The sequence below is a fragment of the Bubalus bubalis genome, chromosome 19, assembly GCF_019923935.1.
Source record: "Bubalus bubalis isolate 160015118507 breed Murrah chromosome 19, NDDB_SH_1, whole genome shotgun sequence".
NCBI classification, from domain to species: Eukaryota; Metazoa; Chordata; class Mammalia; order Artiodactyla; family Bovidae; genus Bubalus; species Bubalus bubalis.
This window is the reverse complement of record NC_059175.1, coordinates 71,477,942-71,547,743: the sequence shown is the minus strand read 5'-3', so window position 1 is coordinate 71,547,743 and position 69,802 is coordinate 71,477,942. Positions and strand designations below refer to the sequence as shown.

Genomic DNA, 69,802 nt, shown 5'->3' with positions numbered 1-69,802 from the left:
CTGGTATCTTTTTTAAGACAGGAGATTAGAACACAAGAATACACACAGGAAAGACTGTGAGAGACACAGGAGGTGATGGCTGTCTATAAGCCAGACGGAAGCTTCAGAATGAAACCAACCGTACTAACATTTTGATCTTGAATTACTATCCTCCAAACAGGAAAGAAATCAGCCTCTTTTGTTTAAGCCACCCCAGTCGGTGGTACTTAGTTATAGCAGCCCTCGCAAACTAATACATTCTGCCTTCAGTAGACAAAGAGACTGCTTTCATATTCAAAGGAAGTTTTGCTTCTTTGAAGAGTAGTATCATTTTTAATATATTTCAAATGTTTATAGTACACATTCAAAATGTGCACAAAACATAAGTTTACAATTTATTGAATTTTTTCAAAGTAAAAATGCCTTTATGACCAAACTTCTAAACCAAGTAGAAGACCAACACTACATCAGACAAACTTCTCATCTTCTTTCTGAGTCAGTATTCCTCAAGTTAGATGAATCTTTATTTTTAGCACTCTACATAGTTTCTGTCTTTTTCTGAATTTTACACAAGTGAAATCAAACAGAACACATTCTTTCATGTATAGTCTTCTGGTGAAAACTGTTGATATCTGAACATTATGTTAATGGTTGCTTAGCTTGTTTGGGCTGCAATAGTAATTATAACATAAGCATTTATTTATCACTGTTCTGAAAGCTGGAAGCCTAAGATTGGATTGGGTTCTGATGAAAGCATTCTTCCTGGTTTGTAGATGGCTGTCTTTTTGCTGTGCCCACACATCACATGGGGCAAGGGAGTGCCCTGGGCTCTTTTATGAGGGCACTAATCCAGTTCATGGGCTTCCCTGGTAGCTCAGAAAGTAATGAATATTCCTGCAATGCAGGAGTCCTGAGTTTGATCCTTGTGTAGGGAATGTTCCCTGGATCAGGAAATGGCAACCCACTCCAGTATTCTTGCCTGGAGAACCACATGGACAGAGGAGCCTGGGGGGGTTACAGTCCATGGGGTCACAGAGTCAGACACAACTAAGCATGAACAGGCACTAATTCAGTTCATGAGGGCAAAGCAAAGCCTTCATGACCTAATGACTTCCCTAAAGCCCCCGCATTATAAATAGCTATGGTTCTTTTATTACTGTACATGTAGAGATCAAGTTGACAACTTTCACTGAATCATGGAGAAAGCAAAGGTGTTCCAAAAAAACATCTACTTCTGGATTGTACTCCAACTATACCAAAAAATCTGGAACAAACAACCTCATTAAAAATGTATAAATCTGAATACCTGGCCAAAGAAAATATAAAGATAGTAAATCAGCATATCAAAAATACTCAAAATCATATATCATAAGGAAATTACAAACTAAAACAACAGTAAGGTAGCACTGCACACCTATTAGATCCAGTAAACTCAAAAAAAGGGGGGCGGGGGGGCGGGGCTTCTCTGGTGGCTCAGTGGTAAAGGATCTGCCTGATGATGCAAAACACTCAAGTTCGATCCCTTACCCAGGAAGATCCCACATGCCACAGAGAAACTTAGCTGGATTTTTCCTCAGCTAAAAAAGGCTCACCTGTGACCTGAACACTACATGTCTAGTACTTAGTAAACAGCTTTGAAAAAGTGTCCAGACAAAAAGTATCACACAATTAGACACAGGAGCTCTACTTCTAATAGCTAAAAACTTTCAAATATCAGGATGTCTTCAGTAGATGACTGTGTAAGCAAATTGGGATACATCCAAAGTGGAGGGGAGCAAATGCTACCCCAAAATATACCCCTTCAGCATGAGAATTCGTTGGACTTAATTAACATTTTTTTTTAAGAGGACACATGATCATCTCTGAAACCCAAGTTCAAGATGGCTCTTCTGAGTTACATTTACAAGAGAAATCTCATTTCAAAGGAGTTCTCTGTATATATCATATAGAAGGATGATAGTCTTGTGAAACTCTTTTTTTTATCAATAGGGAAAGCTAAGACGTAAATCTGTACAACAACCATACCCTTCCTTTCCTTTCGTTTTATTTTTTAATATTTATTTGTTTTTTTATTTGGCTGCGCCAGGTCGACCTTCGTTGAGGCAAGCCAGATATTTAGCTGTGGCAGGCAAACTCTTACTTGTGGCATGGGAGAGCTAGTTCTCTGATCAGGGATGGGACCTGGGCCTCCTTCTTAAGGAGTGTCCAGTCCTAGCCACTGGACCACCAGGAAGCCCCTGTTTTGTTTTTAGATGAAGACGGTATCTAAGGTGATATCTTGGGTCATTTCAGTCAATGAATCAGTTTCCCGAGTTTCTCCAAAGCACGCACAAGGTGCACATTATTAAACTGGTTTGCAAAACAAGGAAAGGTAGTTCATACTACAACACTGTATGCTTACAAATATGTAAATGGTAAATGGCATGTTATTTATGTTTAATTACTATGGGGAAAAAGAATGTAGTATTGGTACATGTTACAAAATGAATAAACATTAAAAACATCTTTAGTGAAAAAATCCACATAGAAAAGTCCACCCAGATCCCATATTCACCATGTCTACTTTACATCCATCAAGTTTGTCCAAATGTCTGAAAATCTCAGTAACAGTCTTAAAAAAATTGGATGAGGATAGGAAAAAAAGATACATTCATACAATCTGACAATTGCTGAAAGTGGAAGTGGGGCTGTGGATTACATTATAATGTAGAAACTATATGATTTCCTGATTTTGGAGATTATGTGCTGGTTCCACAGGAGAATGCGCCCATTTTGGATAAAACGCATGGAGTGTTTTAGGTGATGTGGCAAATGTGAGGTGTTTTGTTTTGTTTTGTTTTGTTTACCAATATTAAGAGTTTCCTGCACATTTTAAGTTACTGAAAAGTAAATTTTTTTCAAAACAACCATGTCAATACCACAAAAGAAAACCAGATCAGACAGGCTTGAAACTTTCTTATAGAGGCCAAGACTTACCCAGATGAAGTTCAAGGGAAGTTGTGATGCTCATTGCCCTTGAAGGAGTCCACATGGAATTTATAAATAAAATTTCCCACATAAAGTTGTTAGAATACATTCAGTAAAGTTGAATAATTTGGGATCAATTTACAATCATACAAAATACTACAATTTACAATCTGAATCAATATATGAAAATCAGTTGTGTTTCTATACACTAATAAGAATCAGAAACAAAAATTAAGAAAAAACTTAACCAAGGACATAAAAGACCAGTAGTCAGAAAACTAGAAAGCACTGATTAAGACACCAAAGAAAATGCAAATAAACACAAAAATATTCCATGCTCATGCACTGGAAGAATGAGTTATTAAAATGTTCATTCCAACAAAAGCCATCAGCAAATGCACTGCAATCAAAATATAATATCCAATGCCATTTTTCATAGCAATATTCATAGAATGTTCCTAATAATATTCTGCAACAACTAAGGACCCTGAACAGCCAAAAAGACTCTGAGAAAGAAGAATGAACCTGGAGGCATCTTCCTCTCTGACTTCAGACCACATCCCGGAGCTGCAGTAACCACAACAGCGAGGAACTGGCGCAAACACAGGCACAGGGACTCGAGGAAAGAATAGAGAGCCCAGGAATAAAGCCACATGTATGTGGACAGTTCATGAAAATCAAGCCAGGAACATGCAAAGAGGAAAGGACAGTCCTTTCAAGAAACAGTGACAGAAAACTGGCCACCTACACCAAAGAACATCACTGGCCATCCTCTAGATCATCTAACAGAAAACTTACTAAAAACCCGCCATTTTGCACATGGAGCTCTTCCCCGCCCCGCCCCAGTCCTCTGAGAGGGACCTCCGGTCAGCGCTCAGCTGGACACAGGAAACGTCTACTTCGTCCTCCTTTTTCCCTCTTGCAGCGCCTCCTTGCTGGTGGGCACTGAGGCAACCCCGCTCCTCTCAGCCTGGACGCAGCCCCGTTATCCAGAAGCCTCAGCCCTCACGGTGCTGAGGAGACAAAGCTCCCCCCAGTTGGTCACCGAGCCGAGTCTGAAGGCAAACGTCCTGCGCCCACGGGTCAGAGGGGGGTTGGCGCCCCCTGCGGGCCACCACGGACGAGGGGGCAGCCCCGCGCTCACAGACCTCAGAGGGCTCACCCAGAAGCAGCTCTGCTGTGAGCACTCAGACTGGAAACCCAAACTAAAATGGAGCCAAAAATTTCCATGACCCTGCTCAACACACGGCCAGGGAGCAATTGATTAAAAACCATATGGAATGAAAGGAACATAAACACAAACTTTGCAACGGACACCACATTTCAATTAAAACCTATAAACATTTTAGAAAACAACAAAAGATCTACATGACCTTGAGTCTGGTGATGAGTTCTAAAACACAACAAAAAAGCCAATATACAAAATGCTTTAAATAAATTAATTAAAACACTGACTTTTAAAAATGTATACATTCACTCTGTAAAGGACCTTACTCAAGAAAACCAAAGGACAAAGTGTTAGGGGAACCACCAACCAAAACGACCTGCCTGTCCTTGCCAGGCACCAGAGAAACCACTTGCAGGAGTCATCTTACAACAGGAGGTCCTGGGTAAGAACAAGAAACTAACAAGCTACCACCAACCAGAATTCAGGAAAGGTCAAAGGAGATAGGAGACTTCAATCCACAGGTCTTACCAGCCTCCCAGGATCCTCCTTGCTAGAATCCACCTTGGATGAGTGATGCATATGCCACCAGGAAGGACCCCAATTCAGAATGACTGGCCAGAGACAAACCAGAAACTAATCCAATGCCCATAAAACCTAAGACTGTGAGCCATGTGGCAGAGCAGTTCTCTCAGCTTCCCTCACCCTCCTGTCCTCCTCCCCGGCAGCCCTTCCCAATAAAGTCTCTTTGACAGCACATGTCGCCTCGGACAATTCATTTCCAAGTGTCAGACAAGAGCCTGCTCTCAGGCCGTGGAAGGGGTTCCCCCTTCCTACATCAAAATCACAAACCAGGAGAAAATATCTTCCAAATGTGTATCTGTGCAGAAGGAAATGGCACCTACTCCAGTATTCTTGTCTGGGAAATCCCATGGACAGAGGGGCCTGGCGGGCTACAGTCCAACAGCAGGGCATTTTTGAAGAGAGGAAACAGTCCCAGGAAAGTTGAAGAGCTCACCAAAGGCCCCAAAGCTTTTGATGGCACAGCCAGAACTGTGGCTGAGCACCCCCAGCTCCCAGGGCTCTTGATACTGGCCTCTCTCACCAGATACGGGTGTGGCAAACTAGAATCTAAAACACGGCTGAGGGCTTCCCTGGTGGCTGAGTATTAAAGAATCTTCACGCCAATGCAGAAGACATAGGTTGGATCCCCGTCCATGCTGTGGAGCAGCTAAGCCCACGCACCGCAACCACTGAGCCTGTGTTCTAGATCCCGGAAGCTGCAACTACTGAGCCCATGAGCCCCAGAGCCTGTGTCCCACAACAACAGGAGCCACCAGTGAGAAGACCACACACCACAACCAGCGTAGCCCCTGCTCGCCGTAACTAGACAGAAGCCAGCACAACGAAGACCCAGCATGGCCAAACATTAATAATTTTAAAAAATGCATATCTGATAAAGAATTTGTACTCAAGTTATACCAAGAACTCTGGAGCAAACAAACCCGTTAATAATTGGTAAAGACTGAAACATACACCTGGCCACAAAGGGTACACTGATAGTAAACAACCATAAGAAACACCTGGCCACAAAGGGTACTCTGACAGTAAGCAACCATAGGAAACCTACTCAGGATCCTGGTGAGATGCGTGCAGAGCCACCTTTGAAGACAGTCTGACAGTTTTTTCCAAAGCTAAACAGACTCATCTAGGATGCAACACTACACCTCTTGTATTTAGACAACAGCTTTGAAAAACTGTGTTCAAACAAAAACTAGCATAAAATAATGCACAGTAGCTCTATTCTGGGTTAAAAATTGGTTAAAAAATAAAAGACATCAGAATGTTCTTCTGTAAATGAATTCATAAGCAAATTAGGGCACATATACATCAAGGGGAGCGGAATATGCCATCCCAAGTTGTGTCTTTTGGACATCAGGATCATTCTGGACTGACATTTAAAAAACAGCAGATTCAGGAGGATGTTTGAAAATGCCCTTTTAGGAATTAAATTTACATTTATTATGGAAATCTCCACTTGTAAGGCTGTCTCCACCTGTGTACCAGAAATGGAAGGATAACTAAGTCTTCAGAGAAGCTAGTCCATGGAGATGGCCTGGATGTAAATCTGCATAATATCCAGACCCCTGTTTACTGTGCTTTGCCTCCAAGCCTCCCAAATCGTTCCGTCCCCCGCCACAATATCTTTCTTTTGTTCTTAGCTAAATATAGCCCATAAGTCACAGGCTTGGGCCATTTCAGGTTTTCCTAGGTACCTTACAAGCATATAGGGGGTATGCATGGTAATAAGCTTCTGTTTTCCTCCAGTTCATCTGCCTTTTGTTGTGGGGGAAAGTCTCAATGAGGAAAAGAGAAATATAAAGGGAACATTATTTTTCCTACAATACACATGCAAAGGAATAGTATTTGGAAATATAACGGAATGAACCATCAAACCAAGCAAAAACCATGGATGAATCTTACATGTATATTGCTAAGTGACAGAATCCAATCTACACACTAATGACCCCATTTATATGACATTCTGAAAAAGGCAAAACAGACTTAGAAAAAGATTATGAGGTAGGAGGTTCAATCTGATACATTACAGATGAAATGGTTGGATGGCATCACCGACTCGATGGACGTGAGTTTGAGTAAGCTCCAGGAGTTGGTGATGGACAGAGAAGCTTGGCGTGCTGCAGTCCATGGGGTCGCAAAGAGTCAGACACAACTGAGCGACTGAACTGACATTTCAGATGAATATCTACCACTGTGCATTTGTATAAACCCATAGATCTTTAGACCTCAGTTAGTAAATCATAATCTATTCAAATTTAGTTATTTAGGATATGAGAGTGTCACAGAATGAAACACAGAGTGCAGCAGAGTCTAAATGACTCAGAAATGCATGGAAAAAACTCACTCTTTGTTGTTGGCAGGGCCGGCATAGGCTGACGAAAGCTGAAGCACCAGCAGGTCCTGAGGATCTTAGCGCAAGAAAGCCAGAACTGGGAAGATAAAGGACACAGCAGGCCCCCACCCCGTCCCAGTCCTCTTGCTTCTCAGCCCGCTCTCTGGGCCTGGAGGAGGGTCCTCTCCAACTGGTCCGGTGTGGACCCATGGAAAGCGTCACTGCGTGGTGACAGCCGGGCACACAGGACCCCTGGGCCACATGCAGCCACCCAGGGCTTCCAGGAGCCCATGTGCAAGCGCCGGGACAGACATCTGACACACAGACTCACCACCTAAAGTGGAAACAACTGGTTCCTGGGAATCTGGAACTTAGCTTTTTAAAGGCCCTTTCCTCGGCCCTCACCCTTCTGGGCCGCTGTGTCTCCTCCTGACTCCTCCTCCTGAGACGTGTGGCTCACAGGAGCCTCCCCAGGACCTGAGCTGCTCAGCAGCTCCCACTGTGGTCCAGCCTCTCAGAGGGGCTGCTCCACCGCCTGTTGTAAACGGGAACTCGCCGTGGAAAGGCCCCTGCGCGTCGGTCAGGAGACAGCTGCGCAGGGACGGCCACGCCCACGCCGCCTTCTCCACCTGCCCACGCCGCTGGGGCCACTGGGTTCACAGACTGTTTTCCTAGTAAGGGCCTCGGAGATCCCCTCGGTCCTTCTGGAAGTGTTCTGTCCTGCAATGCGGCTCAAGCCTTTTCCCTTCACAACCGCAATGGCAGTGTCGGGAGTCATTTGTGCTGGGAACCGGCATATTGCATATTGAGTGCGTATTGCATATTGAGTGAGGATCTGGAATAGCTCAACTGGAATTCTATCACTGCCGGGAGCCAGCGTGAGGCACTCCGCCCATGACAAAGGTCATGAGGAAGGAGGCTCGGCATACGCAAAGGCGTGATCGAGCCTCAGGAGTCCCCCTGGAAATTCTCGAGCATCTACCCCCAAACCAGAGTCTGCCTACTTTCTGCTTTGTGCTTTCACCTACACCTCTGACTTTACGGGGGGCTGTCTCCCACTACCTCTCTCTGAAAAAAGAGTTAGCTTACAGCTCCAGTTAATAATTCTTGGATGTGACAGTGTTTCAACCTACAAACTCCTTTGGAAATCCTCTAGCCTGCCTGAATGGGTTTTTCCGGCCACATGTGATTGTTCAGAGCCTCCCAACTGTGAGAGGCAGGAGATGTTCTAAACTGCCTAAACACAGATTCCTTTGAGTAGTTAAAAGATTGATTAGAAATTGTATTGGTGAAGGGTTTTTCACTTGTTGGGCCAATGTTTGCTGCTAAGTCTCCATACTCCTTACCTACTGTGTACTTGGCAGTGTATTGATTGATATAATGGGTGTATAGAAATGTAAAATGCAGCTTTGTCTAATGCTTTTTGGAAGGCTGGTGCCTGACTTTGGAATAATCACCTTTAGAGAAAAATAAGTTTCTTAAAATGTTAACAGGCCTCCGGGCAAGAAGATGATGTCAATCACCTGAACTTTTGCATATGATAAGTTTGAAAGCCTGGCTTCGATTAGGACCAGGAACTGCTGTCCTTGCATGACTCCACCCCTTCCCCCATTATCCTCTATGCACAACTTTAGGTATAAAAACTACTTTGGAAAATAAAGTGCGGGCCTTGTTCACCGAAACTTGGTCTCCCCATGTCATTCTTCCCTTTAACTTCCAGCTGAGCGTCCATCTGGAGCGCGGATGTCCTCTGCGACCATTTATTTGCCTGGGCTTCTAAGACCCACTCGAGAAGGTGTCTAAGGTGGGGCACCTTCCGCTATTCGAGAGGGCGCCTGCGGCCTCCGTGGTCAGAGCTAACCTGGTGTCACGGGTTATATTGATTTTCCGCGTAAACCAAGCCACTCAGCTTCTTTTCTCCACTGATTTTCCTACTGAGCTATCCTTATTTCAGCCGCTTTTCTCCACTGAATTTCCTCACTGAGCTATCCTTATTCTATTACTCTTTGTATCCTTAATTAAAGTGTAATTAAGCAGTTGTTCCCTGACCCTCGCCTACGCCGTCTCTCCTTCGAATACCCTGGATCAGCCGGGGCTGGTCCCCGGCACATTTGGATCGTTTTTCTGTTTAGTTGCTCTGATTAACTCCAAGGACCACATGCCTACACGTGTCTCTAACTGGAGCATGCACGGCCCCAGTTCCAGGCACAGGGGACGCAAAACAGAGTGTCTGTGATACAGCTTCCTGGGGCATCGTGTTTATTCCCGGTGCTTTAGAAGGACACCCATTCAGCCTGAACTAACCCCACAATGTCCCAAAGCCGAAACACCAATGGGTCCTAAGGAGACCCACCGCCTGTCAGCCTGAAATGAACCCCACAGTGTCCCAAGGCCAAAGCCTGAGCAGGTCTTGAGGAGACCAGACTCCCTGTCTTCCTGAACTGAGTCCCACAACGTCCCAAAGCTGAAGCCCCAGCGGGTCCTGAGGAGACCAGACTCCCGTCAGCAGCCACAGGCAGCCAGGTGCTCAGGCAGAGCAGGAATTCCGCCTGGGGTGGGGGTGGGTCAGGGAGGCGGGCTCCTTGCTCCGGGCCAGCCAAGGGAACTGCAGATCAAGCCTCCCTCCCTCGCGCAGGCACAGCTAAGTGGAGACTCCGCCCCTCAGGGCAGTTCTGCTAGGTCCATTAAACTATGCAAATTCAAACTGAAATATTGCCAATATCCAAAACTTCTCCAAAATAGTTAAGGAATAATTAACTTGAAACTGTATAGAATGAAATGTAGACACCAAATTCACTCAAATTTATTAACAGACATTTAAATTTTGAAACTATCAAAATTGTGGACATAAACATAGAAAATCTACATGACCCTGGGTTTGGCCTGTATATCATGAGCTTCGAGTTTTAACACACAAGCTGTCAGTCCACAAAAGAAAAATATTGTGGACTTTATAGAAATAAAGATGTCTATTCTGAAAGACCTCATTCAAGAAATCAAAATACAAGCTACAAACTGGGAGAAAATATTTGCAAAATTCATATTTGATACAGGATTTGGACACAAAATAGACAAAGACCTCTTGAACAACCGTATAAACAATAAGTAAAGATCTGAACAGACACCCAGCCAAAAAAAAGTTATACAGATAGTACAAAACAGAAACACACTCAACATCATACACCATTAGGGAATTACAAATTAAAGTCACAAGCTATCACACTACACATATTAGGGCTGCTAAACTCTAAATATATGACAATACCAATTGCTGGAGGCTGAGGAAGAGCAGGAACGCTCCCTCACTGCTGGTGGGATGCATGCACAGCCACCTTGTAACACAGTTGGACAGTTTTCTCTAAAGCTAAACACACCTCACCTTGGGATCCAACGATCATACTTCCAGTATTTAGGAAACTGCTTTGAAAAATCCATGCCCAAACACAAAGATGAACTTAGGCACAGCAGCACTATCCATAATAGTTAAAAGCTTGAAGTAATCAGGGTATCCTTCAATAGATGAATCCATAATCAAATTGGGTATATCCATGTCAAAGCAAGTAGAACATGCCACCCCAAAATATGCCTCTCTGCTGTGAGGATTGCTTAAGTCCATTTCCATGAATAAAAAAAAAGAGGACTCTCAGCAAACTAAGTAGCAATTGCCGTTTTGTGGTGGACATTTACAACAGAGAAATCTCTGCATTTAAAGGTTGTCCCTGTTTGCACCAGAAATAAAAGGATAATTAAAACTCAAGTAACTTATCAATGGAGAGGTCCCAACTTAAAGCTATAAACAATCATACCCTTCTTTACTGTATTTTGTGTAATTACCTACCATAACAGGCTTCTCCCATTCTTCAGAGTCTTGTTTTTAGCTGAAGATGGCATTTAAGGTGATGACTTTGGACATTTCAGGGAGTGTCTCAGGTTTCTTTGGTAGCTCCCCTGTATACAGAAGCTATTTGTTGTTTTAGTCACTAAGTCGTGTTCACCTCTTTGCGACCCCACGGACTGTAGCCTGCCAGGCTCCTCTGTCCATGGGATTCCCCAGGCAAGAATACTGGAGTGGGTTGCCATTTCCTTCTCCAGGGGATCTTCCCAACATGCCAGGCCTCCCTGTCCATCACCAACTCCTGGAGTTTACTCAAACTCATGTCCATTGAGTCGGTGATGCCATCCAGCTATCTCATCCTCTGTCGTCCTCTTCTCCTCCCACCTTCAATTGCTCCCAGCATCAGGGTCTTTTCCAGTGAGTGAGTTCTTGGCATCAGGGGGCCAAAAGTATTGGAGTTTCAGCTTCAGCATCAGTCCTTCCAATGAATATTCAGGGCTGATTTCCTTTAGGATGGACTGGTTTGTTCTTGTTGGAACTGATGGGCACCTAATATTTGAAAGGCCTTTGGTGCTGTAAATGACACCTTCCCTCAAGCAATGTCCCTGGGTTAATTACCAAAAAATAATTCAAAACAGGGATGACTTTTAAGAAGCCAGTTTCAAGACGTAAATTGTATTCACAACAACTAAAGTATTAGAACACATGCAAAAACACTCCACTAACTGTTGCTGCTGCTGCTAAGTCGCTTCAGTCGTGTCCGACGCTGTGCGACCCCATAGACTGCAGCCCACCAGGCTCCCCCGTCCCTGGGATTCTCCAGGCAAGAACACTGGAGTGGGTTGCCATTTCCTTCTCCAATGCATGAAAGTGAAAAGTGAAAGTGAAGTCACTCAGTCGTGTCCGACTCTGTGCGACCCCATGGACTGCAGCCTACCAGCCTCCTGCATCCATGGGATTCTCCAGGCAAGAGTACTGGAGTGGGGTGCCATTGCCTTCTCCGCCACTAACTACTAAATCAATGCAAATCAAAACTACAATGAGGAATCACCTCCCACTTGTCACAATGACCATCATTAAAAAGATCTCCAAATTCCTGAAAAGCATCTGAGTGTTAGTGTGTCTTATTCTCCCCAAGTTTCTCCCAATTTAGTAAATGGTAACAGCTTCCACCTACTGATGAGGCCCTAGACCCCTGAAGAGCACCTCCTCCCCAGGCGCAGCCCCCGTGAAGTGTGTCCCGAGTGCAGGGGCAGTTTCCTGAGTCTAGCTAGGATCGCGGATTCCTTTTCCTTCAAACAAGCTGTGTGGCCAGCGGCACTCGAGTTGGCTCCACCCGTGAGTCAGGACTCGGCATTCTCGCGTCCTGGGGGACCCCAGGTGGGGTGGGGAAAGGGCACAGCACCTGGGGCTGAAGGTCCGTGCCAGCCTCTGCAGGGAGATCCTGCCAGTGTGGACACGGCCCTGAGCCCCCTCACCACAGGGAGGAGAGCATGAGTGGACGCCCTCAACATGATTCCTCCTGCAGGCCCCCCAGGCCCCCCTGGAGGGTGGCATCAGATATCACCCCCCAGACAGGAGCAGCTGGACGGGCAGGGGCCTCACCTTTGTGCTCTGCTGGCCGCTGTAAATTCTGTTCCTTGTCACCCTGCTTCAACACTGGCTATGCCAAACTTTATACGTTGGGCCAAGTCATTCAGTCTTGTCTGATTCTTTAAGACCCTCTGGACTGTAGCCCACCAGGCTCCTCTGTCCATGGGATTTTCCAGGCAAGAATACTGCAGTGGGTTGCCATGCCGTCCTCCGGGGGATCTCCCCCACCCCGGAATCGAGGCTGCATCTCTCATGTCTCCTGCACTGGCAGGCAAGTTCTTTACCCCTAGTGCCACCTGGGAAGCCCCATTCCAAACTTTAGGACCATAAATAAATGGGACTGTTTTCTAATACATGCGTGTGCTTCTTTCACTGGTTCTGTTGCATTGGGGTCATAACCGGTATGCCTCCCCAGGGACCTCAACCCCTGTGACTTTGGGGGATGGGGCCCTGGGCAGCAGAAGCCCTCTGGGGTCTGCCTGGTCCACATCTTTGTCTCCTGCCCTGCAGGGGTAGGGGGAAAGGGCGTCTGAGGAGGCCCCCCACCACCTTCCACACACACATTGCCTGCCTGACAATACTGGGGTCCCCCCTGGAGCATGACGCCTCCCCACAACCCCCCTAAGGGAGGCACTGCTGAGGCTTCGAGGAAACAGCAGGCAGAACTGTCCCTGAGGGGGGTCCGACCTGGGTGGAGGGGTGGAGGGTCCACCACACGTGGGTCCCCAGGCACGGCAGCCCCAGCCCTACACTCACTCTCACCCTCACATTCCACCCCACCCCCACGCCCCTGCACCCCCGCCAGGCGCCACCTCCTGGTGTCCAGTGGCCCCTGACCTTCCCCTCCCAGGGTCCTTTCCACCTTTCCCCTCCTCTTGTCTCTTGGTTTGTCTTGGTGTGTCTCTGTCTCTCTGTTTTTCTGTCTCTCTCTCTGTCCACTGTGCCCCCTCCCTAGATCAGTGATCATATGGACAGTCTATCAGCTCCTAAATGATGCTGAAGTCGGGGTGGAGGTAGCATGCACCTTCAAGTCACTGGATGATGATCTAACGCCCATCAGAGCTGGGAGCTGTAGGAAGGAAGAATGTTTTCCCTGCCCATCTTGGGCTGTCTTCTGGGGCTCTGTAACAAAGAACAGATTCACAAGAGAAAAGCACATAGATTTATTTCATGTAAGCTTTTACGACATGGGAGCCCTCATAAGGAGATGAAGACCCCAGTGGCCTAAGTGTTTCTGGACTAAGCTGAGAGATGAGATGACTATGGAAAAGCAACTCAACACACAAGGCAGTAACATCAACAAGGAACTGTCCTGACACCCTTTCTGGTGATGAGACTGTCTCTCTCCTCCCAGTTCAGGGAAGGTGGCTCACCTTCCTGTGTTCAGGAAGAAAGGGGATCCAAGCGCCCTTAGCTCAGAATACTCTTGCGTGTTCAAGGCCACATGGTCTGCCCCGCTCCAGAGCGAGGAACCAGGCTCCAGGCTGTGGGAGCGTCAGGATCCCAGGGTCCCCACCTCACCCGCAGCCCCGCATACTGCATGGGTCCCGGGGCTGCAGGGGGTTCTGTCCAGGGAGGCCCCACAGCTGGGGGCACACGGACCACTGGGGGTGCAGGCGAGTGTTGTGGGGGGATGGCTCCCAGCCTGGGTCCTCAGTGACAATGAAGCCAGGTTAGGGTTAGGCCCCTCAGGGGCCTTTATCTTCTCCTAAAATCAGGAGACAGTTGTTGGAGAGCCCAGCCCATGCTCATTGCCACGTCCCTGACTCTGGACGCGGGGCCAAGGGAGGGACTCGAGCCCAGGGGTCCAAGGAAAGGCTTGCTGGTCCCTCTAGCTGTGCAGCCAGCCCAGGGCTGGGGCAGACCCACTCCCCGGAGGGGATGGGTGCCCCCAGGACAGGCCACACCAGAAGTGAACACTGGCGGCAATTCCAATGGCCCACGCCCTCCCCCAGCCAAGCACCCGAGGAGCTCAGCTTTCCCCAGCTGAGCGCCTCCAAGACAGGCCAGCCACAGCCAGACGCCTCCACAGCCAGAGCCAAATGGGCGCCCAGGACAAAAATAGCCATCAGATGACCAGAGGGCTGGCTCCCCACCCCGTCTAAGGCAAGCTGCTTGCAGCAGCTGCAGCTAAAAATAGGCGAGAAGGGGGCTGGTCTTCGGCAGAAGCACAGGGGGCAGCTCGGTCCTGTCCCAGAGACGGCAGGTGGGCCATGCAGTCGCTGCGCTTCATCTCCGCGGAGGCCCTGGTGTCCCACCCCCTGGGGGCCCAGCAGAGCCTGGACGCCGTGGCCCACAATCTATACCCGCTGCTCTTCAAAGCCAGCTACCTGCGGGAGCAGTCCGCCGTGATCCGCCTTCTGATCGAGCGCTGGCCCCTGGAGGAGTTCCGGCTGGGCCCTCTGCTGGGTCCGAGCACGGACCACGCTGGGGACCTGCGGGACCGGGCCTGCCGGGCCTGCCTGGAGGCCTGCGTACGCGGCCTGGCTGATCACGTGCTCCAGGGCAGGGGCCGCCGGCGGCTGCGGGTGGCTGACCTCACGGGCATCCGAGACGTGCAGGTGCAGAGGTGCCCCTGCGGGCGGGCGCTGGGCAGGTGGGGCCGGACGGAGCTGCTGGCCAGGACCTGCTGCGAGCTGCAGAAGCAGCCCTGCGCCACCCGGCGCCCCATCGAGGTCCTGGCCGACGTCTTCGTCACCGCGGGCAACTTTGAGGCGGTGGCGCGCGCCCTGGGGCCATCGGGCCCTGGCTCTCTGCGCGTGCGCTGCCTCTCGCTGCGGGCCGACAGCCTGGACCCAGGGCAGCTGCTGCATGTGCTGCGCCTGGCGGGGCCCCGCGAGCTGCGCCGGCTGGAAGTGGTGCACAACGTGCGTCTGCACGCGGGCCACGTGCAGCAGCTGCTGGCCCAGGGGGGCTTCCCGCGGCTGGTCTCTCTCACCCTGCCTGCCAAGGCCTTTGACGCACCCCCCGCCAGCACCCCTGCCTCTGACGGCGAGGAGCCCCTGCTCGCCTCCATTGCCTGGGCGCTCAGCAGGATGACGCAGCTCACGGAGCTGCACGTGGCCTTCTCCACGCTGACCGGGAAGCTGCAGACACTGCTTGGGTGAGTCTGGGGTGACCGGAAGGATGGGGCGGGGGTGGCAGGCATCTGCCCTCAGCCCCTCAGCCCAGGTCAGGGTGGCCCAGGGCAGTGCACAGACCTGGTTACTTACAAGGCACAAGGCCCGGTCCCTGTGGGTTTTGCCCAGCTCAGAGCAGCCATGGGGAGGGAGGAAGCCCAGCTGGGACTGGCCGTTGGGGGCCACCTGGGAGCCCCATGCCTCAAAGGAGACTCTCCAGTTAGTAAGAAAAAGACAAGAGTCCTGATTAGCAAGCAGGCAACATAGAAGTAACTCCATCACAGTGTATTAATTACCTGTTGGTGTAACAAAGCACCCCAGTGCTGGGGCTCCTGTGGGCAAGACAGGAGCCCTGTGGGGGCAGCTGTGGTCTCTCCTGAAGGCCTGTTCGGCAGGAAAGTGGAATGATCCACTTCCATGCTCATTTTCATGGCTGTCAGTGAAAAAAAGGGAAAAGTGAAAGTCGCTCAGTCATGTCCGACTCTTTGCAACCCATGGACTCTATGGAATCCTCCAGGATTCCAGTCCATGGAATTCTCCAGGCCAGAGTAGTGGAGTGGGTAGCCTTTCCCTTCTCCAGGGGATCTTCCCAACCCAGGGATCAAACCCAGGTCTCCTGCATTGCAAGCGGATTCTTTACCAGCTGAGCCACAAGAAAAGCCCAAGAATACTGGAGTGGGTAACCCTAACCCTAATCCTAACCCTTCTCCAGGGGATCTTCTCAACTCAGGAATCAAACTGGGGTCTCCTGCATTGCAGGAGGATTCTTTACCATCTGAGCTATAGGAGACCTCAACTCCTTGGCTCATGGACCCCCTCCACAAGCCCTCTGGCTCCTGTTACCTTCCCTGCAGAGTACGACGCCGATGCTGCCACTCACGGTGTGGTGAGGGCCGGTCACCAGGCCAGGGGAGGGCACCACCGAGGGTCGCCACCTTGACAGCCACCAGCTGTGAATATACTTACAAAAATTATGGAAAATAACTTCTCGTTTCTTGAGCCAATGAGTGTGAGGACGTCTTCTCTGGTTTAGGGAGCCTTGGCTTACCAGAATTTTTCCTTTATGCAGCAGCTGGCCAGGGCCTGTACGGCCTCTATTCCCTGAGGCACCTGGGCTCCCTGCCCCATCCCCCACCCCGGCTCCCCAGCTCAGGAAAGGCGGGCCCTGAACCCACACACAAACACAACTGCCGTGTGGCAGCGCCCTGGGGCCCTCAGGACAGTCCTGCGCTTGTGGTGCCCGGGGAAGCACGTTCACAACCAGACGACCCGGCGCAAACCCGCAGGGCCATCTCGTTGGCCCCGCCCTGACATCACCTGTCTCCCCTGACCCTTTGCTCTGCACACTCGCTGAGAGCCCATCCAAAGCTCCAGAAGGCCCAGATGTGTGGTGTGTCAGGCCTAAGTGGGAGGGAGTAGACGGTTGTGTGGTCAGGGAAGGTCGGTTTCCAAGGTGACCTTTGAGCAGGGACCTGGCCCCTGAGTGAGTGGAGGGCCTGGGGAGAGTGAACCAGTGGGAGCCCTGCAGGTGAAGGGCCTGAGCTTGGGCTGAGGCCGGCTCTGGGAGACACGGAGGGGGCGGCCTGGGCTGGGGGCTGAAAGACAGGTGAGGAAGGGAGCAGGGGGGAAGAATGGGGGTAGGGAAGAGCCAGGTCAAGCCCTGGAGGCTCTGAGCCCGACTTGGGGTGATCAGCCCCACAGGACAAGGGTTGCCCTGGCTCCCTTGGCTCACACAGCAAACCCAGGTGCAGAGATGGGAAGACCGGCAGACAGGGCAGGCCTCCCATGGCTCCCAGGTTGGTGATTCCCTGGGAAGACTCACTGCCGAGATGCATTACAGCAGATGGCTGTGATGACGGGCACGCACCCGTCTGCCTCCCTTCCACTTAGGCCTGACACACGGCACACCTGCACCTTCTGGGGCTTTGGACAGGCTCTCAGCGACCAGCTGACTGAAGCCCGAGTGTGCAGAGCTTCAGGAAGACAGGTGATGTCAGGGCGGAGCCAACGAGACGACCCTGCGGGCTTGTGCCGGGTCGTCTGGTTGTGAGTGCGCTTCCCCAGGCACCACAAACGCAGGACTGTCCCAGGGTGCCGCCACACAGCAGTCACGTTTGTGTGTGGGTTCGGGGCCCGCCTTTCCAGACACATGGGGAGCACATTGGAGACCCAGGCCCAGGGGTTTCATTGGGGGCTTGTTGGGAGGGCACCTTGGCCTGGCATGCACAGAGATTTCAGATCCCAGAAGGAGGCCTATGTCAGCAGGCACCATGTTGCTTGTGCGGACAGCTCAGGCCAGGGGCCCCTTATCGGCTGAGTGGGGGGCCTTTCCCAAATCCAAGCTTCCAGACACACGTTGGCAGTCAGGCCTGCCTTTTGACCCTTTTCCACACAGGAGGCCCCCTAAGGGTTGGGGCAGGGCAGCTGGGGAGAGGGCTCCTTATGGATGGATGTGGGCATGAGAGAGGTGGCGGTGGAAACACTCCACACAGCTCAGGGCCTGAGCCACAGCCTGCAGAGCCGTGGTGGGGGGACAGCAGGCACTCTGCTGTGTCGGCAGCTGGAAGACCACAGGAGCTCTGGGCCCAGAGTACAGATGTAGGGTGAGGTGGGAGAGGAGCCCCAGCAGGCAGGTGGAGGAGAGTGGACCCCCACGTCCTGACACTCGGTGCTCAGCTCGGTGACCCCAGACCCAGGCCAGGAATCCCCAGGGCGGGTGTGGGTCTGTGAGAGCCGCTGAGCGGGGCAAGGACTCCTACTCAGCGCACAGGAGGGTCTTCAGGTCCCTGGCAAGCTAAGAATGGACCCCTCCCTGCCCTAAAAGCCTGTGCGCTCCAGCCCTTCATTCGGAGCCAAGCCAGGGTTTCGTTTCCTACCAATTCACAGGCACTTCACGGCCCCACAACAAGCTTGTGAACACACAGAGCCCTGCTGACAAAAGAGATTGATCACTTTGGTGGCTGAGGACAAAGGCCAGGTCTGTCATCAGGTAAAGTCCAGCCTCTACTGCAGGTGGCTACACACTGTATGCTGACTCAGCCCTTCCGTTGCACCTGGGCAGCCGCAGACAGGAGGTACAGGAAGGTCTTGCGGTGTTCAGATTATACTTGATTTACGGGCACTGAAACTTGAATTTCATATCATTTTCACATGTCACAAAATATTCTCATTTTGATTTGTTAAACTGCTTAAAAATGAAAAACAGTCCTGCTCTCAGGCTGAGTGGAGTCCTGGGTAGGTGGGTGCGGCTCTGAGCCGCATTCTGCTGTGCCTGAAACAGGATTCACCCCAAGGCCCCAGAGCACCCTGGGGCCTGCTCTCAGCCGCTATTTCCCACCTTGCCCGCAGCCCCCTCCGGACGCCGCTGAGAGTGCTGGACGTGGGCAACTGTGCCCTGAACCACGAAGACATGACCTTCTTGGCGAACTGCATCCACGCGGCCCACCTGGAGGTGCTGGACCTCAGCGGGCACTGCCTGGTGGACCTGTTCCCGGCCACCTTTCACCGGCTGCTGGGCCAGGCCGCCCCCACGCTGAGGGCCCTGACCCTGGAGGAATGCGGCCTCGAGGACCGGCACGTGGGCGCACTGAGCCTGGCGCTGGGCACCTGCCGCCGGCTGCGGGAGCTGCGCTTCCTGGGGAACCCGCTGTCGGGCCGCGCGCTCCGGCGCCTCTTCGCCACGCTCTGCGAGCTCCCCCGGCTGCGGTGCGTGGAGTTCCCAGTGCCCCGGGACTGCTACCCCGAGGGCAGCGCCTACCCCCAGGACGAGCTGGCCATGTCCAAGTTCGACCAGCAGAAATACGACGCCATTGCTGCAGACCTGCGCGCGGTGCTACTGCGCGCCGGCCGGGACGACATCGAGGTCTCCACACCCCTCTTCGGGAGTTTCGACCCGGACATTCAGGAAACCAGCAATGAACTCGGAGCTTTCTTGCTGCAAGCTTTCAAAACCGCTCTAGAAAACTTCTCCAGAGTGCTGAAGCAGATGGAGTAGACCCTGCACGTCCGAGACGGGTGCGTCCGCAGCTCGGACTCCAGGGTCCCCGCCCCGAGTATCCCGCCGTCCACCAACTGGGCGCCTCCTGGTGAAAACACCCGGGCGCTGCTGGAGCGCGGCCCTGCCTCCGCCCCTCTCCCTGGGAGCAAAGACAGAACGGGGGTCTTACTGAGCCCCATGCTCAGGCTTGGTGGGGAGCAGGCCAGATGCCCTGCCGTGGGAGCCGAGGAGCAGCCCAGGCGGTAGGGGGGTCGAGTGAGGTCCAGCGGCGGGACCGGCGCTCAGGTGCTGGGAGGACAGGCCAGTGTGAGCGCGGGAGGACAGAGAGGACACCTCTCTGGACACACGGATGGAAGTGACCAGCCGAGAAGAGTGAAAGCGAGGGGCACACTGGAGGCCAGGCTGCAGGGTGCAGGTGTCTGCTGCGCTGCCCTGTATGAATATTTAAACTCCTGTCCAGCGAGGACACTGGCTTTGCTGGTTAATGGCTCTTCCTGCCCTCTGGCCTGCAAGTGGCAGGCGAGGGCTCCGCTGGTGCCAGGCTGAGCCCAGAGCAGCAGGTGACCTCTGGCTCTGATGCCTCCCCCACTCCCACCTCCACCGACCCTGGGCTCAGGGGGCGCCTTCTGGCAGCTGAGTCCTGGCGCTTCAGGAGTGGTTAATTCCAATGTTTGGACTTGGTTTCTACTAAGATCAGATTTGTGCAGAGTGCTGCATATTAAGGTAATTAAATATTAATGCTAATAAAACAGAAGTGTGGCTTATTCAGATATGGTATTCTTTCTTTTTTAATCTAATGGATGACAAAAAGGTCTTGCATTATTTTGTATTTCCGAGATGTTCATGAAACTGGGCATGTTCATTTGCTTATTGGCCATTTGTATTCCTTTGTTAAAATGATTTATTTAAACAAAAAGTTCACCCACTTCTCCCCTTCCCCCACAGGACCCTTGCCTGTTCTAATCTCTTTAACTTATATGCAGAGTACATCATGTGGAATGCCGGGCTGGATGAATAGCTGGAATCAAGATTGCTGGAAGAACTATCACCAACCTCAGATATGCAGATGATACCACTCTAATGGCAGAAAGCAAAGAGAAAGTAACCTCTTGATGGGAGTGAAAGAGGAGAATGAAAAAGCTGGCTTAAAACTCAACATTCAAAAAAACAAAATCATAGCATCTAGTCCTATCACTTCATGGCAAAGAGGGGAAAAGTGGAAGCAGTGACAGATTTTATTTTCTTGGGCTCCAGATTCACTGCAGACTGTTACTGCAGCCATGAAATTAAAAGATGCTTACTCCTCTGAAGGAAAGTTATGACCAACCTAGACAGCATATTAAAAAGCTGAGACATTACTTTGCCAACAAAGATCCATGTAGTCAAAGCTATGGTTTTTCCAGTGGTCATGTATGGATATGAGAGTTGGACCATAAAGAAAGCTGAGCGCTGAATTGATGCTTTTGAATTGTGGTGTTGGAGAGGACTCTTGAGAGTTCCTTGGACTGCCAGGAGATCCAACCAGTCCATCCTAAAGGAGATCAGTCCTGGGTGTTCATTGGAAAGACTGATGCTGAAGCTGAAGCTTAAGCTCCAATACTTTAAGCACCTGATGGGAAGACCTGACTCATTGGGGAAAACCTTGATGCTGGGAAAGATCAAAGCAGGAGAAAGGGACAACAGAGGATGAGATGGTTGGATGGCATCACTGACTAGATAGACATGAGTTTGAGCAAGCTCTGGGAGTTGGTGAAGGACAGGGAAGCCTGGTGTGGTACAGCCCATGGTGTCACAAAGAGTCGGACATAACTTAACAAAACCAAATATATATAGTATTCCACAGGGTTTCCCAGGTGGCTCAGTGGTAAAGAATCTGCCTCCCAATGCAGGAGCCACAGGAAACATGGGTTCGATCCCTTGGTCAGGAAGAGCCCCTGGGTCTTTGGGAAAGCAGTGACAGAGTGGGGGGCTTGAGCGACAACGTGACAGCTTCTTGCTCCCTGCACTTGTCAGCTCTGCTCTTTGCTCACCCCTGCACGTCTCCTCACGTGTTGTACTGGTCAAGTCTCACTGGCACCTATTTCAGCCACATGGACTTTGTTATTGCAAGAAACTCTTGGGAGACACAGGGCAAAATTTTGAAACAATTTTGTTCTAATTCTGAAGAGTAGAGTAGCTTCTGCTGTTTGTGTCTCTGGAAGTTTTTCAATGACCTGGCCTCTGGGTGGTCAGCAGGTAGGACCGGGCACATCCAAGGCTGAGCCTAGCAGCTGTTGTAGAGAAGAGCCTGGGGAGACTGTGGCAACGCAGGGCCTGAGACCTACGGCAGGCGCGGGCACACAGGGGTCTGCTGGTGGAGAACACTCGCAACTGCCCCCCCCCACCCTGAGGAATAGCCCACTTTTGTGAAACTGAAGGCCCTGGGAGGCTCATCCGGAGCACTTCAGAGGCGCACAGATGGCCCGAGTGGGACCTACGCCTCCCACTCATCCCAGGGCATCGAACTCACTTGTTGCTGTGGTCCCGCTCAACTGCAACACTGAATACGCCGCTTGCAGCCTAGTGGGTTTTCCCTGTACCTGCCCACCCCAAGACTGGTGGTCCTGAGGATGCCCAGTGATGCTGGCGGTGAATGTGGCCGTGGGTGCCCACCAGGGCCAGGACCACCCTTGTGCTTCTTGTGTGGCAGACAGCAGAGCTCCCACACGAGGGCAAACCACACTGCACAGGGGAAGAGAACAGACTGCCAAGGGTCAGGAGACCGGCAACGTGCTACATGGCAGCTCAACTGGGCTGCTCTTGGGGAGCCTGAGGTGCCGTCATCTGCCTAAACCCACCCAGTCTTACCAGGGGCCAGACAGTTGAATGGAATGGAGAGACAATGGGGACCCTGATAGACCCTATAGGACCACAGCCTAGTTGTGTGGGGACCACCATCTTTACCTCCCCTTGGCCTGTGTGGATTGATAACTGCCCTTCCTCCAGGAATGCAGCATTGCTTCCTGCTGACCATCCTGGCAAGAAAGGGATGCAGCTTCGGGACTTCAATGCCATCTGTCCCACCTTAACAATTCTTGTTCCAGACGGTTCTTTCCAATTCTATACTTGGAGCTTAGGAGACACCCGCAGACCCAGAGGACTCGTACAGTCACCGTGCCGAGACCCAGAGACTTCAGCCTGCAGCTTCATCAGCTGCCCACTACTAGACCCAGGAAGCCCCGCCCCTCCCCTCCCTGCCGGCTGCCGGCAGCCCCGTGGTCTGTGCAGGTCCTTGTTTTGCTGGAGGGCCTGCAGGGCGCATGCCTCCTTCACAGCTGCCAGAGCCAGCTCCTGCTCCACTCAGAGGCCACAGCACCACACAACCCCGCAGCCCCCAAACTTGGCCACTGTTCTTACCCTGGGGCCAGGGAGAGCTGGTTTGCCAGCAGAGAAGATAAAACGAGATCTGAGGCCAAAGGGTAGTTTCTCCAAGGTTCGAGATGTCATTCACGTGCCATTTCTGGCTCTTCTCTGAGGTCTGACCACCACGTCCCACCCCTGCCCTGAGGCTCCATGAGTTGGCCTTAGTCAAGCCCCCAGCTGTCTAAGCCAGCAGGACCAGAGCCCTGTTGACAGCACAGCTGCTCTCGGGGTTCCTCAGGCGGAGGCGAGAACCTCTCACATCAGCCCACAAACCCGCCAGTCCCTCAAAATTGACCTGGTCTCACTTGGGGCAGTGCAGTTCTGAAGCCCAGCTGCCTGGGTGTGAACTGGACCTGTGACCACCTGCGTGACCCTGGACGTGATGGCTGCAGAGAAGGGCTCACTGCAGGCCTGGGAAGCTGCTGACAGGCTGGCCCTCGGCTGGCGCCTGGGACCTGGGCTGGGGAGGGCTCCTGCCACCAGCAAGTGGTAGGAGTGGCCCCTGGCGCCCACACAGGCTTTCCTCTGGGAGTCTGGAATTTGGGTCTGTGCCAGGCAGACTGCCTGTGTGACTGGCCCTCCACAGAAACCCGGGACACTGTCTCTGAGGCGCGTCCACATGGCCATGTGGCCCTCGGGGCGGGGGGGGGAGGTGCTGGAAGCTGCACGGTCTCCCGCTTTGCCAGGTGCGTATCCCTCTGCTGGCCTTGTCCTCCTTCTATGTGATGAGCCTCAAGTATGAGAACAGCCACGCATTGAGTCCTCAGACCTCCCAACAAGTCATTAAGTCTGGGGTGGTCTCAGGAGCCCCTACCCCAAGGATACTAAGAGTGCTCACTGCACAAGACTGGGATCAGGATGACACAAGTGATGTGCATAACGCACACAAAGGCCAATTCACATTAGCTCTGTGGAAAATGGACCTAAGTTTGTAGTAAAAAGTTGAGATAATCTATTTTAAAAAGCCTTGTAAGGAGTAAGGAATTACACACAGAAAAAGTGGTATTGTTGCTTTCAAATTGCAGGTGTTTTAAATACAGGCCATTGCTAATATTTAGTTGGTGAAAAAGTAACTGTGGTTTTGGATCATAACTTTAAATCATTATAAATATGCTTAAACACATTTTTATTAATCAAAACAGGAATCATTACAACCAACACATTTTTGTCAATGAGAAGTTTATTCATTCCTGTAGCATTAAAAATCCGTGCCTTGGGATTCGATGAACTCTTGGAAAGCATTTTATGCATCCTGCTGGTTGTGGAAGTATTCTCCCTGCAAAGTTGTTGAGATGTTTGAAGAAGTCATAGTCTCTGGCAAGAGTTCAGATGAATATGGTGGATGGGGCTAAACTCTGTAGCCCAATTTGTTCAACTTTTGAAGCGCTGGTTGTGCAACATGTGGTTGGGCATTGTCATGGAGAAGAATTCGGCCCATTCTGTTGACCAACGCCAGCTGTGGGCACTGCAGTTTTTGGTGCATCTCGTCAACTTGCCGAGCATACTTCTCAGATGTAGTCATTTCACCAGGATTCAGAAGGCTATAGTGGGTTAGACAGGCAGGAGACCACCAAAAGTGACCATGACCTTTTTATGGTGCAAGTTTGGCTTTGGGAAGGGCTTTGAAGCTTCTTCTCGTCACCAGCCACTGATCTGGTCATTGCCAGCTGTCATATGAAATCCATTTTTTGTCACATGATAATCCAATTGAGAAATGGTTTGTCATTGTTGCATGAGAGAAGACTACACTTCAAAACATGATTTTATTTGCAGTCGGCTCATGAGGCACCCACATTATCGAGCTTCATCACCTATCACATCTGCTTCAAATGCTGAACACTGTAGAATGGTTGACACTGAGTTCTTTGGCAACTTCTCATGTAGCTTTAAGAGGATCAGCTCCGACAGTGGCTCGCAGTTGGTCACTGTCAACTTCTGACAGCCGGTTACTGCACTCCTCGTTGTCAAGGCTCTCGTCTCCTTTACAAAGCTTCCTGAACGGCTACCGCACTGTATGTCTGTTAGCAGTTCCTGGGTCAAAAGCGTCATTGATGTTGCTAGTTGTCTCTGCTGATTTATGACTTATTTTGAACTCAAATAAGAAAATCGCTCAAATCTGCTTTTTGTCTAACATCATTTCCCTAGTCTAAAATAAACAGCACGTAATAAATCATTAACAAAAAACATAAAGTGAGAAATGTGCATTAAAATGATGTAAAACATAACCTTGGGCTTCCCTGGTGGCTCAGACAGTAAAGAATCTGCCTGCAAAGCAGGAGATGTGGGTTCAATCCCTGGGTCAGGAAGATCCCCTGGGGAAGGGAATGGCAACCCACTCCAGTATTCTTCCTGGATAATCCTATGGACAGACGAGCCTGGCAGGCTACAGCCCATGGGATCGCAAAGAGTCAGACACAACTGAGTGACTAACACTTGCACTTTCAAAACATAACTTCATTTATTTAAGAATGTATTTCAATATCAAATGGCAAAATTCAACAATGCAAAACTGTAATTACCTTTACACCAACCTAAATAAATAGTATCTGCTTACTGAATACAGACACAGCAAACTCCAAACACCCACAAGGGTTATCAAGTGAAAAGCAGAAACACTCTGATGGGCAAGAGCTTCAGACCACGAAACCTTGCTGGCGTCACCACCATCTGTTCCCATCTGTGAGGCAGTCCTCACCACTACCTGACAACTTCTAACTGTAGTTTTAGGAAAGAGAAAAGTTATTTGAGGAGAAAACAGAACTTATTTAGGGAGTGACAAAATGACTTATAGGATGAACATGGTATTTGACATTCTTAAAAACAATTATACTCTAAAGCTGTGAGGTTATCCTGTTCTGCTTAATAAAATATTGATCTGCTTCTGAGACTGCATCCTCAGCTGCTGCAGGGGACAGAGGCTCTCTGTCCTGCTCAGAGGTGACAGGCGTGGCCACTGCTGACAGGCGGTGGTGTGCATGCACGGTCACAGCAAGGGAGCACTGGCAGGAGGAGCAGCGAACGTCGGAAAACCCGAAATGCAGGACTCTGACCCGGAGCCGTTCATTCCTGACTTACTTTTCCAGTATGGCTTTCTCTACCTGCTTAAACTTCTTCAGTTCAACGATCAGTTCCCAGTATCTGAGATACAGCCACATGAGCCTCCCGTTTTGGCGCTTGTTGGTGTTCCAGACGTCTCCACAGTGCGTATCGTGCTTAAATATGTCAGTGAGGCCAGCTGCCATCTCGAGGTCTGCAGCCACCGGGTCGGTGGACGCACGGACCAGCAAGCTCTTCTCAAGCTCGAGGCGTCTGCGGCGAGGGAGCACCAGGCTGCAGTAGATGCTCTGTCTCTCGGTGAGCGCAGCCTCGAACTCGCTCAGCAGGAGCCTGGCCCTGCGCTGCCAGTCCTCCTCCTGGCCCAGGCAGCGCAGGTACGCACTCCGCAAGGGCTGCCTCCTCTCCTGAAGGACCTGAGCCCGCTCCTGCTCCAGAAGTTTCTTCTCTTCCACCAACTTGCGCCCCTGAGAGATGAGGGCTTCTCGGTAACTAGTTGTTCTGTTCTGCTCCTTTTCAAGTTCCAGGGACAAGTGTGCCACGGCCCGCCGGCTTTCTGCGATTGTGGCGTGGTACCTGGCTTCAAGGTCCCGCTGGAAGGCGGCTGTCCTCTGACGGTACGCTTCTCTCTCCTTTTCTATTTCTTTTCTCGACTCCCTAGACCAAATCCAGCCTGACACAAATAATTTGGGGGAGGAAAACACACATAATGAACATCAGAGCTCAAGTTATAATCTCTATTTACAGGAAACATAAAGCAGCTATAGAGCATTTCAATAAATTCTTAAGTCCTGAGACAAACAAAATGGTAATAGTTTGTATGAAGCTATGTGGGCTTCCCAGGTGGCTCAAATGGTAAAGAATCCACATGCCAATACAGGAGACGCTTGGTTGATCCCTGGGTCGGGAAGATCCCCTGAAGGAGAAAATGGCAACCCACTCCAGTATTTTTACTGGGATAATCCCATGGACAGAGGAGCCTGGTGGCCTATAGTCCATGAGTCACAAAGAGTCAGACAAGACTGAAGCAATTAAGCACACAAACAATATGCAAAGTGCTTCAAATCAGATAACCGCTCTCCAAAGTGAAGAACAAGACTGCAGAGACCCCTTCCAGCCCCCTAACGTTTGAAGGCTGAGAAAACCTACCTCTGGCCTAGCACCATGTGCCTATACTCTGGCCACAGGGCCCCCACAGACCGTTGGCAAGGTTTCAAAATGACTATGGGCAAGTATGCTTCACAGTGTTGGCCAGGTTAGTACAGAACTGAAAAAAGTTCAAAGTGTGTTCACAGCTGTGCCCGGTCATCACTAGTAAACAGGTAAGGCCCAAGATGGCTGCTTATATCCTGCTAGGGGGTCACACAAGTAAGAAGTCAGAATTTCAGCCTCAAGACACAGCTCCACCATAACCTCACAAATACGAGACAGAAGGTGTGGGCAGCTGGGGTGGGTAATACCCTGCTCTGCTCCACAAACTGACAAGCCAAAGTGAGCAAGAGAGCTGATGACCACAAACCCTGCAGCCAGCTGGAGCCTGGTTCTGGGTGCTGTCACCAGACCTTCTCCATCCTATGAGTACGAGTTTTGGTCTTTTCTGATAACAAGACAAAAGACAGTGTGATGATTTCACTGGTATAGGATATGCCCCACGTTATGAATTGCTGCTTTTGTTATTGAGTCACTCAGTCATGTCCAACACTTTGTGACCCCATGGACTGAAGCACACCAGGCTTCCCTGTCCTTTACCATCTCTGGAGCTTGCTCAAACTCACATCCATTGATTCGGTGATGCCATTCAACCATCTCGTCCTCTGTCGTCCCCTTCTCCTCCTACCTTCTATCTTTCCCACCATCAGGGTCTTTTCCAATAAGTCAGCTCTTCACATCAGGTGGCCAAAGGATTGGAGCTTCAGCTTCAGCATCAGTCCTTCAAATGAATTTCAAACCCAATTTGAAATCAGGGTTGATTTCCTTAGGATTGACTGGTTTGATCTCCTTGCTGTCCAGGGAACTTTCAAGAGTCTTCTCCAACACCACAGTCAAATGCATCAGTTCTTTGGTGCTCAGCATTTTTTATGATACAACTCTCACATTCATACCCAACTACTGAAAAACCACAGCACTGACTATACAGATATTTGTTGGCAAAGTACTGTCTCTACTTTTCAATATGCTGTCTAGGTTTGTCGTAGCTTTCATCCAAGGAGCAAGTGGCTTTTAACTCCATGGCTGCAATCACCACATGCAGTGATTTTCAGTTCAGTTCAGTCGCTCAGTTGTGTCCGACTCTTTGTGAACCCATGGACTGCGGCACATCAGGCTTCCCTTTCCATCACCAACTCCTGGAGTTTATTCAAACACATGTCCATCGAGTTGGTGATGCCATCCAACCACCTCATCCTCTGTTGTCCCCTTCTCCTCCTGCCTTCAATCATTCCCAGCATCAGAGTCTTTTCCAATGAGTCAGTTCTTCCCATCAGGTGGCCAAACTACTGGAGCTTCAGCTTCAGCATCAGTCCTTCCAATAAATATTCAGGACCGATTTTCTTTAGGATGGACTGGTTGGATCTCCTTGCAGTCCAAGGGACTCTCAAGAGTCTTCTCCAACACCATGGTTCAAAAGCATCAATTCTTCAGTGCTCAGCTTTCTTTATAGTCCAACTCTCACATCCACACATGGCTACTGGAAAAACCATAGCTTTGACTGGATGGACTTTTGTTGGCAAAGTAATGTCTCTGTTTTTTAATATGCTGTCTAGGTTGGTCATAGCTTTTCTTCCAAGAAGCAAGCGGCTTTTTATTTCATGACTGCAGTCACTGTCTGCAGTGATTTTGGAGCTCCAAAAATAAAGTCTCTCACTGTTTCCATACTTTCCCCATCATTTTGCCATGAAGTGATGGGACTGGATGCCATGATCTTAGTTTTCTGAATGCTGAGTTTTCAGCCAGCTTTTCCACTCTCCTCTTTCACTTTCATCAAGAGGCTCTTTAGGTCTTCTTCACTTTCTGCCATAAGGGTGGTGTCATCTGCATATCTGAGGTTATTGATATTTCTCCTGGCAATCCTGATTCCAGCTTATGCTTCATCCAGCCTGGCATTTCCCATGACGTACTCTGCATATAAGTTAAGTAAGCAGGGTGACAATATACAGCCTTGACATACTCCTTTCCCAACTTGGAACCAATCTGTTGTTCCATGTCTGGTTCTAACTGTTGCTTTCTGACCTGCATACAGATTTCTCAGAAGACAGGTCAGGTGATCTGGTATTCCCATTTCTTGAAGAATTTTCCAATTTGTTGTGATCCACACAGTCAAAGGCTTGGGCATATTCAATAAAGCAGAAGTAGATGTTTTTCTGGAACTCTTCCTTTTTCAATGATCCAGCGGATGCTGGCAATTTGATCTCCGGTTCCTCTGCCTTTTCTAAATCCAGCTTGAACATCTGGAAGTTCACGGTTCACATATAGTTGAAGCCTGGCTTGGAGAATTTTGAGCATTACTTTGCTAGTGTGTGAGATGAGTGCAGCTTGGTGCTAGTTTAAACATTCTTTGGGATTGGAATGAAAACTGACCTCTTCCAGTCCTGTGGCCACTGCTGAGTTTTCCAAATTTGCTGGTATATTGAGAGCAGCACCTTAATAACATCATCTTTTAGGATTTGAAAGAGCTCAACTGGAATTCCATCACCTCCATTAGCTTTGTTCATAGTGATGCTTCCTAAGGCCCACTTGACTTCGCATTGCAGGATGTCTGGCTCTAGGTGAGTGATCACACCATTGTGGTTATCTGGGTCATTAAGATCTTTTTCGTATAGTTCTTCTGTGTATTCTTGCTACCTCTTCCTAATATCTTCTGCTTCTGTTAGATCCTTACCATTTCTATCCTTTATTGGGCCCATCTTTGCATGAAATGTTCCCTTGACATTTCTGATTTTCTTGAAGCGATCTCTAGTCTTTCCCATTCTATTGTTTTCCTCTATTTCTTTGCACTGATCACTGAGGAAGGCTTTCTAACCTCTCCTCACTATTCTTTGGAACTCTGCATTCAAATAGGTATATCTTTCCTTTTCTCCTTTGCCTTTAGCTTATTCTCTTTTCTCAGCTATTTGTAAAGCCTCTTCAGACAACCATTTTGCCTTTTTGCATTTCTTTTTCTTGGGGATGGTCTTGATCACTGCCTACTGTACAATGTCACAAACCTCTGTCCATAGTTCTTCAGGCACTCTATCAGATCTAATCCCTTGAATCTGTTTGCTACTTCCACTGTATAACTGTAAGGGATTTGATTTAGGTTATACCTGAATGGTCTAGTGGTTTTCCTTACTTCCTTCAATTAAAGTCTGAATTTGAAAATAAGGAGTTCATGATCTGAGCCCAGTCAGCTCCCAGTCTAGTCTTTGCTGACTAGACAGAGCTTCTGCATCTTTGGCTGCAATAAATATAATCATTCTAATATCAGTATTGACCATCTGGTGATGTCCATGTGTAGAGTCTTCTCTTGTGTTGTTGGAAGAGGGTGTTTGCCATGACTAGTGCGTTCTCTTGGCAAAACTGTTAGCCTTTGCTCTACTTCATTTTGTAATCCAGGACCAAATTTGCCCGTTACTCCAGGTGTCTCTTTGACTTCCTACTTCTGCATTCCAGTTCCCTATACCGAAGAGGACATCTTTTTAGGGTGTTAGTTCTAGAAGGTCTTGTAGGTCTTCATACAACTTCAGCTTCTTCAGCATTACTGGTCAGGGCATAGACTTGTATTACTGTGATACTGAATGGTTTGCCTTGGAAACGAACAGAGATGATTCTGTCATTTTTGAGACCACACCCAAGAACTGCATTTCAGACTCTTCTGTTGACTATGATGGCTACTCCATTTCTTCTAAGGGATTCCTGCCCACAGTAGTAGATATAATGGTTATCTGAGTCACTATATAGAAACTCACTAGTCTGTATCTTGTAAAACCTTACTTAATGCTCAGAAAAGGCTGCCTGCTGCCTGTAGCTAGAGCAGTGAACTTGGTGAGTGAAGTGGAAAGCTTAAAATTACAGCTGCTATGTAGTAATTAGTTTTTAATTTTTTTTAAAATGAAGGATAACTGCTTTACAATTAATTCATTTTGAGGCTGGGAAAGGCCCTGTGGTGACTTTCATTTTCCATTTGCTTTTTCAGACTCTTCTCTAGCTTTTATAGCTTTTTATATAATCTTTACTTTCGAAGTTCCTGCTTTCTGTCCCTGAGAAGGGTTGAGAAATATTATATTTCCTTCTTTTTGGTTATCTTGCTTAGGTAATACAATCAGAGAAAACTTTTAATTCTGCATTCCTGTACTTATTCTTCAAAAAAGTGTTATTACAAGATTAAGAAATTATATCAAACCAATGGGTGTTAGGTGGCCTGAGCACAGTCTAAAGGCAGACAAATGAAGCTGATAAACGCCACTCTTGTCAGCCTCCGCTTTCTCTACTCAATCCCGTTGACCTGAAAAATCCAGGCACCTAAGTCACTCCATGAAAAGTATGCTTGCTCACTTTGGCAGCTCATATACTAAAAATTTAAAAAGAACTAGAACGATACAGAAAAGATTAGCATGGTGCCTGCACGAGGAAGACATGCAAATTGGCCAAGTGTTCCATATAATTAAAAAAAAAAACCTACCCCACAACAGGGCAGCACTTTTCCCAGTTTCTCAGATTCCTAAGAGAGACCCAGAACCACAGGGTATGACCCAGGGAGCACAATGTGCCACCACAGACTCATCTCTCTGGCCTGACTGGCTACAGACCACTGCTTCTTGGGGGTCAAGGGAACCACCCTCGTCATGAAATGGTTTTAACAGAAAGCAGAAGGAAAAGGACAAAATGTGGACCTGAAACAAAGGCCTCAGTAGACCCTGGGCTATGGAGTGTGAAGGCACCCAGAGGGTGATTATTAAAACCTAGACTGGAACATCCCTGTAGATAGCAGTAACCGAATGGGAGGCCACACAGCTGACATTTGGAGCCGTCTAACAAGAACTGGTGGTGGAGAAGGGAAGGGGGAAGCCTTCTCTGCTAAGCTAAAAACCATAGCTTTGACTAAATGGACCTTTGTCAGCAAAGTGATGTCCCTGGTTTTTAATACACTGCGTAGGTTTGTCATAGCTTAAAAGACACTTGCTCCTTGGAAGAAAGCTGTGATAAACCTAAGCTAAATAAGGGAAGGAAAAACCTTGCAACACAGATGAATGTAGCAGTCATTTGATATCATTGAGCTAGCTACTCAATTCTTCAAGGAAAAAATTCTTTTCTGGCCTTAGAACAAAAAACTCAACATTCAAAAAATAAAGATAACGGCATCTGGTCCCATCACTTCATGGCAAATACATGGAGAAAAAATGGAAACAGTGACAGGCTTTATTTTCTTGGGCTCCAAAATTACTATGGACAGTGACTCTAGCCATCAAATTAAAACATGCTTGTTCCTTGGAAGAAAAACTATGACGAACCTAGATGGTGTATTAAAAAGCAGAGACATCACTTAACTGACAAAGGTCTGTGTAGTCAAAGCTATGGTTTTTCCAGTAGTCATATATGGATGTGACCAAACAGAAGATGAACCATAAAGAAGGCTGAGTGCCCAAGAATTGATTCCTTCAAACTGTGGTGTTGGAGAAGACTCTTGAGAGTCCCTTGGACTGCAAGAAGATCAAACTAGTCAATGCTAAAGGAAATCAGTGCCGAATATTCATTGGAAGGACTGATGCTGAAGCTGAAGCTCCAATCCTTTGGCCACCTGATGCGAAGAACTGACTCACTGGGAAAGACTTTGATGGTGGGAAAGGTTGAAGGCAGGAGAAGGAGGCAAGAGAGGATGAGATGATTGGATGGCATCACCGACTCAGTGGACATGAGTGAGTCTGAGGAAATACTGGGAGATAGTGAAGGACAGGGAAGCCTGGTGTGCTGTAGTCCATGGGGTTGCAAAGAGGTGGACACGACTGAGCAACTAAACAACAACCATAAAACTGATGGGTTTTACATTGTAGTACCTGTGAGCCAAGGTTAGCTTCTGGTCTTATCTTTGCTAAGCAACTGAACAACAACAACAAACTGCCTCAGGGCTGAAAGTCTGAAATAAGAACTGTGAGGTCTCTGTGTTTGCGTGTTGTAGATGTATGGTATTACCAAAATTAATTTGGAAAAGAGCTCTACTTAATTGACTGAATTGTTTATACTGGAGAAGGAAATGGCAACCCACTCCAGTATTCTTGCCTGGTAAATTCCATGGACAGAGGAGCCTGGCAGGTTACAGTTCATGGGGTTGCAAAGAGTTGGACACAACTGAGCAATTAAGCAAAAGTGCTTATATACGTACTCAGGAGTATAAAACTGGCCCGAAAGAATTTTGGGTTCATGTGATCTAGGAAATATTCAACATTAAATTAGTATCTGGTATTGAAGAAAACTTTTTTGTAGGTTTGACTAATACAGACATGTCTTTAGAATCATCACTGTTAAGTACAGTATTTCTGTTATACCTAGTTTTATTAAAGGTCAAATAAGATCTTATTATATGCTACAAATATGTCATCAATAAAAATAACTTGAAGTGGAATAAGAAAAAAAAAATTAAAAGGAAAGTAGGATGTATGTTTTCAGTAAAAGAAGGTGTAAAGAATGACAAAAAAATACTGGAAAAGAAAGTTCTACATGATCAAGATTTTCTAAGACTGGATTAAATTTACTTGGGTAAATGGCTTTTGTTAGGAGTGAAAGAAAGTGAAAGTGAAGTCGCTCAGTCGTGTCCGACTCTTTGCGACCCTGTGGACTGTAGCCCACCAGGCTCCTCCGTCCATGGGATTCTCCAGGCAAGAATACTGGAGTGGGTTGCCATTTCCTTCTCCAGGGGATCTTCCTGACCCAGGGATCGAACCCAGGTCTTCTGCATTGCAGGCAGACGCTTTAACCTCTGAGACACCAGGGAAGCAGGCTGGGCCAAGACTGGATTCGGCTTCTTCGAAGTTTTCTTGAAATCCTGCTTTTAATAACAGATAGTATGAGTTTTCTAGTAGCAGAAAGTGAAGAGGAACTAAAGAGTCTCTTGATGTGGGTGAAAGAAGAAAGTGAAAAAGCTAGCTAAAAACTCAACATTCAAAAAACTAAGATCATGGCATCTGGTCCCATCACTTCATGGCAAACAGATGGAGAAAAGGGGGACACAGTGACAAATTTTTTCTTGGGCCCCAAAATCACTGTGGATGGGGACTGTAGCCATGAAGTTAAAAGACACCTGCTCCTTGGAAGGAAAGCTATGACAAACCTAGACAGCATATTAAAAAGCAGAGATGTCACTTGGTCAACAAAATGTTCATATAGTCAAAGCTATGGTTTTTCCAGTAGTCACTTAGGGATGTGGGAGTTGGACCATAAAGAAGGCTGAGCACTTAAGATTTGATGCTTTTGAACTGTGGTGTTGGAGAAGACTCCTGAGAGTCCCTTGGATTGCAAGGAGATCAAACCAGTCCATCCTAAAGGAAATCAACCCTGAGTATTCATTGGAAGGACTGATGCTAAAGCTCCAATACTTTGGCCACCTGACGTGAAGAGCCAACTCATTGGAAAAGACCCTGATGCTGGGAAAGACTGAAGGCAGGAAGAGAAAGGGGCTACAGAAGATGAGATGGTTGGATGGCACCACCAACTCAATGGACCTAAGTTTGAGCAAGCTCCAGAAGATGGTGAAGGACAGGAAAGCCTGGCACGTTACAGTTCATGGGATCACAAAGAGTCAGACACAACTTAGCAACTGAACAACATATCTAAAAAGGCACCAAATCCCTTCATGGTGGCATAAGCTCCTGTGACTAGCAGAAAACCTTTTGTAAAATGAGTGCTTGATTGCATTCAACTTCCCCTTCACCAAAATCTTATATATTGACCTTCCCCCACTTCCTCTCTGGAGCCCTCTCTCAGAGCTTTCTGAGGTGCTGCCTCCCAGCACCTCATTTTGTAGGACTGCACCTCACGCAGTCCTTATTTTGCCCCAAATAAAACGTAACTCTCAACTCTCACCTTGTGCATCTTTTTTTTAGTCAACAATTCTTTTGTCATTTATAGATAGCTATTTTTGTAGTCTGATATAATAAAAAGTGCTTCATCATCAAGAAGAGTCACAGGAAGGCTGTGGAAGCTGTACAAGAGCTCCACATCAAGCTGACAGCTATGTGAGGATCCAGCCCAAGCCGACTGCAAACAAGAAGCCATCCTGCCCCTGGGGCCCTAGACCAGGCATCCAAAGATTTTTACTCCCTGACAGATAGGGTTGATACCCCTCCTCAGCCTTGAAGCCACAGAAATTGGAGCATCACCCCTCTGCTTTCCATAAGAACATGGGACTAAAATCTGAAGGGAGAATGAAACAGGAGGGAAGGGGGCAGGGCACAACTTTTAAAAGAATGACATAGCCATTGGTGCCAGTGATAATGAACCTGCCTGCCAATGCAGGAGACACGGGTTCGATCCCTGGGTCAGGAAGATTCCCTGGAGGAGGGCATGGCAACCCACTCCAGTATTCTTCCCTGGAAAACCCCATGAATAGAGGAGCCTGGTGGATTACAGTCCATAGGATTGGAAAGAGTAGAACATGAATGAAGCAACTTAGCATGCAGTTGTTGTTCAGTCACCAAGTGATGTCTGACTCTTTGCGACCCCATGGACTGTAGCACGACAGGCTCCTGTCCTCCACTATCTCCTAGAGTTTGCTCAAAATCATGTCCACTGAGTTGGTGATGCTATCTAACCATCTTATCCTCTGACGTCCCCTTCTCTTTTTGAGTTGTCTTTCCCAGCACCACAGACTTTTCCAATGAGTTGGCTCTTCCCATCAGGTGGCCAAAGTACTGGAGCTTCAGCTTCAGCAGCAATCCTTCCAATGAATATTCAGGGTTGATTTCCTTTAGGGTAGACTGGTTTGATCTCCCTGCAACTGGTTAGAACCAACTAGGTCCAAGATGGCAGGATCCACTGCCAGTGGACCTTGAGCCTTGTTATACGCTCACTGTAATACATCAGCATGCTAAATTACACAATGACCAGCTCTAGAACAGTTCTAAAGCCAACCATGAAAGGTCAAAAAGTAGGCTGTGGCGCATTCCTGGAAATCCCTGCACCCTTCCCCAAATAATTAGAATAATCCTCCCATTCATTAGCCTATGAAATTACCCAGCCCATAAAAGCTAACCACCCCATATTTCAGGGCCTCTGCTTCTGAGATGGACCATACTCTGTGGAGTGTGTCTCTCTCTAAATAAATCCACTTTGTACAAATCAAAAAAAAAGGTCTATTTGGCATAAGGATTATATCAACTGGTTATTTTCTAAGAAACAGCAGACATGGAAGAAACTTTGAAAACCAAGCAGGAGTTACCCGTTCATAAGAAACACTTGGGGCTTCCCTGGTGGCTCAGCAGTAAAGAATTCACCTGCCAATGCAGGAGACACAGGTTTGATCCTTGGATCAGGAAGATCCCCTAGAGAAGGAAATGGCAACCTACTGTGGTATGTTTACCTGGGAAAGCTCATGGATAGAGGAGCCTGGTGGGCTACCATCCATGGGGCTGCAAAGAGTTGCAGACGACCTAGAGACTAACTAACACAAGAAACACTTAAATTTATGAGAGAAGTCTCTAGTTGTAATGGTGTCTCCCTGACTACCAGGAACAGGTTAGCCAAATTGCTTCAAAGTTATCAAACAAAAAGGCTACAACCTAAATCTGCACAAGAACCTTACCATCAGTTACTGTGCTTTTCCTGTTCTTCTCTGGTAACTAACTCTCCCCACCCCCAACATCCTCTTTTGTCTTTAGCTGAGGATGGTATTCAAGGTGAGCGCTTATGCCACTTTGGTGAGTTACTCAGTTTTCCTGCCTCTCTCCTATGGTGTTGTTCTTGTATGTGTGCTCAGTCGTGTCCAACTCTTTGCCACTCCATGAATCGTATCCCACCAGGCTCCTCTGTCCATGGAATTTGCCAGGCAAGAACAGTGGAGTGGGTTGCCATGCCCTCCTCCAGGGGGTCTTCCCGACCCAGGTACTAAGCCCACATCTCTCACGTCTCTGCACAGGCAGGCAGCAGAGTCTTTACCAATAAGCCACCTAGGAAGCCCCAGATCTCTCCAATGGGTAGATGTTAGGAACTTTGCTTTTATTTTCTCCTGTTACTCTAACTCATATCAATTTAATTCTTAGACCAGCCAGAAAAACCTAAAAGCGTAAAGTTTCTTCCTCTGCAACAATGACAAAACATAAAATCAACTCCTAACCATCAAGAAATTCATGAGATTGAATTGGCAAAAAAGTTCGTTCAAGTTTCAAACTCGAACGAACTTTTTTGCCACCCCAATAGTCGGGATAAAAACTAAGAGCTGGAAAAATTACAACTGACCAGTGACTGGTAATTCCCCCAAAGTGGTACAAAGTTGATTCAATGTAGAGAGAATTTCTAGTCAGCCTGAGCAGAGGTTTCAGGGATGAAGTCTCCCAAAGACTGATACCCTAAACATTACACAGACATCCAAAACGGGTTTTCCTTCATGCCTGCTTTATTCTTCCTCATTAGCGCTTATGAGGGCAACTGAAGCAAGGGAGCCCCCTTCAGAGCAACGAAGCTTTGACAAGAACAAATGGTTACTGAATCACTCCACACAAAATCTCTCTATCTTGTCTTACTTAGCACTAAGATAATTACAATGTCAGAGAAACTGAGGCTCAGAGGGTTAAATCATTTGACCAGGACACACAGTATGTGTCTGTGTAAACAGACTGGTGCCTGCCATTTATGATTAAGTCAGTGACCTACACGTTCACCCTGAAAGGCATTCAGGGTGAATGCACTCTGTCTTGGATACATGAGACCCAACATAGTTAAGATACATACTTACGGAAGAATTTTAATGACCCCAGATTCTTGCACCTTCCCGTATTAAAATCATTAACTTGAGATACCTGGCTTTTCTTTCCTGAGAAGGAGTAATCTTTCACCAAGATGTAGCCTGACCACATGTATTCCCTGGCTCCTCCTCTACCTCTGCAGAGCAGTTCCTAACAGGTATCTGAAAGGCTCTCTCCTGGGCTTATAGTGCTTCCCAGGCAGCTCAGTGGTAAAGAATCCATCTGCCAGTGCAGGAGACACGGGTTCGATCCCTGGGCTGGGAAGATCCCCAGGATTGGGAAGATCCCCTGGATAAGGAAATGAAAACCCACTCCAATATTTTCACCTGGAAAATCCCATGGACAGAGGAGCCTGGCAGGCTACAAACCATGGGGTCTCAAAGAGTTGGACACAACTGAGCACACACACACACATCCCGGGATATAGTCTTCACAGTTCACACACTGTGCATTTTTTCCCTAGTCAACATTTGTTAGGTTTCAAAGCCCAAGATCTCTGGGCTCCACACTTTGAGCCCAGAAAACAAGTTAGGAGAATCATGACTTACGAAAAGCAGCTAGTCCCAGCATTGGAACCAATAGGGCATAATTCCATCTGCTTCCATCACCTCCATCAGCCCTGGAATTGGGCCGAATATTCCAATTTGGGGGGTCATTTAAGTTATTCATGGAGATACACCTTAAAGTAAATAACAATATCATTAACCACAGAAATGGAACAAAATACATTGCTCACAATATATCATCTACAAGGGGACCCTGGTTTGATTCCTGGGTCCTGAAGATCCCTTAGAGAAGGAATAGGGTACCCAGTCGAGTATTCTTGGGCTTCCCTGATGGTTCAGTTGGTAAAGAATCCACCTGCAATACAGGAGACCTGGGTTCGATCCCTGGGATGGAAGATCCCCTGGAGGAGGGCATTACAACCCACTCCAGTATTCTTGCCTGGAGAATCCCCATGGAGAGATGAGCCTGGGGAGCTACAGTCCATGGGGTCACAAAAAATCCGACACGACTGAGCGACTAAGCACAGCATGTGGTCCATGTGAGTCCTTTTTTTTTTTTTTCTCTTAAAAAACTTTGTTCAGATCTATGTATGGGCTGCACAGCAGTGAGCCTTATGAGATTAAAAGAAAAAAATAAGACCTCAGACAAAAGCAACTCGCAAATCGTAGGGGAGCGTGATGTGTCTCAAATAACTGAAATATAAATAGAAGGAGGTGAATATAGACAAACTCAATTCAGCATCAAAGACTCTTCATAGGATTTCCAATAAATACTTGCTTAACACCTAAACGTATAAAATCCTAATTGGTAATAAAGAAATGACACACACACAAAAGCTCAGTAGTTAATGTGAAAGAGCTTGTGGCCAGCACAATTAAGAAAAAAAAATGTCAGAGCTGATGCACGGAAGCTCACGACCCTCAAAGCGCAGTGCTGGGAGCGGCACTCCGCCCCCGACCCCACAAACTTCAGGGCCTGCGCTCCCCTTCGGACAGCGCGCTCCAGAGGGTGCCCGCGCACCCGCCGCCCGGGGACGCGCAGAGGGGCCCGAACGGGCCGGGCGCCCCGCCGGTGACCCCGGAACGTCGGCCCAAGCGGGCGGCCCGCCGTCAAACTGCCCGATACTGGAACTCCCGCTCCGTCCCGGAGAGACAGCGGGACGGGTACCCTGGTACCGCCTCACAAAACTGCCGTAATCTCCAGAAAAACCAAACATTGTCTGGATATGAGGAGAAACTGGGGGAGCCCTAGAAGACCCCCAAACGCCAACTTACCTCGGGCCGGGAAGTCGCCGACCAGGTGCCCTGAGCGCCCCCGCCCGCCAGCCCTTCTGCGCAGGCGCGGCGTTTCCCAGTCTCCCGGGCGTGGCGACGTAAGGCCCCGGGCGCGGCGACGTAAGGCCCCGGGCGCGGCGACGTAAGGCCCCGGGCGCGGCGACGTAAGGCCCCGGGCGCGGCGACGTAAGACCCCCGGGCGCGGCGACGTAGGACCCCGGGCGCGGCGACGTAGGACCCCGAGCGCGGCGACGTACGCAGGCGCGGTCCGCGGGGGACGGCCTGACTGCTCCGGAGGGCGGACATGTCGGGGGTTTCCGCTGTGTCGCGCTTGTTGCGCGCCCGGCGCCTGGCGCTGACCTGCACGGTGAGTGTCCGCCGCGGGCGGGGCGCGGCAGACACCGGGTGCCGGGTCCCGGGTCCCCTGCCTCGCGGCGAAACGGTCTGGGGAGGGCCCGCCGCACGTTCCGGAGCCGGCCGGGCGGCGGCGCGGTGAAGGTCACTGCCCCGGGGCCCATCCGGGAGGCCGGCGCGGCTGCGAAGCTGCTTGCCCAGCCGCGGGCGCGCGCTCGAAGATTTGGCCGCCCAAGGTCACGCGGCGGGACGCGCCCGGGGCGGCCGGACGGCCGTGGGTCCCGTGGGGTGAGGTCTGAGCAGCGCCCCGGCACTCGGCTCGGCCTTGCTTCTGGGGCTTTGCGCGGCCCCTGGGCACTGACCGCATAGCGACCGGGGCGGTCGCGAGGCCGATGTCCTCCTGGGCGTTCACTGCGGAGCCCGGCGAGGCCTGGCTGCTGGACCGTGTCCCTTCCACTCCTGACAGTTAAGTCTTCTGAGGTGATTCTCTGGAATTTTACTGAAACACTGAATTTCGGAGAAGGCAATGGCACCCCACTCCAGTAGTCTTGCCTAGAAAATCCCATGGACGGAGGAGCCTGGTAGGCTGCAGTCCATGGGGTCGCTGAGGGTCGGACATGACTGAGCGACTTCACTTTCCCTTTTCACTTTCATGCATTGGAGAAGGAAATGGCAACCCACTCCAGTGTTCTTGCCTGGAGAATCCCAGGGACGGTGGAGCCCGGTGGGCTGCCGTCTATGGGGTCGCACAGAGTCAGACACGACTGAAGTGACTTAGACTGAATTTAGAGGGTTTAGTTACCTGGTCCCGTTATGTGAACTTGCCCAGCCACCTAGTTAATGCTTTAATTATAAAGTAAAGATCGCAGTGAGAAGCAAGGCTTTCAACAATGTAGACTTGATTTGTGCCTATAATTATACCCACAGTTTTTTTCTTTTTAAAATGTTGGTATTAGAGCTTATGTTAAATGTGAGGAGGTTGAGTCGGACATTCTGCCAACCCCAGAAAGTGCTTTAAATGTCCCATGTTGTTGATGCTTACTGAGCGGAGGTTCCCCCCAGCCCCTCAAATCTTGGGCTCTAAGACACAAGGGTAGCAGGAGGTCCACAAGCAGGTGATGAAGTCCATGGCCAGTGGGGTATTTTTGGTCAACCAAGCATAAGCAGACTTCTGAGTGGGCCCTTCTTGTTAGGTGAGATGGCAGTTTGGTCTGGTGGTCATTGGGGAAGAATGGACAGGTCGGTCAGCCTGGACTGGAGCCCAGCGATCCTTATTCCAGCCATTCCAGCCTGCGCTTGCCCTTCACCCACCACTCACCCTTTGACAGTTTATGTACGTGTTGCTGACCTTTATCCAGGCTGGGCTGGAAGGAATTCAGCTCTGAAGTTTTAGCTGAAAGTGAAAGTTTCACACAACAGATTGGAGCCTAAACCTCTCCTCTCCTGTTGGCTTGATTGGAAGTGACCTTAGTGCGATCTGCTCTTAACTGCCAGCCCTGTGCTTCACTGTCTCCATGATTCTTCACCAGGGTCTTGTGTTCAGGTGCTTGTGAACAAAATGGCGAGAGAGAGTTAGCAAAATTAAACCACAGGTTAGATCTACCAAAGATGGTCTTGAGTTTTAAAGTCTTTTATCTTGATGAAGGTAGCTTTTAAAATTATTTCCACCTATGTAAATTAATCTGTCTGCAAGCTGCTTAATGGAGTTTAAGGTTGGCAAGAACAGAAGCAGCAAATTAGCAGAACAAAAAAAGAAAGGAATTCATAATCTCCCACTGAGAAATGTTCAAGGACTGTACTCAATAAGGATAATTTGAATAAAGTCCACAGAAAATTTATTCAATTCTGTGGTGTTTTCAAGTCATATTTACAGCTACTTTTGAGTTACAGAATTATCAAACCTATTTTGCCTTTGCTTCCTTTTTAATTGTCCCAGTGCACTGACACAAATTTGCACAATATTTGAAAGTAGTTAAATCGAAAGAAAGAGTAAACCCAGTAACCTTAGTTGTTGCTTAACTTCAGGTGATATTTTTCCATTTTCAACAAGCTATTCTAGAATAAATCAGTGTATTCGGAAGCGTTGTTCTGAGTGTGTGCGTGCCAGTGGCGTGTCTGGATTCACATCGTTCGGGCCGCTGCAGTGACGAGCACCCTTCTGTTTTGTTTCTTGGAGTAGTTACAATGGCACTAGCTCTTAGTTCTGTGTCCCATGTCCTGTCTTTCCTGGTTCATTTGAAAAATTGTGGCTGGTTTTGATATATACCTGGATATTCATCTTAGTTTGGAAGCCCAGAAATTTTTTTCCAAGGATCCCTGGATGGTAGGGAAAGTATAGGATCTGGAGCCTGCCAGGCAGATCCAATACCCTGAAAAGACTCCACTTCTCTGTGGGATTAATGAGGGTTCTGTGAGGGAACATGTGAAACTTGTGTGATGTTCCTCCGTGCCAGGGCCTGCAGCTCACAGCCTACCCTCAGTTATCATGTGAATGATGTTTTAAACATCCCTGCTTGAAAAACCTTTAAATTTTAAGTGAAAGTAATTGCACATAGTAGCAAAAAAAAAGTCAGTGAGTACAGAAGTTTTTATAAGTGAAAAGAAAGAAGACCACCTCCTTCCCCAAACCTGTTCTCTAGTAGAATCAGTTCTGAACTGATTTTGGTATTGATGCCTGCTATTTACATCCATTTCTCTAGCTAATATGCAGGTGCATTTGGTCCATTTTAGACATTGATTTTTGCTGGTAATTAAGGGTTTAGTTCACCTGCGGAGATACAGGTCAGCAGTGGACTGCTGCAGAGGCAGGGGCTTTGGGTGCAGCAGACCTGGGTATAGCATAAGCCCTCTTGGAGGAAGTTGCCATTAACCCCGCACAGGGCTGTCAGAACTTACACAAGACTGGGGAAACAGACTCTTGGAGGGCATAAACAGAACCTTGTGTGCACCAGGATCCAGGAGAAAGGAGCAGTGACCCCACCACACACACACACAAGAGACTGATCCAGACTTGCCTGCAAGTGTCCAGGAGTCTGCGGCAGAGGTGTGGGTTGGCGGTGGCCTGCTGCAGGGTTGGGGGCACTGAGTGTAGCAGGAGGTCACCATTATTTTCATTACCTCCACCATAATTTGGCCCCAGGTAAATAACAAGGAGGGAACACAGCCCCACCCATCAACAGAAAATAGAATTAAAGATGTACTGAGCATGGCCTCACCCATCAGAACAAGACCCAGTTTCCCCCTCAGTCGTCTCCCATCAGGAAGCTTCCATAAGTCTCTTATCCTTCTCCATCAGAGGGCAGACAGACTGAAAACCACAATCACAGAAAACTAACCAAACTGATCACATGGACCACAGCCTTGTCTAACTCAATGAAACTATGACCCATGCTGTGTAGAGCCACCCAAGACGGACAGACGGGTCATGGTGGAGAGTTCTGACAAAACGTGGTCCACTGGAGAAGGGAATGGCAAACCACTTCAGTATTCTTGCCTTGAGAATCCCACAAACAGTATGAAAAAGCAAAAAGACAGGACACTGAAAGATGAACTCCCCTGGTCAGTAGGTGCCCAATATGCTACTGGAGATCAGTGGAGAATAACTCCAGAAAAGGATGAAGAGACAGAGCCAAAGCAACAACACCACCCAGTTGTGGATATGACTGGTGATAGAAGTAAAGTCCAGTGCTGTAAAGAGCAATATTGCATAGGAACCTGGAATGTTAGGTACATGAATCAAGGCAAGTTGGAAGTGGTCAAACAGGAGATGGCAAGAGTGAACGTCAACATTTTAGGAATCAGAGAACTAAAATGGACTGAAATGGGTGAATTTAACTCAGATGACCATTGTATCAACTGCTATGGGCAAGAATCCCACAATGAAGCAAAAGGCAAAGGAGAAAAGGAAAGATATACCCATTTGAATGCAGAGTTCCAAAGAATAGCAAAGAGAGATAAGAAAGACTTCCTCAGTGATCAATGCAAACAAAAAGAAAACAATAGAATGGGAAAGACTAGAGATCTCTTCAAGAAAATTAGAGATACCAAGGGAATATTTATGCGAAGATGGGCACAATAAAGGACAGGAGTGGTATGGACCTAATAGAAGCAGAAAATATTAAGAGGTGGCAAGAATACACAGAAGAACTATACAAAATGATCTTCACAACCCAGATAATCACGATGGTGTGATCACTCACCTAGAGCCAGACATCCTGGAATGTGAAATCAAGTGGGCCTTAGGAAGCATCACTATGAACAAAGCTAGTGGAGGTGATCGAATTCCAGTTGAGCTATTTCACATCTTAAAAGATGATGTTGTGAAAGTGCTGCACTCAATATGCCAACAAATTTGGGAAACTCAGCAGTAGCCACAGGACTGGAAAAGGTAAGTTTTCATTCCATTCCCAAAGGCAATGTCAAAGAATGCTCAAACTACTGCACAATTGCACTCATCTCACACGCTAGTAAAGTAATGCTCAAAATTCTCCAAGCCAGGCTTCAACAGTACGTGAACCGTGAACTTCCAGATGTCCAAGCTGGGTTTAGAAAAGGCAGAGGAACCAGAGATCAAATGGCCAACATCTGTTGGATCATCGAAAAAGCAAGAGAATTCCAGAAAAAAGATCTGCTTTATTGACTACACCAAAGCCTTTGACTGTAGATCACAAAATACTGTGGAAAATTATTCACAAGATGGGAATACCAGACCACTTGACCTGTCTCCTTAGAAATCTGTATGCAGGTCAAGAAGCAACAGTTAGAACTGGACATGGAACAACAGATTGGTTCCAAATTGGGAAAGGAGTATGTCAAGGCTGTATGTTGTCACTCTGCTTACTTATATGCATAGTACATCATAAGAAAAGCTGGACTGGATGAAGCACAAGCTGGAATCAGGATTGCCAGGAGAAATATCAATAACCTCAGATATGCAGATGATACCACCCTGATGGCAGAAAGTGAAGAAGAGCTAAAGAGCCTCTTGATGAAAGTGAAAGAGGAGAGTGAAAAAGTTGGCTTAAAGCTCAACATTCAGAAAACTAAGATCATGACATCTGGTCCCATCACTTCATGGCAAATAGATAGGGAAGTAATGGAAACAGTGACAGACTTTATTTTGAGGGGCTCCAAAATCACTGCAGACAGTGACTACAGCCATGAAATTAAAAGACACCTGCTCCTTGGAAGAAAAGTTTGACCAACCTAGACAGCTTATTAAAAAGCAGAGGCATTACTTTGCCAACAAAGGTCCGTCTAGTCAAAGCTATGGTTTTTCCAGTAGTCAAGTAAAAATGTGAGAGTTGGACTATAAAAAAAAGCTGAGTGCCAAAAATCGATGCTTTTGAACTGTGGTGTTGGAGAAGACTCTTGAGAGTCCCTTGGACTGCAAGGAGATCCAACCAGTCCTTCCTAAAGAAAATCAGTCCTGAATATTCATTGGAAGGAATGATGCTGAAGCTGAAACTCCAATACTTTGGCCACCTGATGCTAAGAACTGACTCATTTGAAAAGGCCCTGATGCTGGGAAAGATTAAGGCGGGAGGAGAAGGGGATGAGAGGGTTGGATGGCATCACCGACTCAATGGACATGAGTTTGAGTAAACTCCAGGAGTTGATGATGGACAGGGAGGCCTGGCATGCTGCAGTCCATGGGGTCGCAAAGAGTCAGACACAACTGAGCAACTGTTCTGAAGGGTTCAGTTCACTTACCCCACTACCCACATCTTCAGTTCTCCCAGTGTGATCATGCAACCACTTTCAGAACCTTTAGTGTGTAGTTCTGTAATTGTGTAGCTCGTACCTGTTCTTATAGACTAGCTTCTTGGTCCTGATTCATAGGGTGTTGTGCTAGATGAGGACTTTCCACTTTGCTCAGTTGAAGAGATAAGTATGTGCCCTTCTCACTTGTTTCTCTCTTTATTCTCCTGATTCAGTGGCCTGTACTTTTATGCTAACTCTGTTAATATCTTAGTTAGGTTTCTGCTTTCTTTTTCATGTTACCCTGTTGCAAAATGTTTGATATTTTTGTCTTCAAAAAACGTGAGAATAATAAGTGGCATAAAATGAGTTTTATCTAAAGACAGAAATTGGATTAAATTGGACTCTCCAAATTCTAAAATCACTCCCCAAATCTGATTTAGGTGCAAAAAATCATGTTACTGTTTTCCACAGGGTGGTAATGTGATAATCTGGTACCGATCTCATTACAGTAGGTACTGCTTTTTAAGCTAACCACGTGGGTGGGTGTGTTTGTCTGTCTTTATTCAATGTGAACATCCTGGAAAAAGAAGTAAATACTTTGGGAATCTCACAGTTTCTATTTTAATTTTAACTTGGTATCACAAAGTATACTATCCTTATTGGTACTATTAGCTATATTTTTATTGTTCAGTTCAGTGGGAGTACTTTATGGTATTTTCAAGAGCATTTGTATTAAAATTCCTTCAGGGACTTGGTTTATGTTAAAATACGAATTTACTATTTAAAAAAGTGTAATAAAGCTGGAGAGTATTCTTTTAAATTTACATCTAAAAGAAAAAACTAAATTAGTTTTGTCAATAAAAACAAATGTACTTAGAAAAAAAAACAAATATACTTAACATTACAAATGAAAACTTCAAGAACATCACTCTTACCAGTTCGAATCTACTTAAAAATGCAAGAAACTACACTTTTTAAGTAGAGCTGTTAAGATAAACTCAGATGTTTGCATCAGCCACCACTCAGTTCCTGAGTTACGGGGAACCTCCTGCCTCCGGCGTTCCTTGCTGGTGGTCAGCCAGACTGTCCAGCCCTGACAGAGTTCCTCATCTTGCAGAAGTCTGTCCGGTTTCAGACAACTTGGTTGCAGTTCATATTGTATTTGGAAATTCTCCCTATAATCCACATGTGTTTGTCTCAAAGCATAATTTTCTCCACAAAATTGAAACATCTCTTCCAATTGAAGAATAATTGAAGACATCCCTTTTGTCATTGCTGAATGTATTTAGTTCCCAAAACTGTTGTTCAGAATATTCTAAGTCTCTTTTATCAGTCTGCTAAAATGTGATAAGCAGAATGAAAAGACTTGTTCCCTAAATTGTGGACCTTTCTTAGTCCATGAAGAATGTTGCCTCTCTTGCTGGGTTGTGATTTCATTGCCACCATTTTCCTGGGTAAATGGTTGTTGGAAGGGATGTTTTAGCTGAGGCTTGCAGTTGTAGAGGTTGGCCAGGGACAGACTGGGGACAGCTGTCCAGGCAGGGGGTATGGAGGTGGAATATGACAGGCAGGATCGCGGCTGAGCAGGTGCAGGTGTGGAGAGGGCGACGCAGGACCAGGAGCGTCTCGGGGCCTGGCCGCGTGTCCATAAAGGGCCCGCCCCAGGGCGGCCTGCTCTGGAGCCTCACTGCCCCCTCCTCACTGTCAGCGCCTCCTGCAGTGAGCCGCAGGCCCCGTGTGCAGGCTGGGTGGACCCGGGAGAAGCACTTGGTTGTCTGCAGGCCTGCCGCTTAGGCAGCACAGGTGTCCTTCCCCTTCTCCACTAAGTACCGCAAGTCAAGAAATTAATGTGAAAGTGTGCTTTTTACATTTCCTGGGTCAGTGAATGCCCTGTCTGGAAACAAGCTTCATGTGGAAAGGCCTTTGCTGGTTACCAGTTCCTCAAGCTGGGCCTGGGTCCTTAGCCCCTGCCTTAACCTTCAGAGCTAAGTGGAGGGGTCCAGGAAAGGGTTCTGGATGAGAGCATGCATCTGGGTCCGTGAGAAGGCTGGCAACTTAAGAAATCAGGAGTCCGGGTTCTGTGAAGACATGTAGCCCTCCCTCTGTGTTTCAGAAGTGGCCGGCAGCATGGCAGACAGGAGCCCGCAGTTTTCACTTCACCGTTGATGGCAATAAGAGGTCGTCCGCTAAAGTTTCAGATGCGGTAAGTTCAGGGCTCTTTGTTTTAAGTGATTTCTTGACTTAGCAGAGTAGTGTTCTGTACCAGTTATTTATGTACTTGAGTAACACACAGATTTTTACTTAAATTCTGTAATTCATACTCAAATCACTTTTGATGTATTAGTAATTATAGTACAGACATAAACATAGGTACTGGCATTTTTGCTTATAACTCTTGTGTATCTATAAGCAAATTAAACTTCAAGTGAAGTAAACAAAATAACAAAATACAGATATCAGGTGAACAATATTTACTGGAATGAGAGGTGAGAGATGCCTTCTCAGCTGAACATGGGCTCCTCTGTGTTTACAAGGCTCTTCCGCACTCTGTTGAAGGAACCGGAATTTGCTTCTGAGGCCATTTTCATAGGCGCTCACAGAGGTGACTGAGCGCTAGTTGGCACCTTCTCAGTTGTAAATACAGTATGGACCTGGAACATACTTGGGTTCCTGGTGGTCTCCCAGGTGAATGGACTGTGCTTATCTAAATGAGACAAGACTTCAGTGTTTTCATGAGAAACTTGCAAATCATGGTCTGTACTACTTTATAAGCTTAGGTTTGTCTAACCACGTGTATACAGATGTAAGCATAAAAAGAAAAGATAAAAAATGATAACTGTAAAGAGAAACCATAGTTGGAACTGGTGTTTTGATCTGTGGCGTTGCCCTCCTCTGCATCTGTGGCCCCACACTGTCAGTTTCCAGCTTTTCAGCTGATGGTGGGTGTCCCGGCTCCATGGGGTCGGTGCTCTGCTGTGATGGGAGCACCCTTTCGACTTGAGGACGTGCTCACTGTGTCTGCCGTTGCTGCCGTGCCTGGTGTGCAGCCCAGCACGATGGAGGCCCTCCGGCTGTGGCAGCGACTCGTGTGTGCTGAGGTCCTTCACCGTGACCACAGCCTCAGTGTCTGGCCTAGTTGAACCAGTGATTAACAGGGACTTTTCTTTTCCAGATTTCTGCGCAGTACCCAGTTGTGGACCATGAGTTTGATGCCGTGGTGGTTGGTGCAGGGGGGGCAGGCCTGCGGGCCGCGTTCGGCCTCTCCGAAGCAGGTTTCAACACGGCCTGCGTCACGAAGCTCTTCCCCACCAGATCCCACACTGTCGCGGCCCAGGTATGAGAAGGCGCTGTCGTGCTCACAGTGCCTGCGAGGTGCCGCTTGAGGAGCCCTGCCCTGCACCGTGCCCCCTCTGCTCCTGGCACTCGGTCCCCAGGGCTGTCTACCCGCTGTCACCACCCACCACCTGGAGACGCGTCCCTCCCGTTTCCACTCCAGTCACTGCCCCCCCACCCCCGCCCCGGCGCCTGTCCCCATTGCGGTGTTACCTCCTCCCCTGCTCTCGCCCCACGTGAACGAGCGGGCTGTGCGCTCGCCCTGTGTCTGCCAGAGCCGCGGGGCCAGCCTCCAGCACTGGGGATGGGCTCTGATGGTGGCATGAAGGTGCAGCAGAGAGCAGTGGCCTGTACTGCTCTGGATTTAGGGAAGGGGGCAAGTGAGGTGGGAACTTACGTGACTTTATGGTTGTGATTTTTCACTCTAGACACACTGTAGGTAGAGCCTGGCTGACGTGCAGGGAGTACCCTAGGGCCACATGTGGCCATCTCTTCTAGTATTTGGGCACACTTCCTCGTTGGGACAGCAGAGGATGTGGTGACTCTGGAACAGTGGATGCTCCTGTCACCATCACACCTGGAGCAGCAGCCTTCAGCCACCGAGCTGTCCAGATACTTTGTTCGAAAGCTGTGCTTTGTAAACTGAAGAATAAATAATAAACTCCTGTGGATAATTCATTGTCTAAAAGGAAGAATAGATATAAACAGATCATTTTAAGTAGTATTACGAAAATAATACGGTTTTCAGGTGGAGTGCAGTATTAATAAAACGGAATGCGGAAAGGGTAGCATGACTTGAATGCTGGTTCGCTAGAAAGGAATGTTTAATTGGGGAAGGATAACATTTGTGTGTGCACTAGGCTATGTATTTTTGCACTATTTATTTATTGAGAATTTTTTACTTATTAGATAAGCAGATCTCCAAGTTTGACAAAATTCTTGGCAAGGCTGTGGGGAAACAGGAATTTTTTTACATCGTTGGGGAAGATATAAATTGATATAACTCCTTTGGAAGGCAATTTGATTTTCACATGATTTTAAGCCATCTTTCTATATTCTGCTACCCTAATACTTAAGATTTTTCTTTATTAGGAATGTGTTTGAGTTTAGAGTTGGAGGAGGGAGGAGGGAATGAGTTAACTTGTGTGCTGTCTGGCCGAGGCTCCTGCTCTGTGAGCATCGGTTTGGTAGCAAAACACCCTGCAAGCTGGGGGACAGCAGCAGCGGCCGGGGAAGGAGCTCCGGAGAGTCTTGAAGAAGTTGCAGTTGAATAACAGTGGGGGAGAGGGCGGTTAGAGAAGGTGTCCTGTGAGAAAGACGCCACCTGAGGAGGAGTAGCAGTTGCGGTTCAGGGTGGGGGGGTGCTGCTGGCTGCTCACGCGTGCTCTGTGCTGCGCTCTCCTTGTGACTGAGGGGCTGGCTGTGGGAGTGGGGTGGGGCAGTGCCCAGCAGGGGAAGGGGCGTGGGGGCGTGGCTCCGAGCCTCAGCAGTGGGCGCTTCCTGCCTTTAACTGGTGCCCCCAAGCACCTCTGGGTGCTTGTCATAAAACAGTAGGCAGCTCTGAGTCCCCTTTGTGTGCCAGGCTTGGTAGGAAAGGAGCCTCACCCAGGGGACCTCAGCCAACCCTCCAGACAACTCCCTGAGGCCTCAGGCCCCATGCCGCTCTCCCGGGTGAGGCGCCTGAGGCTAGGGGGCTCCAAAACTGTCTCTGGGTTGCAGGGGAGAGACCTACTTCGCAATCTGCCAGGCGGTGGGATCCCTCACAGACGCTGGCACTCGAGGAGCTGGCTTTGTCTGCATCTGTTCCTTCAGGGCAGTGGGAGGCAGGCTGACGGTGCAGCCAGGCTCCTGCTGGTTCACGGGTTGCTGTGTTTCAGGGAGGGATCAATGCCGCCCTGGGGAACATGGAGGAGGACAACTGGCGGTGGCACTTCTACGACACCGTGAAAGGCTCGGACTGGCTGGGGGACCAGGACGCCATCCACTACATGACGGAGCAGGCCCCCGCCTCCGTGGTGGAGGTGCGTCCTCGCCGGCTGCGGGCCCCGCGGCAGTGAGCCGCTGTCACGGGAGGGCTGCTCCCCGGGGCTGGCCTTTTCATAGAGGGGGTTCACCCTGGTCTGTGGATTGGTGTTGAAGTTCTAGTGTCGGTTAGCCGTGAGTGTCCTGTAAGGTGCTAGGTGTCTCCTTTTGTGTTCCTCAGCTGGAGAATTACGGCATGCCCTTTAGCAGAACTGAAGATGGCAAGATCTACCAGCGTGCCTTTGGCGGACAGAGCCTCAAGTTCGGGAAGGGCGGGCAGGCCCACCGCTGCTGCTGCGTGGCCGACCGCACGGGCCACTCGCTGCTGCACACGTTGTATGGAAGGGTGAGGCGGCAGGGCGGAGTCCGGCCGGGTATGTAGAGGGTGGGAAGCAGGCCACTCTGGGCCAGGTCACCGTCAGCTCAGCGGTCACTTTGTGAGCGGCAAAGTAATTTGGTTAGTTGTTAATTTGAAAGTATCTGTTTTAGGAAAGGTAAGTAGTGGTCATTACATGCCAGGTTTGACCCTGGCCTGTGTCATGAAAGTTCAAGAACAGAGCACGCATTTTGAAGCTCTTTCCCCACCTCCGAGTTCCTGAATTGATTGATTTAATACTTAACTGTTCAATCTGACCTGTGACTTGAAGGACAGTGGTCACTGGATAATCGGGGCCAACTTTGGCCCAGTAATCAATATTCTGAACAGAGCTGCTTCTGAACTCTTGTTTTGCAGGGGGGGCACAGATCATTGATTTTCAAGTCAGAATTGTGTGTCAGGTGTGGGGGCTGGTGGTTTGACAAGTGCCCCATCCTTTTCCAGGGCTGTCAGATCCCAAGTCCAGGCTGCACAGTCCAGGATGAACCCTCTGCTGTGGTGGAAATGTGCTGAGCATCTCGTTTTACTGGGACTCGATGGCCACATGGCACAGCCTGGTCCACGTTGGACCCCGTGGTCCGTGGCTCGGCCCCGGTGGCTTGGGGGGGCTTGGTGCTGCCTCTGGCGCCTCTCAGGGCTGCATGGAGCTGAGATGAGGCCCATGTGCAGCCCCTCTCCTGGTCTGTGGTCTTTGTACCAATGAGCTGGCATTCGAGGGTTGAAGTCTGCAGCTCCTTTTTGAATCCATTGTTCTCCTCGGGTCTGCCTGGTCCCTCTCCCCTCAGATCGTGGTCTCTAACCGGTCAGGTTTACAGTGCCACTGTAAATGAAGGATCCCTTTTTTTCCGTCTTCGCCCCCTTTCAGTCTCTGCGCTATGACACCAGCTACTTTGTGGAGTACTTTGCCCTGGACCTCCTGATGGAGAGCGGGGAGTGCCGCGGTGTGATCGCTCTGTGCATAGAAGATGGGTCCATCCACCGCATCAGGGCTAGGAACACTGTCATCGCCACCGGGTGAGAGCCTACCTTTGTGGTGTTCGACTTTTCTGCAGGCAAGCTGCGTTTCGGTACTTCCTGTTTCTAGTGAGAATGGAGGCATCACGGGGCGGTGGGTGCAGCCCAGGCTGCGAGTCACCCGCTGGGCTCATACTGCTGCGGGCCTGAGGGGCAGCCCCAGCAGCTACCTCGGGCATAGCCGGAAAGAGTCAGCAGTTCCCTGCTGGGTGGACCCTCGGGGAGACCGAGGCCTGGAGGGTCATGTGACGCTTTCTGGAGTAACATCTCTTTGGCTTTGGTGGATACTGTGATTATACTGATTTCTGGGATAAATGCTGTTTATTCACATGAAGAAAACATGTAAAATTCCATCTTAAATACTTCAGTCTGTTACTTTAACCCTTTTAAGAAGTGGATCCATAAATGTTTTTACGTTTTACTGTAAAAGGAGCATTCTTTGAGAGAATCACACAGCACTGACAGGCCAGGGCAGCTCGTGCAGATGCACCAGAGTTGCTGTCCAGAGCGGGGCCCCTCAGTCCTTAGAGAGGGGGCCCCGAGGGGACACTCATGCAGTCGCCGCTCTGCTGGCCTGTGTTTTCCAGAGGCTACGGGCGCACCTACTTCAGCTGCACGTCCGCCCACACCAGCACCGGGGACGGCACTGCCATGGTGACCAGGGCTGGCCTGCCCTGCCAGGACCTGGAGTTCGTGCAGTTCCACCCCACAGGTAGGACGCGTCGGGCTCCTCGTCTTTCAGGTGACCGGGACCTTTGGGAAGGCCCCTCTGCGGTTACATGTGCTTGCTTTCTCGGATCTCAGTCCTGAACCATGGCCTCCCCGAGGAGCTTCTTCCCAGGGCCCTCAGGGCGGTGAAGCCAGCGTCTTTGCTCCACCTCACCTTGGCACGCTTGCGATGCGACGCAGTGACTGCTGGCTGTCCCTCTCCTCGACAAAGCTCTCTGCTCCCCTGGGAGGCCAGAGCAGGTCTGCCTCTTTACCGCTGCCCAGTATTGCCTGGAGAATCCCATGGACAGAGGAGCCTGGCAGGCTACAGTCCATGAGGTCACAAAGAGTCGGACACGGCTGAGCAGCCAACACTGACATTCACAGTGCCCAGCACGTGGTAGGGCTGGAGGGAAGGCATTTGAGTGGAGAAGCAGCACACGTGGACTCCGGGCTGCCACGGTGACTGAGTGGCAGGCTGGGCCAGAGACACCCTGAGTGAGATGACATGTGCACGAGCGTGGGAGGGTGCTGGGGGCGACCTGTCAGCCGAGGAGCCACCCCAGCACTGCAGAACTGGGCACACTCTGTCATCCGACCCTGGCATGGATGAGAAAAACCAGTGTATTAGGTGGTGGTTTTATTGCTATTTTTAACCAGTAAGATGTCTGAGACTTCTGATTTTCTCTGTAGTTAGAGCTTTTTTGTTTGTTTCCTTTTCAATATTTGAGAAATAAACTACTGGAAGAAATGACCATTGAAACTAGGAAATCTGAAAAATGACAGACAGGAATTTGCATCTAGTTCTAGAAGCAAGGTAACCCTTTAGAACACTAATCAAAGGATTAGGCTTCAGACTACAAACTGCATCCAGCTCCAGACATCCTTGTCCTCATCACCTTGAGGGAAGTCGAGGGATGATCAAGATATGGCTCAGCTCCCCGTCCACGCTGCCAGGCTTGGGTTTGGGCTCTGCACTTCCCAGCATCATGTTGGTGGGCTTGTCTGGGAAGCTGGGGAGACTTGGAATGTCCGTGGTGGGTGCAGCCTCCATGAGGGCTATTGCGATCTGCAGCCTTGTCAGTCATTTAGTTGCTGCAGACACCAGCTTTCCAACCGGGCTTCCTTCCTTTCACCAGTCAGTACAACTCCGTGGTGTTGAACAGTTAAAACCTGAGCTGTTAAAGGTGCACTTCGCCGTGTTGAGAGGGCGCAGCACAGTCACGGTCAGGGCAATGAGCAGAACTGTGTGGACACTACAGCCAGGCCTTCTGTGCAGCTGGGCCGTGCCACTTCTAGGCTGTGGCATCGCCATCTGCCTTGGCTTGTTCTCTATCTTCTGCTCTCCTGGGAGGGGGTGCTCTTTGCATACCCTTTCCTTGCTCCTCCCAGAGTATCTTGGGAAAAGCATTTGCATCTGACGTAGAGACCCAGCAATTGTTAGGTTGTAACTGTATCATCGGTTGGTTCTTTGCAGGCATATATGGCGCTGGCTGTCTCATCACGGAGGGCTGTCGTGGAGAGGGGGGCATACTCATCAACAGCCAGGGTGAGAGGTTCATGGAGCGCTACGCCCCCGTTGCTAAGGACCTGGCATCCAGGGATGTCGTGTCCCGGTCCATGACCCTGGAAATCCGCGAGGGAAGGTCTGTGTGGTCATGCCCGCCCCGTCCTTTGGTGGCTGGGGTTCGTGTCTGCATTTCAGCGAGGGCTGGGGGGCTCCTGTGTGTGTCAGCCTGCCACCCACCCCGGAGGCCGCGTGCAGTTGCCTCTGTCGATTGTCTGCCAGTTTATGGTCTCTAGAGACCCGTAGTTCAAGAATTTTAGCAGTTAGCTGTGAATCCTTCTCAGATCTGTGGACCAGTTTGTGTGTTTGAGTGTGTGGTGCCTTTGTGTGCTTAGTCACTCAGTTGTGTCAGACTCTTTGCAAGCCCCTGGATTGTAGCCCGCCAGTCTCCTTTGTCCACGGGGATTCTCCAGGCAAGAATACTGGAGTGGGTTGCCATGCCTTCCTCCAGGGGATGGTCCCAACCCAGGGATTAAACCCAGGTCTCCCGCATGGCAGGCAGATTCTTTACCGTCTGAGCCACTAGGGGAATTTAACGGTGAGCTTCCAATGCCTGTTGCTTAACCTGGGGTGGTTGGGGGCTCTCAAGAGTGGGATTTGTTCTTTGTGAAGCAGTGTGAGGTCTGAGCCCCTGACACCGCGCCAGCTGTGGTGCTGCTGGTTAAATGCCTGGCGTGTGGCCTCTGGAGGCATCACCTGTGTGCACAAGAAAGAAGACAGGTGGTTCTTTGGCGTGAAAGGACTAATGCGTTCATCCAGCAGAACACAGCAGATTGTGACCTCCCAACACTCAGATGTGAGCCTGGTGAGGGTGGGGTGTCTGCCATGTTCACAGCTGCATCCCAGCCCCTGGGGCCCACCTTGGTGCTTGGGTGCCGAGAAAAGATGCCCTAGAAAGGTGGCCTTAGTGAAAGGGGCGCTTTCTCCTGGATCAAAGCAGGTGGTGCCTGACATGCCACCAGGATGCTGTGACCTCACATTTCCTGGATGTGGTTCTTGATCTGTTGCCTTGCTGTTCTCTTCCCCCAGAGGCTGTGGGCCCGAGAAGGACCACGTGTACCTGCAGCTGCACCACCTGCCTCCGGAGCAGCTGGCTGTGCGCCTGCCTGGCATCTCAGAGACGGCCATGATCTTCGCGGGCGTGGACGTCACCAAGGAGCCCATCCCCGTGCTTCCCACCGTGCACTACAACATGGGTGGCATCCCCACCAACTACAAGGGGCAGGTGATCGGCTGGGGACCCCCCAGAAGTGCTGTGTGACGGGTGCCGGGCAGGTGATCTGCTGAGGGGACCCCCCAGAAGTGCTGTGTGGTGGTGTGACAGGTGCTGGGCAGGTGATCAGCTGGGGACCCCCCCAGAAGTGCTTTGTGGCTGTGTGACGGGTGCCAGGCAGGTGATTGGCTGGGGACCTCCCCCCCCCCCCCCCCAGAAGTGCTGTGTGACGGGTGCTTCTGCTGGAGGGCGGGAGGCCCTGCTGCTCCTCCAGTGTTTGCATTTCATGGCTTAATCAACTGTTAGCACTGGATTAATTCTTCCTTGGTCATATATTAGGTCATTTGTAGTTTTTCCTACAGGAGTGCATCTTTTCAACAGTCATTTGTGAGCTCTTCACAGTTAACTCCTGTGGATGTTTTGCAGCTCACAGAGAGCTTTTTAGTCGCTATTTCAGTCCCTCGTCCGGTGAGGTGGGCGGCACTGGCACCTCCGGTCCCCCACCTCCCTGTTGAGTGCTCTCCTGCCTGCTGCCCTGTCTCTGCCAGACCCACAGCTGGCGTGGGGCTCCGGGGGCACATCAGGTGGCGGGGAGGGTCTCCTGGGCATGAGATTGCGGTCCTTAGACCTCAGCACAGGGGGCCGGGGAGGGGGCTTGGCAGTGTCTCGGGGTTGGGGGGGGGTCCAGTCTTAACTCTTTTCCTTTCTCTACCCCTGCTGCTGGGAAAGGGAGCTGGGCAGACCGTGCTCACTAATCTTGGTCTCTTTCCCCAGGTTCTGAGGCACGTGAATGGCCAGGACCAGGTTGTGCCCGGCCTGTATGCATGCGGAGAGGCTGCCTGCGCCTCGGTGCATGGCGCCAACCGTCTGGGTGCAAACTCGCTCCTGGACCTGGTGGTCTTCGGCCGGGCGTGTGCCCTGAGCATCGCGGAGTCCTGCAGACCCGGTACTTGCCTCTTCAGGAGCCTGGCAGTTTGCAGAGGCTTTGCTTTGTGATCATATGGTGGGGAGGGGGCGGAGGTGGAGGAGTCCTGGTTTTATCCCACAGAAGTGAAGAAACAAATTCAGAGATTTTCATGGTGATAGACCCGAGATGAGACACAGGCTGGGTGGAGTTAGAAGAGTGACTTGAGTCAGGTGTTCTTGCAATTGTTATGTTCTGCTCAGAAGTCACTCCTGGGAAATTATTAGTTTGAACGGGTTTATCACATATTACTTGCCTGGTATGAATTATCTCCAAAGAAATGTTTTAAATAGTAGGTATAAATGAAGCAAAATACAACTACATCTCTTAAGGAAGAAAAGGGTGAGTTGATGCAGACAAGAGAAGCCTGGGTCATGGCTCTCCCCTCCAGAGAGGCTGGGTTTCTACCTGTGATTTCCCCTCGTGGACATAAAGTAACGTAATTTGCTGAGGAAGAGACCCAGGTGCTAGTCTGACAACAGCGCTAGTGCCACGTGGCTGGAGGCCCGGAGCAGCTCTCAGGGCAAAGGAGAAACTCGAGGTTCCCTTTCCCTTTGACGTGAGAAGGAAGTTTTATAAGAATACCGTTTACTTCTGTACCTGAAGGATTGCACTTTTAAAATTTTTGGAAATCAGCAATAAAAGGAACATACTACCCACACATGTAGCAACACGGATGAGCCTGAGTCAGGTGCTGTGATCCAGACCCAAGAGGCCACGTGCATGTGATTTTGTGTGTGGGGTTCTGGAGTAGGGAGACTGGGGCAGGAGATGGTGGGGTGGTCGTTACGGGCCTAGGTCCACTTGTGGGGAGGGTCACGCAGCTCTGCCTGTCAGAACCAGCAACCACATTAAGTTAGGCTAAATGTTAAAATCATGGCAGTTTCAGCAGTCTGTATGTGTTACTGAAATCTGTAGACTAAGAGAAAAACTCAGTTTTACAGATGACTTTTTTAAAGCATTTGAAACAAAAGGGAGCAAAGCCGCCCTCCTGGAGGAGTTCAGGCAGCACTCGGCCTTGGAGAGAGTGTGACTGCAGGCCTTTGTCTCCTGCACGTCACATCTACGTGCATTACCTTCTGTAGAAGATATATTTGTCATCCCCAAACAGCTTAAAAACTCTCAAAGTGTTTATCTTTTTAGAAAGGCAAGAACAGCAAATCTTGAGGGTAAAGGGCCAGGATCAGCAGGAGGCTGTTAAACACCCCCGGCCAGGTCCCTCCCATCCACCCCCGACCCCCCACCCCCAAAGTCTGAGAATCAGAATGGCTGGCAGAGTGAGAACGTCTCTCCTGCAGGGTGCGGTGTTTGTCCTTCGCAGATTAGTAGTGCGAGATTGATTTGCATACATCTAATTTTGGACTTTAAGACATGGTTTCTGTTCTTTTCATGCAAAGATTACTTATTGGACACCAACTTTTTACCTGAAATTTAGTCTTTTTGTTTACTCTTTGACTCCAAGTCAATAGATGCTTCCTCGGGGACAGGGTAGTTCAGGTAGAATATTATATGTGCATTTTCCAAACTCCCTGAAAAGAGTGTAACACATTTGGTGAGGGTTTTTTTGTTTTGGGGGTTTTTTTTTAAGGAGATAAAGTTCCCTCGATTAAACCAAATGCTGGGGAAGAATCTGTCATGAATCTTGACAAATTGAGATTTGCCAATGGAAGCATAAGAACATCGGAACTGCGACTCAACATGCAGAAGGTAGGAACCTTTACAAGCTCTGGAGTGAGCAGGGCAGCTGCATCAACAGCGCTGCCCTGGGGTTGCTGTGCCCCAGAGGCATGTTCAGGCCTGCGTAAGACACAAGTGAGTGCTTTCCATACTGAAGGCTGGAGGGGGCAGCGCAGGGCAGAACTAGCGGCTCCCCGGCACCGGGATGTGGCTTTCCCTTTAATTTCACTTTAAAATGTAGGTACCTGTGCTTAGTGGCTGATCCATTGGGTAACACAGGTTTAGGTCAGTTAAAAACAAAAGTTAGGAGTCCAATTATTTTAACATGGGGACTCTTGCTCCATGAAGGAGACCTTGCTCTGTCTGCTTGAAATTTCTGTGTGGGAGCGTTTTCTGGAAAGAAGCCCGAATGGTTCCTGTGGCCATACACACAGACACCAGCAAGAAGGAGGAGGTGCGGGAGGCCTTCCCCAGAGGACTGTGGTTCTCTCCACGAGTCTGGGATTCGGGGAGGCCTCGTGGAGTGGTAAGGGAGGAGGGAACAGACGTGTGGAGAAAGACAGTCCAGGGTACAAGTTTCAGGATGGAAATCAGTAAGCCCTGGCGTGTACAGCAGTGTCCTGACTAGTTAGTATTCCTGTATTGTACACGTGAGAGTTGCTTAGAGAGCAGGTTTTTAAAGTTCTCACTGACTTCATTTTAAAATTCAGAGTAATAAATTCAGTCTGAATTTTTTAGTTTTTCTATTGAAGTAAATATTTTACAAAAAAAGAAACGCATAAGAAAAAACCTGAAGGTTTAAGAGTTCTTGGTGTGGCTTCTCCACGTGAGTTAAGAGTTTACAAGTGTTTTACGTCACAGTCGATGCAGAGCCACGCCGCCGTGTTCCGTGTGGGGAGTGTGCTGCAGGAAGGCTGTGAGAAGATCAGCAGCCTCTACGGAGACCTGCGGCATCTGAAGACGTTCGACAGGGGTGAGTGCGCCGCAGCCTGCCTGCTGTCGCAGGCTCCACAGTCCCTGCTCAGTGGGCCCTGTCGTCTAACGGCTGCCTTGTGTGCCCAGGAATGGTCTGGAACACTGACCTGGTGGAGACCCTGGAGCTGCAGAATCTGATGCTTTGTGCTCTGCAGACCATCTACGGAGCGGAGGCCCGGAAGGAGTCGCGCGGCGCCCACGCCAGGGAGGACTTCAAGGTGTGCCTTCTCCCCAGGCGGCCCGTCAGCTTCCTCCGTGGCCCGCACTCCCTTTGCAGCGCTCTGTGCATTTCCCACAAGGCTGTGAGAAGAGTGCCTTTCTCTCCTGAGAACCGCCACACCTGTGTCCTCGCATGTCAGTGCTCCGGTGCCGTTTCTCCTTCCGCTCAGTGTCTGCTGCTGCCTCGAAGCCTGGCCAGGGCAGAGGTGCAGCTGGCGCTGCCATGGGCCGGTGCTCACTGGCTGACCCAGTGACCGGCCTGCCCCTGGTCTGGAAAGAGCTGTGGGGCCTCATTGCAGCTCACTGTTCTAATGAACTGATTTTTACGCCGAGCTCACTTGCCAGATTCTGCAGGAAAGTGCACCCAGCACGTGGTAGTTAGATTTTCCTGGAAGGAGGTTTTGGGGGTGGCAGTCAGGTTAGGATGGGGCACATTTACTGGACCTGAGCCGCTTTAACACTACAGACAGGCAGTCTTTGGTCCAGGACATTTTTTGGGTGGCTCAGCTAGAAGCTGAGCAGGAAGAACTGGGTTTTGATCCACGAGACACCAGTTGGAGCTGCGTTAGATTTGCCAGGTACTTAGAGGAGGACGTTTGTGAGCACGTTCGTCCTGTGTGCCCGGGATAGAAACCGCTCCCGGAAGCCCGTTGCTTCCTGTGTCTGAGATGTCCCCGAAGACCTGGAGCGGATTGGGGTTGGGGCGCTTGCCCCTCCCTGGGGTACAGGTACAGCAGTCAGGGAGGTGTCCATTGCCCCAGGCAAGAGGTCTGGCCTTGCTCAGCAGAAGCTGCCAAGTGGGTGGATGTTTGGGTTTTATTTGAAGAGGCTTTGTGCATCTTACCTGTTACCACATGCAGGGTATTCCTTAATGGCTAAGATTAGAACATTTAAATTAAAAAGGCTAAAAGAAAAAGTTGAAGTCTGAAAGAGTACAGAGCAGAAAGACAGGAAAAGTATTTGATAAACTCAAGTGCATAAAAGACCAGTTAAATTCCAGCACCCATCCACTGGTTGTGGAGAGAAAATGCAGAAGTGGAGTTCTGAGCCACACATGCTGCAGGCCCGCTCCCAGCCCTGTGGCTCGGGGGCCTGACCTCGTCAGTGCTGTGCGGGGATGGGGTGGACAGGAGCAGGTAGGGGTCCTCGGTCAGGCCAGCCTGGGGTGAGGGGTTGGTGGCTCATCGGTAGAGGCCCACAGGTGTGTCTAGAGGACTGGCCACTGGCCAAGGGATCCCAAATCTTGCTCGTTTTATCTGTGCATGGAGCCCGATGGCGCGACTTCTTGCCATGTGCTCTTCCGGGTCAGGTCTGCACACTTGGTTTCAGTGGGAATAAGAAGTTTGCCATGTTTTCTGGTTGTCTGGCTGTAAAGGGTATTTGTTCATGGTATTTTCTGAAATAAACTTATTTTCTGTGGCCTTAGGAGAGGGTTGACGAGTACGATTACTCCAAGCCCATCCAGGGGCAGCAGAAGAAGCCGTTTGAGCAGCACTGGAGGAAGCACACGCTCTCCTACGTTGACATCAAGACTGGGAAGGTGCGTGGGGAACGGGTTCCACCTGTCCACACGGGCACGTGGCCTGGCCCTTGGGTGACGCGGGTTAGCATTAGGTGAGCTGCGAGGAGCGGCGTGGATTTCAGTTGGCTTCTGACAGATGAGAGACGCCGCTGAAAGCACGCTGTCAGTCAGGCTTCTGCCTGGAACGGAACCGAGCTGGGCAGGTGGTTGAGAGGCCGCCTCCCACCCACCATTGTGAAATAGTTCCCTCAAGTATTGAGTGCATATAAACTTTCACTTAAAAGTAGGAAAAACTGCAAATACATGATTTACATGTAATTAAGTGATGACAGTAGATAGAAAATTTTACCTGCTTTTTTGAGCATTTTCAGTTTAAGTTTTAATTTGAAGCATTGAGAATTTGATACAGTGTTATTTTAATTGTTGTATTCCATATGTGAACTTACATAGTCTCAAGTTCGTTACTGAAGAATATTCTAGTAAATACCTTTGTTTTTAAGTTCCTGAATGTGTCTGCAAACCTGCTTTTATGATTTTTCAAAAGCACAAGAGTATTGTGTGTGCATTTCTGTGCTTGTCTTTTTTTAGGTCACCCTGGAGTACAGACCTGTAATCGACAGAACTTTGAACGAGACTGACTGTGCCACTGTTCCCCCAGCCATCCGCTCCTACTGAGGAGACTGAGGCTTCCCTGCTCCTGTAATTATGTATAATAGCTCACGCCCGGGTTCAGGTCATCACCGCCTTCTTGATTGTGTCCTTGACGGACTGAGGAGGCCATCTGATAGAGATTCCTACCAGAGGCCAGTAACTTGCCATTGAGTGTTCAGCCTGCCTTCACCCCTGCCTTCTTCTCGTGAATTAATAAAACTAGATGAAACATAAGTTACAGACTTGTGTTTGTGTCCAGTTTCATCTGCAGTATTGTACTGTTTGACTTGAGGCATACTTATTGACCTGAAATATAAAACAGAACTACCTTTCTATTCTCTTGCATCAAAGTCCAGAGATTTTGCTGTGGTGTGTGTGTAAGGCATGAGTTTTGGTGCTTGACAGCAAGTGAAGACAACAGACATTACCTGCTAGATCTTAGCAGGCAAATGGTTTAATACCTGAACATGTGTCCTGAAGTATTTAAATGACCAAACACTACATGAAGGTGATGTGGGCGTAAATGGATCTTCCTCCCCTGCTTGCAGGTGCTGCTTGGAGCCACCTCCCAAGGTCTTGTCTCAGGGTTGGATTCTGTAGAATCCAGTCCGAGGCAGTTGGGTTCCTTCATTTCAGATTCTGTTTTTCTAGGTTAGGGATTGCCCAGAACTTCTGGCTCAGTAGGTCCTGGGATTGGGCCTGAGAATTTGCATTCCTAACATGACCAAGGACCACACTTCAGAAACCACCTGTGTTGAATGATGTGGTCCAACAAATATGAAGGAGGTAATTTTCAGGAGGAAAGAACATGTGGAACGACTGCGTGACAACCTCAGACCACTTTGCCCAGCCAGTGGCTACTATGAGGAAGTATGTGCCAGGGCATTTTGTAAGCTGGGTGGAAGTGTTAACATGAGCATTGAGCAACATTGAGGTGTTAGGACAAGGAATTTAAAGCTGGCATGGGTACCCCTGAGGCATGAGAGGGTAACAGGAGGGCTGATGGTTGCAAAGGAGTAACTGATGAGGGTGGTTGGTTTCTTGATGTCTGCCACTAATTCTGAACCAAAAACAAACCTGTTTTCATGAGTATTCTGACATAAGAAAACCACCGGGGAGTGGGTAATCTGGAAATGTAAGTCTCTATGGAATTCCTTTAGTTAAGGAAATGCAGGACAGAATATTTCATACTAAAAATGTTAAGCGAATTGACAAACCAGAGAAGAAAAAAAAAAAAAAAAACAGTCAAGATAACAAGAAAATAGAATACTGCCCAGAGAGCTGTAGATAATTTCTAATATGGATCAAAAAAAGCGAAAAGGTAAGATACATCGTAAAAGATTCAATAGCCGTTGCCACATTGCTGTTTATGGTTCAGTTCAGTTCAGTTGCTCAGTCGTGTCCGACTCTTTGTGACCCCATGAATAGCAGCACACCAGGCCTCCCTGTCCATCACCAACTCCCGGAGTTCACTCAGACTCATGTCCATCGAGTCGGTGATGCCATCCAACCGTCTCATCCTCTGTCATCCCCTTCTCCTGCCCCCAATCCCTCCCAGCATCAGAGTCTTTTCCAATGAGTCAACTCTTCGCATGAGGTGGCCAAAGTATTGGAGTTTCCGCTTCAGCATCAGTCCTTCCAGTGAACACCCAGGACCAATCTCCTTTAGGATGGACTGGTTGGATCTCCTTGCAGTCCAAGGGACCCTAAAGAGTCTTCTCCAACACCACAGCTCAAAAGCATCAATTCTTTGGCACTCAGCTTTCTTCACAGTCCAACTCTCACATCCATACACGACCACTGGAGAAACCATAGCCTTGACTAGACGGACCTTTGTTGGTAAAGTAATGTCTCTGCTTTTGAATATGCTATCTAGGTTGGTCATAACTTTCCTTCCAAGGAGTAAACGTCTTTTAATTTCATGGCTGCGGTCACCATCTGCAGTGATTTGGGAGCCCAAAAAAATAAAGTCTGACACTGTTTCCACTGTTTCCCCATCTATTTGCCATGAAGTGATGAAACCAGATGCCATGGTCTTAGTTTTCTGAATGTTGAGCTTTAAGTTAGCTTTTCATTGTCCTCTTTCACTTTCATCAAGAGGCTTTTGAGTTCCTCTTCACTTTCTGCCATAAGGGTGGTGTCATCTACATATCTGAGGTTATTGATATTTCTCCCGGCAGTCTTGAATCCAGCTTTTGCTTCTTCCAGCCCAGTGTTTCTCATGATGTACTCTGCATATAAGTTAAATAAGGTCACTAAAACTAAGAATTTATTCCCAGTCATCTTGGTGTGTTTCGAGTGCTCCAGAACCACATGTGGCTTGTGGCTGCCACACTGGATGGCAGATAAAGGCAGTTCCATCACTGCAGAAAATTCTGGGGGACAACACCACTGTAGCTCTAAAACTATATACTAAACCTCTGTTCAATGCATTGACTGCTACTCAGTAAAAAGCCAGAGTTAAAACTGGAAGGTCACTGACTTTCATACTGGATTCTGGCAAGAATACTGGTTGGAAAGGAAGGGCAGGGTAGACACAGAAAGCTTGTGTCCTGGAACTCCATGCAGGCTGGGAAGGGCAGAGAGAAGGACGGGTCTGCAGTGTGCAGGTGTCATAGTGGCCCTGATAAGAAAATAAAGGCAAGTAATGAGCCAGAAGGCAGGAGGAGAAGGCGACAACAGAGCAGAAGATGGATGGCATCACCGACTCAGTGGAGGTGAGTTTGAGTAAACTCCGAGAGTTGGTGATGGAGAGGGAAATCTGGCATGCTGCAGTCCATGGGGTCGCAGAGAGTTGGACATGACTGAGCTAGTGAACTGAATGAGCCAGAGTGGCTTCCAGGGGAAGCTGGTAAGGTAGATCTTAGGTGTGCACACACGTATACAAGGACAGGACCAGGGTGCATAGGCTTGGTTGTCCATTCATGTTTCATGTTTATTGAGGACTTACTGTGACCAAAGATGAACAAGGGGTGATTTAAGCATGTTAGTGCTAGCACTCTGTTTAGAACCAATGTTCAGAAAAATCCTAGGGATAACAGGCATTTTCTGATTAGAGAAATCAGACCAAAGGAAAGACGCCCAATAATTAGGGGAGTGTCGTCTTTCAGTTCATTTCTCTGCTCCACCCAGAATCACCATCTAAATGGAAAGCTTAGAACAGACCTAGTTAGGAGGGAATTGAATCCCAAGATGGGCAAGGAGATAGTGGCAAGCACATGAATACTTTAATGACTATTCTGGCCCAGAGAATTCCATGGACTGAGCAACCTGCACCTTTTCAGCAGAGCCAGAGGTAGATGGTCAGCCTCTTCCTGTTGCAGAGGTGGCCGTCACTGTTGCTGTACATCTTTGTAAGGTGGTGTCAGGACTCCAGGCAACAAGGTACCACCGTGGCACCACCCCCACACCCCACCAAGTGGATGGCAGCCATCTGGCTAGGACTGCAGGCTGAGTCCTGCGCTGGAACCAGCCCAGGTGCCACTCCCATCACCTCTAGAGCTGCAGTCTGGGCCATCGGGGCTGAGGTGAAAGAGACCAGGCTAGTCTCTGATGAATCCTAGACTCATTTGTACATATATAGGGGTATACATTGGGTGGGCAGGGGGTGGTATTTAATCTTCATTTCCTAAATTAATCTCCCCTTAAGACTGGCCATGAGACTGGAAAAGGTTTTCATTCCAGTTCCAAAGAAAGGCATTGCCAAAGAATATTCAAACTACCATAGAATTTCACATGTTAGTAAAGTAATACTCAAAATCCTTTAAGCCAGGCTTCAACAGTACATGAACTGAAAAATTCCAGATATACAAGCTGCATTTAGAAAAGGCAGAGGAACCAGAGATCAAATTGCCAACATCAGTCGGATCATAGAAAAAACAAGGGAATTCCAAAAAAAAAAAAAAAAATCTTCATCTTTGACTACACAAAAGCCTTTGTGTCTATTCAGTCGCTCAGTCACGTCCGACTCTTTGCGATCATGGCCTGTAGCCCGCCAGGCCTCCCTGTCCTTCACCATCCAGGAAAACTCTTAAAGAGACTGGAACATCAGACCACCTAACCTGCCTCCTGAGAAACCTGTATGCGGGTCAAGAAGCAACTGTCAGAACTGGACATGGAATGGACTGGTTCAAAATTGGGAAAGGAGTACACCGAGGCTATATTATTGTCACCCTACTTATTTAACTTTTATGCTGAGTACACCGTGTGAAATGCTGGATAACTCACAAGCTGAAATCAAGACTGCCAAGAGAAATATCAGCCTCAGATATGCAGATGATACCACTCCAATGACCAAAAGTGAAGAGGAACTAAAAAGCCTCTTGATGGTGTAAGAGGAGAGTGAGTGAAAAAGCTGGCTTAAAACTCAGCATTCAAAAAACTAAGATCATGGCATCTGGTCCCATTCCTTCATGGCAAATAGAGGGGGGAAAAGTTAAAAAGATGGTGGATTTTATTTTCTTGGGCTCCATAATCAATGCAGACAGTGCCTGCAGCCATGAAGTTAAAAGATGCTGGCTCCTTGGAAGGAAAGCTACAACAAACTGGTTGTTCAGTCGCTAATTCATGTCCGACTCTGCCATCCCATGGGCTGCAGCACACAGGGCTTCCCTATCTTTTTCACTGACTTTTGGAGTTTGCTCATTCATGTCCATTAAGTTGGTAATGCTACCTGACCATCTCCTCCTCTGCCACCCTCTTCTTTTGCCTTCAGTCTTCACAGCAACAGGGTCTTTTTCAGTGAGTCAGCTCTTCGCATCATGTGCCCAAACTATTGGAGCTTCAGCTTCAGCATCAGTCCTTCCAATGAATATTCAGGACTGATTTCCTTTAGGATTGACTGGTTTAATCTCCTTGCAGTCCAAGGGACTCTCAAGAGTCTTCTCCAGCACCACAATTCAAAAGCATCAATTCTTGGCCGCTCAGCTTTCCTTAAGGGTCCACGTCTCACACCCATACATGACTACTGGGAAAACCATAGCTTTGACTATACAGAGCTTTGTTGGCAAAGTAATGTCTCTGCTTTTTAATATGCTGTCTAGGCTCGTCATAGCTTTCCTTCCAAGGATCAAGCGTCATTTAATTTCATGACTGCAGTCACCATGTGCAGTGATTTTGGAGCCCAAGAACTCCCCTTCTATTTGCCATGAAGGGATGGGACCAGATGCCATGATCTTAGTTTTTCGAATGCTGAATTTTAAGCCAGCTTTTTCCTTCTCCTCTTTCACCCTCATCAAGAGGCTTTTTAGTTCCTCTTCACTTTCTGCCATTGGAGTGGTATTATCTGCGTATCTGAGGTTGATATTTCTTCTGGCAATCTTGATTCCAGCTTGTGATTCATCCAGCCCGACATTTTGCATGATGTACTCTGCGTATAAGTTAAATAAGCAAGGTGACAATATACAGCCTTGATGCACTCCTTTCCCAATTTTGAACCAGTCCGTTCCATGTCCAGTTTTAACTGTTGCTTCTTGACTATTAGAAGGACTGATGCTGAAGCTGAAGCTTCAATCCTTTGGCCACCTGATGGGAAGAGTCAGCTCATTGGAAAGGACCCTGATCCTGGGAAAGATTGAGGGCAGGAGGAGAAGGGGGTGACAGAGGATGAGAAGGTTGGATGGCATCACTGATTCTAATGGAGATGAGTTTGAGCAAACTCCAGGAGATAGTGAAGGAAAGGGAGGCCTGGCGTGCCGCAGTCCATGGGATTGCAAAGAGATGGTCATGACTTAGCGACTAAGCAAGGTAAGGGCATCTGCTATCTGCCTCAGCTGGGCTTGGATCCTGTGTTGCTGCAGCTGCTGACCTTTGACATGCCCTGAAATGAGTCCAGGGTGGAGACTGAGGCATGCTGTGCTCCAGGAAAACTGGTGGAACAGGTCTTTAGAAAGATATTTTCAGGAACTGATTTTTTGATCCCAATCCTTGCATCTCATGTCTGAAAGTGAAAGTCACTCAGTCATATCTGACTCTTTGAGACCCCAAGGACTATACAGTCCATGGAATTCTCCAGGCCAGAATCATGGAGTGGATAGCCTTTCCCTTCTCCAGGTGATCTTCCCAACCCAGGGATTTAACCCAGTCTCCTGAATTGTAGGCGAATTCTTTACCAGATGAGCCACAAGAGAAGCCCAAGAATACTGGAGTGGGTAGCCTATCCCTTCTCCGGTGGATCTTCCCAACCCAGGAATCAAACCAGGGTCACCTGTATTGCAGGTGGATTTCTTACCAACTGAGCTATCAGGGAAGCCAGCATCTCATGTCTAGAGAAGCACTAAATCCCTTCATTGTAAAGTTAGCTTCTGGTAACTAGCAGAACACTTTTTGCAAGATAAGTGCTTGATTGCATGAACTCCCCCTTCGCCAAAATCACATATGTTGACCCCCGCCCCACCACCATACCTCTTTGGAGGTGTTTCTCAGAACTATCTGAAGTGTTGTTTCCTGAGCTGTTTGCTTCATTTTGCCCCAGATAAAACTAAACTCGCAGCTCTCATGTTGTTCATCTTTTCTTAGTTGACAGATTTTAGGCCAGCATAGTTTTCTCATCAGTTAAATGTGAACTTTGGTACCTTGCCATGAGGTTCTGGTATAAGGATTATAAACAGCAATATTTATACACTAGGGTTGATTCAGTAGTTGATTCTTCCCTGAATGAATCATTTCCAAGCCCCGGAACTAAACAGAGCGTAGGTGCAGCAGTTCTGGGCCCCACGGCTGGTGCTGGCTGTGGCAACCAGGCTGGAGACCCAACCAAGGCTCGGTGGAGGCTGTGTCACTGTCGGGAGAGGGAGACCGAGGCCAGCTAGAGTCGCTGACGAGTTCCTTGCAGCAGTTGCCCTGTACACTCTGTGCTGGAAAACTTACAAATTGGGTGCAAAATTATAGTTATTAATTTTGTAGTGTTCTAGAGAAAAATGAGCCAGAGGTGGGAGACAGAATAAGCAGATTTCAGAAACTACAGATCAAAGAGCTTTGGAAAACTGTAGAAAGGATTAGTCAGCAAGTGATGTGAATGCTTTAGGAGGATAAAACTAAAAAGCACTTGAATTCATTAAGTCATGAAAAAAGCTACATTGCTGAGGTTTGTAGAGTAATAATCTGTGTGAGTGCCCAAGTCAGAATACCTTAATCTCTTTGAAGAGTTTAAAGAACTCTCCAGCATATGGTTTGGTGGTTAAAAGGGGCTGAGGACAATATAACTGGAGAATAACAACAGGTCAGATGCAGAACCCTGGAAAATGAAAGTGAAAGTCACTCCGTCCTGTCCAACTCTTTGGGACCCCATGGGCTATCCAGTCCATGGAATTCTCCAGGCCAGAATACTGGACTGGGTAGCCTTTTCTTCTCCAGGGGATCTTCCCAACGAAGGGATCGAACCCAGGCCTCTCTCATTGCAGGTGAATTCTTTACTAGCTGAGCTACAAGGGAAGCCCAAGAATACTGGAGTGGGTAGCCTATCCCTTCTCCAGAGGCTCTTCCAGACCCAGGAATCGAACCAGGGTCTTCTGCAGAGCTTCGGAGTGCTGAATAATGAAATCCCTTCAGGAAAGGAAGGGTCAGGGGCTTCCTTGGTGCTCGGCCCTTCCACAAACTAAGCAGGGGAGGAAGATGAACCAAGTCAGCGAGATTGCATCAGCAGCTCAACACTCTTGACAGCCTGGACGGCGGTGGGAGCGCCCTGAAGCTGGGCTTCCCTGCGCGGAGGGCGCTGCGCTCAGTCGAAGTCCAGACGGAGGCGGTGGCGTCTTCAACTGGCCGGAGGGACACG

At 48.9% G+C, this 69,802-nt stretch overlaps 3 protein-coding genes, 1 long non-coding RNA gene and 1 other non-coding gene across 5 annotated transcripts in view; 3 read left to right on the top strand and 2 right to left on the bottom strand.

Moving 5' to 3' along the window:
* LOC123330579 overlaps window positions 1-2,298 on the bottom strand; it is a 10,264-nt gene extending 7,966 nt beyond the window's left edge. The window contains exon 1 of the long non-coding RNA XR_006546598.1: window positions 1-2,298. This exon is cut by the window's left edge and continues 565 nt beyond it. This is a non-coding gene — a long non-coding RNA (uncharacterized LOC123330579).
* Window positions 2,299-14,607: 12,309 nt separating this feature from the next.
* Window positions 14,608-20,607, top strand: LRRC14B (leucine rich repeat containing 14B). Its single transcript, XM_006053483.3, has 2 exons — window positions 14,608-15,556; window positions 18,921-20,607. Exons 1-2 carry the CDS (start codon window positions 14,667-14,669, stop codon window positions 19,564-19,566), a joined length of 1,536 nt encoding a protein of 511 aa, XP_006053545.1. The 5' UTR covers window positions 14,608-14,666; the 3' UTR covers window positions 19,567-20,607.
* A 4,803-nt stretch (window positions 20,608-25,410) lies between these two features.
* CCDC127 (coiled-coil domain containing 127) lies at window positions 25,411-39,893 on the bottom strand. The gene is made up of 3 exons (XM_006053482.3): window positions 39,734-39,893; window positions 38,501-38,631; window positions 25,411-26,698 (listed from the first exon to the last, which is right to left on the bottom strand). The coding sequence occupies exons 2-3, from the start codon at window positions 38,619-38,621 to the stop codon at window positions 26,043-26,045; spliced, it is 777 nt and encodes a 258-aa protein (XP_006053544.2). The 5' UTR covers window positions 38,622-38,631; window positions 39,734-39,893; the 3' UTR covers window positions 25,411-26,042.
* LOC112580738 lies at window positions 31,563-31,665 on the top strand. The gene has a single exon (XR_003105075.1). It is a non-coding gene; the product is annotated as a U6 spliceosomal RNA (small nuclear RNA).
* Window positions 39,894-39,941: 48 nt separating the features above from the next.
* Window positions 39,942-62,265, top strand: SDHA (succinate dehydrogenase complex flavoprotein subunit A). The gene is made up of 15 exons (XM_006053480.4): window positions 39,942-40,100; window positions 47,904-47,993; window positions 48,963-49,124; window positions 51,001-51,144; window positions 51,327-51,491; window positions 52,387-52,535; window positions 53,123-53,247; window positions 54,721-54,889; window positions 55,840-56,035; window positions 56,798-56,969; window positions 58,576-58,694; window positions 59,526-59,637; window positions 59,727-59,857; window positions 61,285-61,398; window positions 61,969-62,265. The coding sequence occupies exons 1-15, from the start codon at window positions 40,038-40,040 to the stop codon at window positions 62,053-62,055; spliced, it is 1,998 nt and encodes a 665-aa protein (XP_006053542.1). The 5' UTR covers window positions 39,942-40,037; the 3' UTR covers window positions 62,056-62,265.
* Window positions 62,266-69,802: the final 7,537 nt, after the last annotated feature.

Excerpts from the sequence above, each read along its gene's own strand:
- SDHA (XM_006053480.4), top strand. The coding sequence starts at position 40,038 with ATGTCGGGGGTTTCCGCTGTGTCGCGCTTGTTGCGCGCCCGGCGCCTG. Across the intron at positions 54,890-55,839 it reads CTGGAAATCCGCGAGGGAAG|AGGCTGTGGGCCCGAGAAGG; the intron begins GTCTGTGTGGTC and ends CTCTTCCCCCAG. Across the intron at positions 59,858-61,284 it reads ACGCCAGGGAGGACTTCAAG|GAGAGGGTTGACGAGTACGA; the intron begins GTGTGCCTTCTC and ends CTGTGGCCTTAG.
- CCDC127 (XM_006053482.3), bottom strand. The coding sequence starts at position 38,621 with ATGAATAACTTAAATGACCCCCCAAATTGGAATATTCGGCCCAATTCC. Across the intron at positions 26,699-38,500 it reads GCTGGGACTAGCTGCTTTTC|GCTGGATTTGGTCTAGGGAG; the intron begins GTAAGTCATGAT and ends TATTTGTGTCAG.
- LRRC14B (XM_006053483.3), top strand. The coding sequence starts at position 14,667 with ATGCAGTCGCTGCGCTTCATCTCCGCGGAGGCCCTGGTGTCCCACCCC. Across the intron at positions 15,557-18,920 it reads AAGCTGCAGACACTGCTTGG|CCCCCTCCGGACGCCGCTGA; the intron begins GTGAGTCTGGGG and ends CCTTGCCCGCAG.